Source organism: Excalfactoria chinensis, chromosome 2 (assembly GCF_039878825.1).
Source record: "Excalfactoria chinensis isolate bCotChi1 chromosome 2, bCotChi1.hap2, whole genome shotgun sequence".
NCBI lineage: Eukaryota > Metazoa > Chordata > Aves > Galliformes > Phasianidae > Excalfactoria > Excalfactoria chinensis.
The window spans coordinates 31,001,809-31,062,756 of NC_092826.1; the positions used below are offsets into that span (position 1 = coordinate 31,001,809).

Below are 60,948 nucleotides of genomic sequence, written 5' to 3' on the forward strand. Positions count from 1 at the left end.
GGCAGATAGAAAGCTCGACGAGAGTTTCCAAGGCCACACAACAAAGTGCTGACTTTTTCAACTTAACAAATATGGTTTTCCAAAATACTTCTCTTCCTTTATTCCTGTGGGACACTGCAACCTAAATAAGTAGAACTAGCAACTCTTGGGCTTAACCACTTCATTTCCCCTCCATGAGCTTTCATCTCTCTTTCTGCACAGCTCACTGCTCTTCCTGGCTGTTTTGAATATTGGTTCCTTGGCTAATAAAACTTTGCAAGTGATTTTGAAAACAAACAATACTATATTACCCCTTTTTTTAACTTGTGAAATAAATATTCCATCAAAGAGACTTTTATGTCTCACAGTGGCAGTTCTCAAATGACCAGCATGGTATCATGTTCAAAACAGGGCACGGTCCATTTTTACAGTAGATTTACTCAATCACAGTTACTAATCGGATTAGTACTGCTTTTATGTCTGACAAATTTTTAAAAGTTGGGACTCATTAAAGCACTTGCATATAGAGAGCTTACGGTGCAGCACTGTGTTTCTTCAGTAAAACATTTCTGCTTTGAAACAAATCAAACAGGCAATATTTTTTTCATGTATGTAGAAGGTAAACTCCTCTGCGAGGTTGCTGTGCCACCAAGTATAGAAGTTCATCTCAACTGAGCAAAAGTTGTGCTCATGCGTGCAGTAAGGAAAGAACATGCAATTAGAAGATAGGGTGGGTTGAGTGCTAGGAAGGAGCTCATGCATGCTACTGTATAATGCGTAGACATTTCCTTACACGTTGTTCTTCCTTCTTGACCAAAACATGCAAGACCAAAACTCCCACAAAGTCAAGGGGTTGTTCCGGATGTTGTTCAAGTGTAATACAGGCCTTGTTTCGTTGCTAGGTGTGTATCTCCTTTTACTTCAGCTGTTCTCATATACTGCACAAGAAAACAATTAGGAACATTTAACCCATTTGGCTATAGGAGGGTCCAATATTCTCTAGCTGAAAGTTGTTCGAATGTTCAAGCAAAATCGGGGCTCGCTGAGGGGGAACCCAGACAAACCAGACAAAAACAGTAGAAAATGAATTCTAACCCTTTATTTCTACTGAAAATTCCCTCCTGGAGCAAGGGAAGAAAGTGGAAAGCATGCATTTCACTAGCTATTGAAGCTGTAGGAGGGGTTCTGACTGGTTCTCTGATGAACAGGCAGAAATAGGGTGTAAAATTATAAAAGACTGTTAACAAAAGACTGTCTTGCTAAAATCTTCACAGATGCTCGTGTCTGCAAATGGTTCCACTGCTGCTATTCCACATGCATGCAAACAAGCAGACTTCATACCATCATTTATACTTTTATTTGCATGAGGTTAGACAGTTGGAAGGGTATGAGCAAAGATTAGATTTTCAATGGCAAAGGAAAACAATGTATTTATTTATTTATTTATTTTAACGTGAATCTGGAAGGATTTAAGTAGAAATGGATGTACTAGAATATGAAATATATTGCTATTTTTTATAATGAAACATAGTCTTGCGTTATACATCCTCTCTATAAACACTAACATTATGAGAAAGCGAATGGGTTACTATCAGCCAAGCACAAGTCAGGAAAAGATCAAATTAAATTTCCACACTGAAGTTTATCCTCTGTCCCCTGTGTACGTGCATTGCTGTGAGATCTTTGACATTAATATCATATGTCATTTTTCCAAGCAATAAAGTGCAGTAGCATATATCTTTTTAAAAAAAAATATTTAATTCACAGATATAGATAGATGTACAATGGAGTCTTGCTGTCTGCAAGTCAGCTTTCTTCTCTGGAAAGGAAAAATGAAATAAAGATAGAACCTAAAAGCTGTGGTCTCTTCCGCAAGATTGCAAAGCTGTGCTGATCTTCAGACTAACCGCAGTATAGGAATATAAATCTATCTTGCTATTCATTAACAGAGCTATTGACTAGTCTGAGGGGGACACTATAATACATTTCTCTCTCCTTCTTGTGGTCAGGGAGAAGTTTCAGTGAAAAGCAGGAGAGGAATCTGTTGGGTTTTTTTCACTCCACACCATAAACATCTCAAGAGTCTCAGAGATGAACACCCTGAGCTGAAGAGCATCCTAGGAAGCTCTAATGGTACGAAACAAACAACTAACACACATATTCATTCACTCCTAAATTTAAGTAGATACCTAAACCCCATATGCTTTGCCAGTTCCATAGTTCCTAGTCATGAGATGGATCACGTACATGAGGCAATGGGAGCAGAGCATACGACAGTGTTGGGAGTAGTTCCTTGATGAACACCATGTAATGAATATCAGAGAAAAAACACTGAAAGTGCTGACATGAGCATGAGGGGAGCCACTGGAGAGAATCATAGAATCATAGAATGGTCTGGGTTGAAAAGGACCACAATGATCTAGTTTCAATCCCCTGCTATCTTCAGGGTCACCAACAACCAGACCAGGCTGCCCAGAGCCACATCCAGCCTGGCCTTGAATGCCTCCAGAGATGGGGCATCCACAACCTCCTTGGGCAACCTGTTCCAGTGCGTCACCACCCTCTGTGTGGAAAACTTCCTCCTAATATCTAACCTAAACCTCCCCTGTCTCAGTTTAAAACCATTCTTCCTTGTCCTATCGCTATCCACCCTCATAAACAGTCATTTCCCCTCCTGTTTATATGCTCTCTTCAAACATTGGAAGACCATAATGAGGTGTCCCTGGAGCCTTCTCTTCTCTAAGATAAAAAAAAAAAAAAACAAACAATTCCCTCAACTTTTCCTCACAGGAGAGGTGCTCCAGCCCGCTGATCATTGAAAAAGGCACTACAGAGGGACCTAGATAGGCTGAATCAGTGGGCCAAGAGAAAATGTATGAGTATGCCAAGTGTTGGGTCCTGCATTTTGGTCACAACAAGCTCAGGCAACCCTACAGGCTTGTGGAAGAGCGGCTGGAAAGCTGCCTGTTGGAAAGGGACCTCGGTGTGCTGATGGACAGTCAGCTGAATATGAGCCGGCAGTGTGCCCAGGCTACCAAGAAGACCAATGGCATCCTGGCTTGTATCAGGGATGGTGTGGCGAGCAGGACTAGGGAAGTCATCCTGTCTCTGTACTCAGCATTGGTGAGACCTCACCTCGAGTACTGTGTTCAGTTTTGGGCACCTCAGTACAGAAAGGACATGGAGGTACTGGAGCAGGTCCAAAGAAGGGCAACGAGGCCTGTGAAGGACTTGAAGAATATGCCCTATGAGAAGAGGCTGAAGGCACTGGGGCTGTTTAGTCTGGGGAAAAGGAGTCTGAGGGGAGACCTTATTGCTCTCTTCCAATACCTGAAAGGTGCTTTCAGCAAGAGCAGGGTTGGTCTCTTCTCACTGGTGACAGGGGACAGGATGGGGGGGAAATGGCCTCAAGTTAATAAGGGGTAAATCTAGGAAAAATGTTTTACAGGAAGGGTGGTTAACCACTGGAATAAGTTGAGTTACCAACCCTGGATGTGTTTAAAAACTGTTTGGATGGGGTGCTCAGGGACGTGATTTCGAAGAGGGTTGTTAGAGTTAGGGTAGTATGGTTTGGTTGTGGTTGGACTTGGTGATCTTTAAATTCTTTTTCAACCTGTGCAATTCTATGCTTCTGTGACATACTGGTCATAAGATTTTGCATGTATAAACTCCTAGCATGTTACTGGTTCCAGTATCACAGCCTATTTACTTTAAAAAAGTATAAAAAACCAGATACCATTAAAAATAAATAAATAACAGATACAGGAAAAGCATTATTGATAAAAGTTTACAGTAAAGATAATTGATACTGGAATAAAGATTTACCATAGGAAGGCCCCAGACACCAGGTTCATGTTCTGGGATGCCTTCAGCTTGGACCAGCAAGCCCTATAGTAGAGCAACATTTCCCTCATCAGCAGGTCAGGAGAAAAGGCATATTTCATGCTCAGGTTGCTGACCCAGACCTCTGGCTGAAAGGGAATGATATTAATGTGCTCTGGAGTAGGTTTATCTGACTCTTAATCAGCAAGCCGTTAGCCTGACACAAGGGTCAAAGTAGGGAGTATAAAACACACTGGTATAAGAGTGATCCATGGGATTTCCAGAAAAGGCTTGGAAAAAGAGAGTCTGTGGCACTTCCTCTAATTATTTTTATTACCGTGATTGACTTCAAAACAGCAGCTCAGGAAAAGAAATAGGAAGGTAAAACCTTGACCTAGTTGAAATTGATGGGAATTTTATTACTGACCTCACTGAGATAAAACGTGACTTTTCACTAAGTTTAAGAGTACCTGCCTGTTTTGAGCACTTAAATACTGCATGATATTGTTCAGCCTGGAGAAGGCTCGGGAGAGACACGATGGCAGCCCTGCAATACTAAAGGGAGCATTTAAGCAGGAGGGAAATCAACTTTTTGCACATTCTGATAGCGACAGGACCAGGCTTTAAGCTAAAAGAGGGACATTTAGGTTAAATGTTACTGAGAGAGTGATGAGGCTAGCTGATATTTGAGGCCCTTTCCAACCCAAGCCATTTTATGATTCTATGAAGATAGCCAAGGATTTCAGTGAAATTGAGAAATCTCCCTCTGATTTCCTTTGCAAACTAGAATGCCAAATCAAAAAATGTGGTCTTTCTCTTTCCTGCTGGGTGTGATTCCCTAGCATCACTATAGTCCTAGCTTGAATTGCCCTGACCAGCCTTACCTGGAACCTCCACTACACCTTCTGCTGCTGGGCCTAGGATCTCCACTATAAGTTCAGCCCTGAGCTCTTCTTTGTTGTTTTCCTTGTTTGTTAGCAGTGTTTCCTTGGTGGAGCTGGCTTTTTTTCTAATCTAATTTCATCTTCTAGATACGTATCAGACCTGTGTAGGAGCCTTGCTGCTGATGCTGCTGATCCTTACCTTGCTGCTGATCCTTACCTTGCTGTTTCTGACCACTGTCCCAGCTGGACTTGGAATCACAGAATCACAGAATCACAGAATGACCCAGGTTGGAAGGGACCTCAAGGATCATGTAGTTCCAACCCCCCTGCCTAGCAGGGCCACCAAACATACACCTTTACTAGATCAGGTTGCCCAGGGCCCCATCCAACCTGGCCTTGAACACCTCCAAGGACGGGGCATCCACAACCTCCCTGGGCAGCCTGTTAAACCTAAAACAGCAGCCTGTTAGGAACCTAAAACCTTAGCTCGTTAGGTGACTGTCACTGGATAGTTTGTAATAATTGTGGCCATCATGATCCTGCCCAGTAACAGTGTGGTTGTACACTGAATGGAAGATCGCTGTGGGTGTCCTGTTCTCCTAGCTTGTCCCTGCTTGTGGTGCACCTCTGCTTCTGCTGCTATCTGTAGGGTTCCTCCCCAAAATGAAGCTCCCAGTTGAAGCTGATGCTACTGACAGTGGAATCTCTTTCTGGTGAGAAATTTATCATTCAGCAGGAATAATGCAATAGAGAAAAGCATTGTTCAGGTCTACTTATGATCTTTCTGCTTTGTTAAAGTTTTATAAATACTATGTTATCGATGGAGTCAGTGGTTTCTTCCATTATTTCAGAAAGAAAATAGAAGCTGCCGACTTCTAATACACTTTTGCTAGAGTAGTGTCAGTTAATTCCATATAAAGCAACTGTTATCTGGAAGACTTTGATAACAATAAATTCATGTTACATACTAAGTGACATTGTTGGCTGCTTTTCCAAGTAGAGCAATAGCATTTATGCTGCTTGGCTCATTTTAAACAAAGTTATTACCCCAAGGAAAGCATAGAGGTTTAGGTGAAATAAACTTTACAGAAAACAGTTGCAGTATGCAAACGAGTTTCTCATCAGAGCATTATGTTCCATCATTTAAAGAAGTCTGGAAACTAATGTGCATCGAGGGATGCGAGTGTATAGAAAAGACCTGGCAATTGGATGCAGAGTGCTTCATTATTCCTGCGGGCTAAGAACTACAATTCCAGGTCAGTAGACTCATGTTTATTTTCTGGTTTCATTGCCTTTCAAATTACTTGTCTCAGTGAGAGATGTTAGCCCCACTGCTCCGCGGGGTACACCTGAATTTAGGAGCTTCCACACTGTTCCTGTGTATGCAGTAGTCTATATCCGTCTCTCTCCTTCCTCCACACGCTGCAGTGCGCTGAACACACTCACATATTTAAGCCTTTTCTTCTAAGGGAGCTTTTTAGGTATTGTTCCACTGAAAGTGGACTAGTACTTCTTCATTGTCAGCCCACAGTTCCCAGGGCTTTCCTTGTTTTCTTAATGTACACCAGAGCAAATGACTGCAGTGGCCTGTTTTCTGGGCAGTGCTGGAGTAGCTATTGCCATTCCTCTGCTGAGCTGTTTATTTTCTATTTCCTTAGTGTAGCTGTGAGAAAGCTGGCTTCAGTAGTATCAGTTCAGTGACTGGAAGTGACATATTCAAACCACTGTGGGTTTTTTTAAGGAAAAAAAAAAAAAAAAAAAGTTGTTGTTTTTTCCTCTCCGTAAATGTGATTTTCTGCTTCATTGCAAAATTAATGGCATATAAAAGAGACTACAAATTCCAATAGTTGCCTTATATGAAAAATAACCAGTGACAGCGTTCAGTCTTCAGGTCCTGCATGTCTTACACTTGTACAGTTCTGAGGGGAAGGGTGTTTTATGCTGGTGGTGTGAAAATGGGACAAGTTCCTAACAAACTGCATCTGTATTCAATAGACACAAAACTGGAATGTATTCAGTAAGACCTCCAAGAATTTCTCTTCTTTAATTTTTCTCCAATAGCTGAGTAAACTCACCCAATGTCTTATCATCCAACACATCCTGTGGCAAGAGTTTCCATAGCATGTAAGTCTCTCTTTTTGTTCTGGAAATAGCACATTCCTTTTTTTTGATGTCTCTTTGTTCTCCTATCACAAGAGATGAGCAAACTGGGAGTGGTTATTTGCTTTTCCACATCAGTAGCAATTTTAGACACCTATTGTATGCTATCTTTCAGTTCACTCTAGCCTGAAGTTTTGATATCATCTGCTCTTTTGTGTGAAAGCTGTAATACCGCTTTGATTGTGCTTGTCTCCCTGTGAGCATCTTTTGTAATCATACTGTATTATTTGTAAGTAGGAATGTCAGGACCTGAGGTCAGCATGCTGCAGTTATAGAACTGTACATTATTCTTGCAATAAACAATCCACTCAGAAAAAGGCTGAGAAATAAGATCTTATATCAGTTTGAAGTTCAAGTGCACTCTGTCTTCTGGCTTAAAGAGAGGCCAAACCTACAGACCATATACCAAGTCAGGAGATATAATCGTTAACACAAGTAACTTTAAACAGCTTAAGCTGCCTTCATTTAAACTACTATTCAATCAACTAATTCTACACTTGATCTAACTGAAATTAAGTCTAGGGCAATAGAGGACTGAAATATTCTTCTATATCAATCCAGTGATTCATACATAATCTTAGAATAATTCCCTAATTCTTCAGGTAAATCCAAATCCCTTAACCTGTATTTATGTGCCAGGCCTTTACTGCTGAGCTATGGATGTACTCAAGCCCTTGAGTTGAGTACTTTGCCAGAGCTTTAGCTACTTGTTTGCACTATTGATGTTCTCATCTAGGGGTAACTGAGGCAATTTAATCACAGAATTAAAACAAAATAAATGAACAGTTTCTTTTTTCATGCTAACAGAAATGAGTAATACTGATGCCACTTGGCAGATGGTAACTTTTCTGCAAGCTTTTAACTTTCAGATTCCTGCTTTCTAGTGGTTGTTTTCTTTTTTGGGCTGACACTCAAATGATGAGTCTGACTGGCTGGGGCAGGATGGGTTGAAACTTCACCTTTACTTGTGTTGCATATTTTGGTGGATAAAAAGAGAAACTCTACCCCTGGCATTGTCAGCCTCCCATCTTTTATACCAGGTCAAAAGATTCCCTGATGTTGGGGGAGTAGGGAACAGGACTGTGATCCAAAACGTTGCTTAGGAATTATTTCCATCCCTTTATCACATTCCTTACTCTAATAATCACTTAGTCAGCTAAGTCTTCAAAATGGAGAATGTTTCTCACTGACTTAACTTCTGACATGATTACCATGCAAGGAAATGATCACACTGTGTCCTGATGCCTGTTTGAAAGAGTGTCTGTTTTCTTAGTAATTCTGCTAGGAATGTGTTCCAAAAGGAAACTGTTTTTCAAATGAAAATAGCATCTAGATAAAAACAATCAACTGCATAATGAGTGCTAGAACTGCTGATTATCAGGTTATGCATGAAGTGGATTAGTTGTTAGGCAACAGAGCAGAGATGAGGAAAAAAAGGATTAGGAAAGTGGGAAGCAGCCCCCACATTCATGGTTGCTTATATAGTAAGCAATTCTGCTCCTCTCAGTAGAGGAGCAGGCATCTGTTTTCATAAAATATATAAATATCTTGTGGTGCTTTCTACTGCTTTGGTTAGTATTGTTTGTTCTGTTTGTACACCAGAAGACTTGATTGGCAGAGATAATTTTTCTGCAGTTAGCTATATTGCCTGGAGTAATGGAGGGGGTAAAACGCTGAAGCCAAAACAGGCACAGATCGTAGCAGGTGTTTGTAAGCCAAGCTGCAGGAAAGAACAGTTAAGTTATAAAGAGGCTGATGATTCTGGAGTTGCTGACCCAAAACAGTCTGTCTGCATGCCTAAGTGAAGCACTCTGGGGATGGTTTAGCTGAATCCCAGTAGCCCTTACTTACTTTTACACAGTACCTAAGCTAACTCCCTCTCAAGAGCTCACTGTGCAGATCTCTGCAGTGCTCTTAATGCTTCAATTTGCATGAGATTTAGAGTTCATCCCCCTGCCTTTGCAGTGCCATCAATCTACTTGTGTGGACGTGTGTTCATTTGTGGAAACAATGAAGATGTGGACATTTATCCTTACTTCACAGTACGCAATGGGAATAGCAAACATCAGAAAGGTTCTGTGGTGTTAGAACAAGATCTAGACCATGATTTTTCACAGTCCATGTAAATGAGGAAGGCTACATCACACTTTTTACTAATATTTTGGTGTTGAAAACCTTTCAAAACCCATATCTCTTTCTGCTAGCTGGTTCCATGTTAGGTTTTCAAATTTCACTCTGAAATGCTGAGTAGTGTAGCCTGCTCTTGGATCAGTGATATTTCACAGGTAGGCATCCAGACCGGTCTTGAATATCTCTAGAGAAGGAGACTCCACAACCCCCCTGGGCAGCCTGTTCCAGTGCTCCATCACCCTCACTGTAAAGAAGTTCTTGCGCACATCCGTGCAGAACTTCCTATTCTCCAGTTTCCGGCCGTTTCCCCATGTCCTGTCTCCACACACTGCTGAAAAGAGTCTGGCCTCACCACTCTGCCCCCCACACCTCAGATATTTATAGACCTGGAGCAAGTCCCCTCTCAGTCTTCTTTTTTCAAGGCTAAACAGACCCAGTTCACTTAGCCTTTCTTCACAGGGGAGATGCTCCAGGCCCTTCACCATTTTTGTGGCCCTCTGCTGGACTCTTTCCAAGAGATCCCTGTCTTTTTTGTACTGGGGAGCCCAGAACTGGACACAGGACTCCAAATGAGGCCTGACCAGAGCAGAGCAGAGGGGGAGGATCACCTCCCTCTGGCCATGTTCCTTTTAATGCACACCAGAATGCCATTGGCCTTTTTGGTCACGAGGGCACACTGCTGGCTCATGGCCGACCTGTCGTCTACTTTCTTTTCATGTGTTAGCAGTATACTGACAAGATCATCACTGTCAAAATGAGATTTTTTTCCAGAAGTTTCTATTTTTACCTTGTTTGTTTGTTGACCTGCAGTTGACTTAAGGTTAATTCTGTCTGTCTAGATGTAGTGTATTAGTTTATGAAGGTCAAAAGGTTGACTTATCCCTGATATTCAGATGACAGAGGACAATCTCTCTTAGCTAGTGGAATGTTGGATGGATATAAACGAAGGTGGAAGGACAGATGAAGATCTTTAATTGCATTCAGATAGATAGACTAATCCAACTAATTTTGTAGTTTATCACGGATCTAAGAATGATAAGCAGGAATAACTAACATTTTCCAACTTAGTACATCTTACTTCATCTCACTTCTGCCCCGTATCAGCTGAGATGGGCCACAAATGAAGTTCAACAAGGAAGTTCAACAACTTTTTGTATGAAGTCCTGCACCTGGGGAGGAACAATTGCATGCACCAGAACTTGCTGGAGCCCCCCCATCTGGAAAGCAGCTGTCAGAAGGCCCTGGGGGTCATCATTTTTGTGAGGTTAGCTACAGTAAGCTGTATCAGTAATGACAGGTTCACTTCAATTGGCTGCTAGGAAAACCTTTTATTTAATAAATAAAAGCAGCTGGGAGTCTTTAAATTTAATCTTGAAGTTAAAATTTTGGCTCTGAATGTGGCTGTCTGACATATACGTGAGATACAATTGACATAATGTTATTGGTTTTGGGGTGTTTTTAGCAGCAAATAATTACTTTGACAGCCACTGGTTCTGCTCATCTTGTTGAAAGATTGGAGCTGGAAGTGAGAGGCTTAGTATATTTCATGGGGTCCTGTTAGTTTTCTATCAAGTATTTAAGCTGAAAACTTGCTCCATCCTTTCTCAAAATAGACAAGCATAAGAAGCCATGAAATAGCAAACAAGGGGCCATTCATCTTGCACGTAGAGCACTTTAACTCTTGAACCCAGCAGGCCCAGCCCTGATCGGGTGAGAAGCTACTGCATATGAAAAAGCTTGTGAGTTATTCCCTTCTCTTATCCCGTGCACAATCCCTCAATACCAAAATATGATTTGAGTCTCATTTTGTTCATCCAGATTGAGGAAGACCACACCCAGCTGCCTGAATTATAATGTTGGCTACATGCATAAAAACATTTATTTGCCTGAGAGAACATAAGATGGAGGGGGGTTTGGGGCTTTCATTTTTCAGAGGCATAAATTGGTGATCGCTACAATTATTGCTAAAGTCTTACTATACTTATAGACATTAAGCCACTAATTATAATTTGATAGCGCCTTTTTTTGCCACAGTTTGGAGCTGCCTTGTTTATTTCCTTTCATACAATTCACCAAGCTGTGAAAAGAGCAGTGGAAGTAGACAAAAGACTTGGGAAAAAAAAAAAAAAAAAACTTGGCTAATGTTGCTGTTTTTATTTAAAACAAAACGAAATAAAAAGCTGTTGATTAAAATAACTGGTTCCCAAAGTCCAGTCTCGTTAGCCTATGCAAATTTTTGTTGTGTCATTTAAGTCATTTTTAAAGAATTTTCTCCACGTTGTTGCCTATCCTACCTTCCCTCATGCTCATTACTTGCCTTTAGCTTTGCAAGCTGTAATGTCACACCCAGTTAAGACTGTGTAGTCACTACCATGGTGGAGAATGCAAAGAGAATTTGCTTTGGAATAAGTTCTTTCAGTTTTCTTCTCATCTGAGAAAGTATTTTAGGATAATATTGGCCATTTACACCTCAGCAGTATCTTGTACAAGCTGATATGTTTTTAACTCTAAAATAATTTATATGGTTGCTTACTAACCTGGAACATTAATTCTAAGTTTCAGAGGAAGGATAATTACTTTAAAACTGCCTTTAGAAATGGTCCAAAGGATTTAATAAGCAATCTGAGACTGCTAAAAACAATCTGTTAAGCAGAAGCAGCAAATGAGATTCAAGAGATCTCAGCACTTCAGGTAAGTCCATCTACATGAGAAAGATGTTCTCTCAGTTTTAAATTTTTCAGTGGTAGAAGCAGTCAACAAATATCCCTGTTCTCCTTGTATAGACAACCTGAAGAGAGACATGATTTGCTGAAGTTCTGTTGTATATAATAGAATTACTCTACAAACATTGATTTCTCACCTAACATTGCCTATCTGGAAAAGCTAGAAGGCAGCATTCCCTCTCTAGTTAATGGGAGAAGGCTCATCTAAAGAGAGATTGATCCTGTCCTAAATAGGTGGCAGGGTCGACAAAATGAAACATGTGGATGTGTTTTTTTCTCTCTGGCTGTTGAGGACCCAAAGCAACTTAATATCCTATTATATTTTCCTTTAAATCTAAGTTCAGGAATGATGTTATTACTGCAGAACAGCTTGGGAGGGGCCTGTAGCATGTAATCTTGCCTGTAGTCGCAGCTATTGTTTGACACCGTTGTCCAGATCCCAGACTACAGAAATATTTTTTCTTTTTACTATGCCTTTTCGTGATTTAATTCAAACAGTATAATGAAGCATAGAATCCTTAGAGTTGGAAGGGACATATGAGGGCCATGTAGTCCAACTCCCCTGCAGTGAACAAGGACACCACAGCTGGTGTAACATACCTTTCAAATTTGTAGAGAAGGATGTTGTAGGGTACCTTGTTGAAGGCCTTACTGAAGTCAAAATAGGTGACATCAATGGTTCTTCCCTTGTCCACTGATGCAGGGACACCCCCATAAAAGGTCAACAGGTTGGTCAAGCAGGATTTGCACTTGGTGAAGCCATGCTGGTTCTCCTGTATCTCCTCCCTGCCTTCCATTTGCTTAAGCATGGCTTCCAGGAAAATCTGTTCCATGATCATCCCTGGCACAGAGGTGAGACTAATGGGTCTGAAGACCTGATCATAAACAGAACTGTCAACAGAATGTGCCCTTGGCAGTGATATAACACAGTTGTAAACACCTGTATGGGAGTTGTTATATCATGGCCTCAGTCAGTGATTGAGCACCTGGTGAAGGGGTGTAGTGGACCTTGATAGCACAGGTGGAAGCAGTTCACCTGTGCAACCAGAAGGGGGTTCTTCCCTAATCTCTCTTGAGGGCTGACAGCCACAAGGGAAGGATCTGTATGCAGAGGACATATCCTCTGGAGTGTTTGGTGAGCCTTGATCCTTGGGGAGGGGTAAGGAATTCCTTCTTATTACTGGATTGTGACCTCTGCCTTTCTTGGGTGATCCAAAACTGGTTTAAAGCAGCTATATCTGCTATCCCCTATCCTTCCAACAGCATAACGTTAACCAGGCAGAATACATTTTCAGCTGAATACTGTTCAGTGAATGCAAATCTCCATGTTGGAAGTAACTTATGTAAAGGCCTGGATAGGGGAACAACCAAAATACAAAAAGATAAGTATTCTCCTCAGGCCTCTCAAAATCATAAGTGAAGGCCTGGCTGAATTTTGGGTTAACAGGATACACCAGTACTGAGTCACTGAGAATTACGTTGTGAGAGGGGGGAAATATAATTGTTATTTAAAGTAGAACACATGGGCATAAGTAATGCATCACAAACACTCAGCTAGTGTACTCCCAGTGCTGGGAGTACTGTGGAGTTGGTAATGCTGCCCTTGGAGAAGAGTAAGGATTAAATGTAAGAGAGAGCAGGAAGGACCAAGAGCCTTGAAGAAAGGACATACGTAATTTGTGTATGTGTATGGCTTTGTGTTTTTGGCACTCACAAGTCTGAGAATGTGATAATAATCTTTAAATATGTAAAATACTGCTTCTTAGAGGAAGAAAAATCGTCTGCTCTGGGAGACAGAAAGAACAACAAAAGGCAAAGACTAGAGTAAAGTGTCTGGATGTAGTAGGTTTCTGACCGAGATCTAGGAGAGATTACCTGGGATGCTACGTTTTTCCAAACAAGCCTTGGCTTCTGCCAAGAATGGCACAGTGGTGTTGCTCTGGGACAAGCAAACCATAAAATGATATATGAGGTTCCTTCCTACTCTGTAATACAACAGACATTAGGTTTGACCATATGTGTGAAGTGTGCTACGTGAAAAAATACTGAGAACTACTAGTTCAATTTGTCTGTTTGGTATGTCTTCCTATCCAGCTTCATACTTAGAAGTGACCCCCAAGCCTGTAGATTTGTAACTTATTTTTTATATCACAGCAGCCAATAATTGTCCAGGGATATTTAGACCTTGATTCTCAGTAGTTTATTTAATTCCCACAGATCCAAATGGGTAAATATCTCTTTTCCAATGTGTCTGTATGTCCACATTAAGAAAATACTTGTGTTTAATCAGAGGGGCTTAAGATCACTTATATGTGCTGAGCAGGTGGTTCACCAGCAGACATTACTACCAACTTTGTGTTGCATTCTCATTCCAATACACAGAAGTTCTTCCACATAATGTCTTCCTGGACTTCAAGACAAAGTGCCAGTAGCAGTGAAAATAATGATGAAGACTGTATATTAAGATTGGTGAAATTGGAAACTCTCATTTAACTAAGACATGAGTGTTCACCTGAAGCCCTTACTATGCTTCTTTAGTCTGCTCTACTATTAATGACTGTGTGTACCCTCAAAAATAAAAATGTTAGTGAACATAGAAATGCATGCATAACCTAACTCCAACACATAATATCAAACGGCTGGTGCAGTTTGTAGTTTCAACAGTTGTCAGGTTAAGGAAGGTCTAAAACACTAGTCCTTAACCTAACAAGGTATATTTTTTGCTAAGCTGACTAATGCTAGACCCTCACAGAAGGAACCTTCACTGACTCCTCTTTGTTATATGCTAGACATCTAGAGATTAAAAATTAAAATAAAATCTGAAGAAGATGGATCTTGAGGGGATATCTGTACTTCATTCAATTATCCGTTACCTGTGTGACGTGATGTAGGAAGCCTGCTTTGGCAGGGGGGTTGGACTCGATCTCTAGAGGTCCCTTCCAACCCCTACAATTCTGTGATTCTGTGAAACAGCCCTACTAGTTCGTTATCCCTCTACAAAAAATATCTATGAAATTAAGCTAAACTGATAGGAAGTATGGAAGAGTCCAGAGAGGCAGAATGTTATAGTTACTCAGCTGGAATGAAATACAATTGCATACATTGCTTCAGGTTCAGGCAAAAATGTTGGTAAGTCTAAAACTGACTACCTATGTGTTGCATATGTACTTTTACACCATATAATGAAAATGAAAGATCATCGGTTTGCGAGAGTCTTTGAGATGTAAGACTATGGTAGAAAAGAGGTCTAGTGTTTTGAATGTGTAAATATGCAAAGGTTAATCTCTCAGCTTGGGGTTCTTAGGAAGAAATATGTACAATCCAAATAATAAGGAAGAGGTAGAATGGAGCACCCTGAAGGGTTAAAGTGAACTTTAGTCTTTCACTGATCACCCTCTGGTACTGTGTCTTCATAAATTTCCTCTGTTTATGGAGTGTTTTTGATGGCTGGCAATTCTTTGTTGAAAGTTAAGTGCTCTTTTATATGAATAAATAAAGAAGACTTTGGTTTGAATGAATACATTATTTTGACAAATGTTTATTGGAACCCCAATTATGGCTTCATAAATCAGTGCTATCTGCGGTACATCAGGTGAGCTCACCGATGCCATCAAACGGCACATTGAGTATTAGTAGAATAATTAAAACAATTCTGTTGAATGTTGTCCCTCTAACTCAGACCTGACAGTAGTCAAAACAGGAAGAAACTGTTTATTATTTTTATTTAACTTATTAAAATACTTCTTGTAAGATGTAATGGACCTAAATATTTAAAAAAAAAAAAAAAAAAAGAAAGAAAGAAAAAACATTTGTTTTCAATTTGCAGTTAGATTAAAATGACAAGGTCAGGCATAATGCATAAACTGAGTGGCAGCTGAATTTTAAGAGTAGTCAGGGAACAGAAAGGACGTGTGTAATATCTATTGTTTGAACTTTACACCTTGGTGAAGTGGGGGTTTATTTGTTTTGACTGAAGTGGCCTCTGATGGTATGATATGTGTCTGTAACCAGTCCATGTGTTTTCTTGCCTTTCCCTCTCCCTGCTACAATGAATTAGGATGACCAAATGTATTCAAAGTCGCTGAATTCATTGATTAAGAGAAAATGTTGAATGCAAGGTCAAGAAGAAAGGGAGGGTATTCAAACTGTGGGAAAAAAGAAAGTCTACAAGGAACGTGCTGACAGGAATATGCTTTTCTTTAAGATCATCTGACTGATAGTGGTAAAATGGAGATTTTCCAGTATCTGTGGTAGGGTACCAAAGATTTGTTTAAGCTTTATGAAAAGAACTTGCATGGCTTCCCAAAGCATCTGTTCCAAAATTTAGACTAAGAATGAACTTAGATTCCCAAGAAAGCACAAGCGTAAAATGAGGAATGAAAGTTATGAAAGTTAAGCACAAGGTATGTGTACTGGTGTGATATAAATAATGACACAGATCCCTTTCTTGCCAAATTAACGTCCAAATAGCAGTCCTCTTCTGTAGCTCATGAGACATAAGGAGAGTGCGAGAGGGGAGCACTAGAAGCCAGCACACCATGCAGTTTTTCTTTCATGAAGAAAAAAAAAAAAAAAATGAGTGTTAAGAGTCAGACAGTGATATGACAATGAAATACTTTCAGTTGGAATTTGTCAGTTTGCTGAAAGGGAGGGAGAAAAAGTTGCCAGGACAAATTTGTTTTGTTTCAGCATAAACTAACCTTCCTGCAGCACAACTCAGTCTCCGCATTTCTAGCATCTGGCAGGCAGGCAGACAACCTGGAGGCCCCAGGGCTGAAAGTCTGACGCTCAGTTTCTCAGAAGCTCATGTTTCCCCAGAGATCTGCTTCCTAGATAATGTGCAAGATTTGAGGTCTTCTTCCAAGTAGTAGTTAGAAAAAATATGTTTTTGTTTTTTTGCAAGATGGTGTTCTCAGTTTCCTACCTTCCTGTAGTCCCTTCTCATGATTTCAGATGAGAAAACAATAAAAGTGTAGACAGAAATAAAGGAATTTTAGTCTTCATTATTTTTTGGTTGTTTTTTATTTTTTCCTTAAGAAAAAAATAGCATATTCATCCTAAAACCATGTGTTTTTGCTGCCAAAGCACCAGCACTTGTAATAAATGCACTATACAGAAAGGAGACAGAATGTGGGATCACAGAATCACAGAATTGTAGGGGTTGGAAGGGACCTCTAGAGATCATCGAGTCCAACCCCTCTGCCAAAGCAGGCTCCCTACACCACGTCACACAGGTAGGCGTCCAGGCGGGTCTTGAATATCTCCAGAGAAAGAGACTCCACCACCACCCTGGGCAGCCTGTTCCAGTGCTCCGTCACCCTCACCGTAAAGAAGTTTTTGCGCACATTCGTGAAGAACTTCCTATGCTGAAGTTTCAGCCCATTTCCCCTAGTCCTGTCCCCACGCACTACTGAAAAGAGACTGGATGAACATGGATGAACATGGTATACCAAGAAGGATGGAGTCTTATGCTCTTTCTCTTCCTTTTGCAGCATTTTCTTTCACTCTCCAGTGCATTTCACTCTCCAGAATGAAAAGAAGTGTTGGTTTATATATTTATTTAAGGAAAGTTATTGCCTGAGCCTCATGGATTCTGTTTTGTTAAGTTGGAGATGAAGGATTTTCAGAAGTAATTTCTTCTTACTACACTACTTTTTCAGGTGCATTCTTAGAAAGATGCAGTCCATGCTGAGCACTAAGAAATTAATTCCCTCAAACAGGATTACTGAGATGTAAGTGGTTGGTGTTGTGAGGACAACTCTGAAAGCAATTATTTGACAACACAACAGGAAGGGAACGTTTAGAAACTTCACTAAGCTCTGTTTAGGCTGGAAGAGTAATAGTCACAGGGCAGTCAGCAGTCTGGACAAAAGGCACAGAAAACAAATCTTCAACACCTTAAGTATCAACTGAAGCATCAGCCCTTCACCCAGAGTTTCAGAGATGTTTACTGTCAATCAATAATTCAAACAGATTTTGTTCCTGGCAAAGTTTATCAGCTATGCTTATCTCTAGTCTCTTTTCTCAAGCGCTGCTTCCTCCCCTTTGCCTGTGGCTATGCTAATTGCAAATGTGAATTATTGGATGAGAGAAGAAGACCATTTTTCATAACTCAGATGTAAAACTCAGCAGCTCTGAGAGACTTCACCTTAGGTTTTATTTCTGAAGAAGCTGCAGCTGGTGACAAAGACAAAAGAAGCTGTACCACTGCATACCTTGCATAGCTTCCTCCTTCTGTAGAAACCAGCTTTTGAGTATGGTATCCTAGAGCTCAGAGGATAGGAAAGCCTCGAGGAAGATAGTTCATTTCTGAGATGTGTTGCTGTCAATAAATCACTCAAGCTGCTATTATAGTCCAGAACAACAAACTGGCATCACTCCTAAATAAAGGGTGTGTGAAAGATTAGCAGAACAAAAGCAATAAAGGAGTCATTAAAACACTTAGAAGATAGAATGCTTTAAAATATCTCCTCATGTTTTCTTGTGGCATGACAGTGATTGGGTCATAAATCAAAGCTATACTTCATTAGATGTTTAAAGAGAAGGCAGTAAGGTTTGTATATATGCTCATCTATATCAAAACTGCAGCTCTTACAGTAACGGGAAGAAACAGCCAGCTCGCGAATCATCACCCCTCAGTATTTCAAATACACTTCTCTTTCCTTCCAGCAAGGAAAGTAAGCCTTGCTTTTAACAGAATTAACATAAATAAACAGAATACATCGGTAATGCTAACTTTCATTTGACTTGCTTTTAGCTTTGCCTGTGTTTTATTTGCACCGATAAAAACTAGAACAGTGAATTGGGTCGGTTGGATACATGGATTCCTTTTTAAAAGTAACACTGACTAGCACATAAAAATAATACATTATAAAGGTGCTTTATATTACATCACAGAAAAGTTATTCAGAGCCAATAACTTCAGTACATTATGTGCTACTTAGTAAAAATACATAAGAAACAAAGACGGAGAGGCACACTTTGCAGCAAGTGTTTGCATTGCAGTCTACACCAAAACCTACACTGCTCATTGCATTATGAAATTCTGAAATCTACCATCTTCCACATTGACTCCTCCCCTTCTATCAACTTCATCGAAAAATTCCTGTTGTTTGCAATAAATAGTGGGGTGAAAATACTTGTAATAAACAGCAAGAAAAATAATACCTAATGCCAGACTGAGAATAGATGAGATGCTCACAATTGTGAGATGTACTTCTTTGATAACAGGTTTCCAGAACAAGCATACAAGCAAAATACCTAAAGTTACAAGGGTGTGAGTAGCATAATAAATAGAAACCCAAACTTTTGTTTTTCTCCCCTTTATGTTAAAAAAGGTAAAAAGTAGAATGATTCCAACAACTGTTCTGTACAGATATTCCATCCGCTTGGATTTGCAAAATGCTGTGTGTTGTTTCAAAGTCCAGGCAAAGCTGCAGCTCCAAAGAAGTATCAGCAGAATTACAGAACTTCTAACACTTAGTAGAGTGATCAGTGAAATACTGAGTATCCAAGAAGTGATGGTAAGCAGTTTATAGAAGAGATACACAAACTTGGGGAGCACTTGCAATTCCTCTTTATCAGGCAGAGATTTTCGTAGTGATATTTGATAATCAACCATTGAAAAGGAAATACCAAAAAATGAAATAATAATGGCAGCATCTAAACAAAACACAAAAACAAATGTTAGACTTAAGATAAGGAATTTCTTTTACATTAGAACTTCTGAAGGTTTGGACAAGTTTGTGCTTTCTTTGCAATATCTTCATACCAACTTCTTATTTCCTCTGAGCTCCTGAACAAAACACATTCATTTTAAGGCTCAGTTTAGCTGCCTAAGTCTAGACATCTATTGTTATTTGGGATCTCTTGCTGTTGCTTATCTCATAAATGTTGTGCATTGTGATTGTCATTTGCACACACAGATGACTTAGAAGCTCTTATGGTGTTGCAAATAGCCCATAAATAGCTGAGTCTGGGCAAATGATATTGAGACAGGGATGCTTGTTATGTCAGCATCTATAATTGAGACGTTACCCTTCATGTTTAAGATGAGATTCATCTGACCATTTTGTCTCAGTACCTGTCAACTCATGGACTATCAGAGAACCCTACCTAACAGTGCAGATCTCTCCAGACAGAAGTTATAATGAAATGCAAAGCAGTTATACAGTGGAGTATACATTGACCAAGATATGTTTAAAATATGATCCAATAACATGAGTTATGCTTTTAGGTAAGATCCTCAACTTTCAAATCACAGTGCAAGAAATACTCACATTGATAGAAGTTACGGTTGTTGTGTTCCATGAGTACATAAATCTGAACAAAGAGCTGTGGTGTCGTCTCAAGAAAAGTCTTGAATACCCTGAGCATGTTAATATCAGTCAGTACATCAATAGCTTGTTTCTGAATGATGTTGGGAGGGTCTGTTTCTGATACATCTCCACTGCTGTCTTGTCTAAATGCAGCTTGGCTGCCATACTTCAAGGCAAACCAATATCTATTTTCAAATAAAATCAAAAGAAAAGAGAGCCTTGGTTAGACCATGTTTTTTAGAAGTATAGTTCTATAAATTTACATTGTCTAATAAAGTCTTTTTCCATCTCATTCTCCATTCACATCTTATCATTGAATGTACCTTCTGCTAAGATAAAATCTGGACCGGTATATGACTGGTGTCAGTGATATCAGATACTCGTTTATGCCCACTGATACTGATGCAACATAAAACCACTAGAAGAGAATGAGACTTGCTTGAATAAACATCACAAGTATTACTTTGTTGGGTTTTTATTTGTTGAAAGATACATGTCTGAAAAATTCCCTCAGCAGTTCTCACTCTCTCAAAGATACTCATTTACTTTCTTTGTATCCTTCTATGGGTATTAGTGAATACCCGGCTGTGAACATCCAGCACGTATAGGTCTATAAACCCCAAGGATATGATCTGATGAACTACAAACATACAACAGGATTTCAGCAAAAACAAAAAACAAACAAACAAAACCACTTGAGTGTTCTTTTCTAAACAGCCACAAAAACTTTAATTTCAGAAAATTACTTTCAAGACAGATGGATCTCCTGGGACTGCAGATTCTATTATCTGAGTAGTTTTACATAAACACGTAATTTGCTTCAGCAAAAGATTTCACCTGAATGAATTTTAGAACAGTTACAGTTTATTTTCAGTTAAGGCTAAGTGAAAATTTCTTCCAAAATAACTGAAAACTCAAGAATACATGGAATTAGTTAGCCAGTTGATTGGCTAAGTAAAGAACTTATTCTGTTCGGGATATCTCTAGTGCCATGCTTGGAGATAAAGAACACCTAGATTTTATTTCTGTTTCCAAGGTTTTTGCTTCAGGCCTGAATGGAGAGAGAGCATGTCAGAAGGAAGAGAACAATTAAGTTGTAATTATAAAAAATGTTTTGATAGTTAAGGAAGGAACCAGATCTTATACAGGGTAATCTTCACATCTGTGTTTAAGGAAACAGGATGGTGGCTACAACCTGATGTAGGACCAGAAATCCTGCTGCTACAAATTCTGGTATTTCTGCTGTACTTGATGGAGTCACTTGACCCTTGTGAATGATCTGGCTTAGAGTACTAGTGTTTTGCAAGCCAGGGGAGGCTAGGTAATGTTCTATCTGTGAGAGATGAAATGCGTCAGCTCCAGAGGAATGGGTTATCACTGCCAGTAACTTACTGCCAGGCAGCTCTTTTTTATCATAAAGCAAAGCAATGCTTGCTCTCTTCTGCCAGTCGCCTGATTTCAAGTGGTTGTGCAGACTGTAGGCTAGAGCTGAAGCACAGCAATAAGCACTGTCATTGCTAGCAGTAAGCTTAGCAGTAGGCCATAAGCTTTGTACTGGCTTTGCAAGGTCTTGAGAGTTCTGCTTGTCAGGCTTAGCCTTTGCAAAGTTTTCTTGACCTGCCTGCAACCTTGTTTTTCTTCATGTAGCCAAAATTGGTTTAGCTTGGATTTTCTGCAGAAATAAAAAGATATTTTTTTCTGACCTATCAGTTGGTGCTTTTGTTTGTTTTTGTGTGGCACAGTCACAGTTTTACATAGGTAACGCTAACATTCTGATATTCTAAACTGAATGAGATATATATGACTGACATCACAGCATAGTATAGAGAAACATAGTTTTGGTTTGATAGCAGAGATCCTGAGATGTGGAGACACAGGCGAAAAAGTAGTGTAAAGGATGATAAGAGATGCCTGGGCATAGGAGGCAACAAGACTATAAACTAATCACTAATGGTCAATTATTGAACTGTAGACCTAGAGCTAGATGAAAAGATTTAAAGGTTTAAAAATAAATAAATAAAACAAAAGGAAGGAAATAATACCATCTAACATAAGTAAAAGGCACCACAGATACTAAAATTGGATGCATATAAAGCTGCAGCTAAATGAAGAGAAAGTAAAGTGCCCATTGGCAAACACACACACACACGCAAAGACCCAAAGTGGATCCTAGAGAGAAAAAAAAAAGCAACTGTCAACATGAACACCATATCCCTCCCAGCAAGACTCCACAGAGTGGAAGGTCTCTAACCGGCACCCAAATCTTCATCAGCACAGTTTGATGAGATAGGATGTATACTGTAGTACTGGGATTGCAGTGGAAACAGGAAGAGGAGGCAGGTGACATGGAAGGCAACACAGCTTGTTTGTGATGTGTGAAGCCACAGAGTAACAAAAACAGTTTATGAGGATTGAAACATGGCGCTGCTATGGTAATGGGTGTATTAATGTAGGAATACAGCTTCCACATGTGGGAGCAGAGGGGCAGTGCTGAGCTCTGCTCTCTGCTGACAGTGACAGGACCTGAGGGATCAGAATGGAGCTGTGTCAGGAGAGGGTCAGGTGGGGGTTAGGAAAAGGTTATTCCCCGAGAGAGTAATCAGTCCCAGTACTACAACATATATCCTATCTCACTGAACTATGCCAACGAAGAACCAGCTACAACATATAGTTCCATGGAGGAAGGATGTGAGAAAGATCTGGTAGCAACAGTCATCCCTTCTAAATTCTGGTCTGGCAATCACAATTTGCAGCTTTTTAAATAAATCCTTAATCAAAGGAAATTTCTTCTTTGCTGCACATTAAACTTAATCTTCCAAGTATCAAAAGGCTTGGATTAAGTCCACGAATCTGAACTGACTGTGTCAGTACCTTGGGGCAGTACATTTGCGTTAAGAAAGCATGAGCAAGTACATGTTATCATGTGACTTCTAACTCACGGTAGCCTTACCAACTTCCCACTTTCAATTAACTATCTGTACCTCACTGACTTTGTACCTTAAATACCTTCCTAACAACTTCATTCTGCAGTTCTTCTGGTTGCACAGATAAATTTCTAGAAGCACGTTACGAGTTTCACTCCTCATTTTTGATCCACTTGTGGTCTGAGAATGTTTTACCAGGTGCCAAACTTGTACCAGTATCACTGCAGATCATCTATATTGATTCTGTTTGTTTGTTGTTTTTTCTCTGCACTTTTAAAAAGAATGTCATGAAATAATACCAGGTTTGAGAGATTGCTCTATTGTTTCATGTACTTAGAATTTGTATCTACAAATAAGCAAAAAATGCTTTTCATCTGTTTAAAGATGAAAGCACCAGGAAGTACAACAGCAGCTGCCAGTATCACAACAGCAGCTGCTGCTCTGGCCTGCTGTTCTGGAAGAAATGTTATTCCCTGCTGAAAGTTTGTCTTCCTCAAGTGTCCTTGACTGATGCTGAAAACTACTACAAGTCAGTGGATTCATATGCTGCTCCAGGGAAATGTTTCCTTATTCCAGATTCACTGATGGTGTTATCTTCCTAATGTCGGCTGTTTCACTGGAGTCTGTTCTCAACTCTATTAACGTCTGTGGGACCCATTTAAATAGGTCAGGCTGAAAACAATGTTAGTCAGTATGGCTAATATACACTTCATTTTGTTTTTTAAAACTCCATTCATTGAATAACATTTTGTATAAAAATTAGTTGTATGTCAGTTATCGTCCCATTAAAATAAACTAAAGCCTTATTAGATATTGAATAGTATTAATTTCTTTTCATATATATAATAATACATTCATATACATGTGAATTCCATAATTATTATTTAGCACTGACGATGTGATAACAAAACCTGATGAATTCCTGTTAGTCTCAGTATGGTACAAACATTAACAGTGAAATTCCTTGTTTCAAAGATAAAGCAAAAGGTATAAAAGACATGAGAGAAGAAACAAATGAAGAAAGAGATGGAGTTTAGTGAAGTGCATTAACATCTTCCAAATTCAGGCATCCTCAGTTCACTGGCTGAGTCATTATTTACTGGCTAGGCCCCATTTCCCTCTTTGATGGGTGTAGAAGATAGGTTCCTGCCCTCTGGGCAAGCTCACCTTAATAGTTAGGACCTGACTCTTAGCATTATCTATTTTGACTGTACTGACTATTGAAATAAACCTGGGAGACTCACTGTCTACATTTACTGGGTATATCAGATGACTGAGGAGGGAACAGGAGGGGAGTGTACATGTACACACTTAAGAAAACAAATGTAATAGGAAGTATGTAATAGCTGATGACAAGGTGCAAGCACAGGTGTCAGCTTGCAGTTACCATCTTACACAGTGCGCATGATCACACTATTGAATTTTGAGGAGAGGCTCAGTTATATGTATCAACCTGGAAACTTTCTCCAAGCAAAAGCAGCAGCATAAAAGAAAACACAATTTGTCCAATTGAGAACAAGGGGACCAGGATGGCCTCACTGCACTGACTACAAAAGACAAAATTACATTTACTGTATAACAAACTGCTAAGAGAAGATGTCACTAATTGTATGAAGGAAACAGTGAAAATTTGTGGTAAGATGTAACCAACTGAAGGAGTAGGAAATAAAGTAAATCCATTGAAAATGTGTCTGTAGCGGCAACATTTTGAATGGATGAACTGATGTAAGAGTTAAATCAAGATTACATCACCAGGAACTGTAGATGATCGGAACTTAAACCTGAATGCTGAAGAGGAGAGTTTATAAAGATAGGCATAAATCAGAGGGAGATTTTAGGGGCAACCTGGGTGTGTAAAACCAAGCCAAAGGTGAAACCAGAATCAAGTAGAGATTACAGAGGATGATGTCACTGTAGAGAAAGGGGAAGAAGGGAGGCCTACCATATGCCACTGCAGTTACTGGTTTAACACTTATCATCAGTTATAAGAAACTGAGGTCAAAGCTTTAATTCCATTTGGAAGAAACAAACTCAAATTAACTGAGAAAGGAAGATTAAAAGCCTTGGAAATGGGCAAAAAGGAGGTACTGCAGCAGGCCCTGAGACATCTCCCTAAAATGCAGAACATAGTAGAGTCCCTATGGCTGGAACTTTGTACGTCTCACATGAACCAAACTGTGCCCATGGATTTGAACATGAAGCCATTCAAAGAAATCGAAGAGGGATTTTTTGTCCGTCAAAATATAGTATTTTAAAGCTTTTCTAATGTCTGACACCAGAAAGATTAAACTTGGCAGTCCCTAAAGAAAGTATCCTCCTTTTGTATTCAACAATTCCTTTCTCTCCCAAATCTTGTGTTTTTTCAAGTATTGATGGACATCTGGATTTACAAATTACCACTGACTTCAGCTGTCTCACCTACTTAGTCTAACCAAATGAATTCTTTTCTTAGTGTCACTTTAAATACATTTCTTTATCAGTTAAAACAGCATTTCTCTGTAAAGCAAGAACTGTTTACAAATGCACCTCATCAAAAGGTTAATGAATCAAATGGATTATCACTGATAAGTAAAATTAAATAAAAATCTGCATTTGCTGCAAAACCTGACATAAGCATAAGCAGCAGCATCCATTTCCTTATGTGGACCAGTGACTGTTAACACCACAAGTGTCCCTCAAGCTATAATAACATGACAGCCTGGCACTGGAATTTCTTTTAAGAAAAGGCTAGCAGCAGTATGATTTCTCATTTTAAATTATAAAACAAAGCAAACCAACCAAACAAACAAACAAAAAAAGACAAGGCTTACCTTACGAAAATCCCACAGTGAAAGAAATGAACTAGAAAAATCCAATCCAGCTTCCCAGGATCAGTACCATTCCAGTCATTTTTAAACCAATTATAACTGAATATCTGAGTTATTAGTGATGAAAGGCCTCTAAAACAGAGTATCAGTATCGCCCAACAATATTGTCCCTGATAGAAATATTTACTAGCAACCCAGAAATCCACTCCAATATCAGCTATATAAACTATAATTCCACCAACTAAAAAAATAAAATTCCATTTGGTAAATTTCATCATGCATTAGATTGTCACTGCTGTCATTCTGCCCTCATTTTATGTGAAGGAAAGTCAGAATAAATAATACATTTTCCCATGTTCTCAATTGAAATATTAAGCTAACTTCACTGGTGCATGCCTACTCCATAAAACATGAATCTCGACTGTCTTTGCACTTGGTGCAGTCATTCTTCTTTACTGGTTCCTAAACAGAAGAAAAAGGAAGGTCATCAGCAACAATAATATATATATATATTTTTAATTGAATCACAGCAATTATTTTTATTATTTTTTTTTAATAATCAAACTTCACATACAAAACACAGAATTTACTGAGATATCTGTGGACAATTAGTGTAAAAGAAGCTGTACCTCTGAACACCCTGTGGTCACTCACCCTCCCAACCACTATGTTTCTTCATCTTATCAAGTTGTTGCTGAGACAACTTTCAATCGTAGCAAAATAGTAAGAAACAAGCTTACCTCTAATCACTTCAAAAACCAGTTTATGGAAAAAAAAGAGTGACTCCATCCCAGAACTTGAACTTGCAAGTGACTCACTGTGCACAAGGCTGAGAGAACTCCTGTCCTGAGTACACAGTGGTGTATCAGAGTACACGTCACTATGCCATTTCCATCTGAGTGGCTGACTTTGTGTGCACGCACCTCATGGTTTCACCTTTTGTGCTCATTTGCCCCAGTGCAGCAACAAAGTGACAAACAGGCCTGAGCTTCCCCTGTGAAGGAGACATGAAAGGCCTGCTCCTACACCTCACTGACAGACATCTCGCAGCCTGAATTAGTAGCAGCTATGTGCAGATGACTTAACCACACTATCTTCCACTAATGGAATTTGTTCACAGTCCAAACTCTGTAGATTGCCTAACATAGCAAGGATTCTTATGACCTCTTTGATTAGTCCTTCCCCAGATCAGTGATCAGAGACAGGTGAATCATAAAAGCTATAAGGAAGTACATACATCCTTTGTCTCATTCAGTTCCACCTCTGCTAAGCTGGAAACATTAGTTAACAGTTTTGTTTGAATTTATGAGGAAAAATAAAAGCTGCTGGCAGCAATCCCAAGGAAGGAGAAGCAGGAGGTGCCAGAGCAGCAGGTTCAGTCCTTCCTCTACCCAAGGGCAGCAGGCCGTGCCATGAGGGCAACTGCATCATGGCAGTCCATGCAGGGCCAACATCCAGCAGATTTTTGTGAGTTTAGGTACACCATTCCTGAGGTGACACAATCAGTTTACAGCACAGGAACCTGTAGAAAGATAATGACTGTTCCAAGCTGTGTTGACTGAGTTTGTCTACATCTTGACACAGGTACCAAACTAAAAAGAGAACCTAAGCTCCTAATTTCCTACAGAGGACAACGGTGACATAACAACCTAAATAGGTGCTGGGTCTGGGTCTCTAAGCGTTACTGTTATTGTTACTATTATTTAATCTAGGCCTTAGCTATTCCCAGCCTCTTGTCTGTCTCCTACTGAGGTTGCACATCCTGGCCCAGTAAAGGTCAATAAGGTGATACCATAGTTAGGACAGCTGGTATCCTTTCATTATCCTTTCCTATCCTCTCCAAAACATCACCAATCTCTTTCAAATCACTAGTGAAACTGCATCCAACTCACAGGCAGATTCAGGGAAGTGGACTTTAGTACAAACATAAACTGAGCTTTATGAATGTTTCATAAGCTGAAAACTTATGTATGAATCAACTTAATAGCTAATAAGCTGGGTTCATTCAGTAAAATTGAACACAAAAGCCCTGTATTTACTTTATAGAAGAACATCATGTCAGCCTGCAACTGGATGTACAGCCTTTTTTTATGACAAGAACATCGTGCATGATTTTTTGAACCAATTAAAAAAGAACAGGGTTCACTACTTGTGTAGAAGACACAACTGTAAAAGGTAAGTCAGTAATTGGCTGCAAACTGAAATTCCCTTGGGCAGGCAATTAATGGCCAAAGAAGGCAGTATAATAGGCTTTATATTTAATAAATAATACTGTGTTAGAAATTTGAGTGGTGAAGAGTAGCCTCTAATATTATACCCATAATGAATAACAAGGGTAACTGGACTTCTCCATCTTTACAACCTCCCCATACTTCTGTGAGTACTTCACAAGCAAGAGTTATCTTATTGTCTTATTAACCCTAATTAGAAAGGAAGTTTTACAGGCTATGTCCAGATGCAGAAAAAACATTATGAAGAGTAGCTGGAAGCCAGGTGATTTCTAACACTGAAATGTATCCTGCCCAAACAGCTGCCATGCTATCTGTCTGCAGTCCTGCCTAGTATGGAAAGCCATCAGGTAAGCTGAGACTTACAAAGACTTACAAATCCACATCCCTCATTGTCCTATGTCTTAATGTGAAGACCAGAGAGTGGTCAGGCACTGGAATAGCCTGCCCAGGGAGGTGGTGGAGTCTCCATCACTGGCAATGTTCAAGAAGCATCTGGATAGGGAGCTAGGAGATATGGTTTAGGGGTTTTTCTGTAGGTATGGTAAAGGGAGTATGGTTGGACTAGATGATCTTATAGGTCCTTTCCAACCTTGTGATTCTATGATTCTATGATTCCATGACCAGGCACGAACGTCTGCTCACAAGTGAAATCTCTGTTGAAGATCTCAGCTCTTAACATCCCCTATATTTTATCCACAAGAGCACTCCAAAGAGCAGAACAGTGTTGTGTACCAGCTGGGGAACAATTAAATACTACCAGAGAGAATGCCTTATATCATTCATAGTTATCTTGTCATCAACAAAGTTATCTTGTCTTCAGTACATAAGAGCTAGCATGACAAAAGCAAGCAGAGTATAGAGTGTGTCACACAACAGAAATCTAAGCCTGCCTTGAAAGCTAAAATAATTCAATAGAATTAGTTTATAATAAAGCAGAACCAACAAAACGTTATTAACTAGAGTTTCCATTTTCATTATTCTTTTTAAGTGCCATTACAAAATGCAGACTTACCATAACACTGGCTTCAATAAACATGCAACAGATTTTTCATGTAAAAAAACCTGCAGATTTGCATATTTGCAGGTTTCCCATCCAGACTTCCTGAAGACTCATAATACAAGAAAAGTTTCAGGGCTTACTGACATAACACAAACTGAAACTAAAACCATATGCAAAGCATGTGACAGAGTTAATGATTTTCAACCTGTCAAGAACTGTTATTCTTATGAATGCATAATAAAAATTCCACTCTAAAGGGCCTATTTATACATCCCTGTCTATGTTTAATATATTATAACCTTCTCTTCAATAAATGAATTTGACACTTTACTCCTTAAAAGTCAAAACAAAAACAATCAACAACAACAACAAAAAACCCAAACAATGTCCCACTTTTCCCCTGTGCATGTGCATGCATGTTCAAACTGAGTATATAGCTTGTCAGACCTGTTGAGCAATAGGGCATAGATATATATGGAAATATATGAATATACGTGTTTGTATAGATGTGTCTATACAGAAGTTTATAAATCTTTATTACCTTGTATGCACATTTCTGTAGCTCAAAGATTTATGAAAAAAAAGAAATCATTTTGGCTACAGTAGAAAGATATAATAAAATGCACTTTAAAGTATTTGTGAAAAGCTTTGCTTTGTAATAATATGTGAAGACACTGCATGTGTCCAGTGACGAGTGATTAAAACTGCCCTCTGGTAAAACTGCAGGTGTTTGCAAGAGTCTGCTCCAGCTGTATTATCAGCACTCAACACAGCCTTCATGCTGCTGAGAAAATCCAGAGCACATTTAAAAGAGCTGCAGGATACAATGAGCAGGTGTTGGTATTCAGCCTCTCTGTGCCGCACAGGGTGATACAAGCCCACAGCAAGAGCAGTTTATAGCTCTTCTAGATCTTAGGGCAGGAGACGCAACCAAATCAATATCTTCATAGGGAATATGACTGCTTTCCCTTTCTTGTGCTCCCTTCCATCTATAGATTAGAATACTAAGAAGTTCATGCAGTGCCTAGTAGTTATTATTTTCATGGCACCATTTAAATAAAGGCATCAATTTATCTGAGATTTTTTCATAGTTAAAGAACAGTGTCTGAATCCCAAGCAGTCCAGCAGAATTCCTGGTCCAATTGTACGTGGTTCATTCTACCTATGAGATAACACATTAGGAAAACGTCTTCGGACATTAGTGGGTCAATGCATTATCCATAACTGTCCTCTGGAAGATGAAACAGACGTCATTCTGCTTATATGAGATCTCAGTGATGGTTTAAAGATAATAGAGCTGCTGCATATGTGCCAAACAAGCTTTTCATTGTGGTTCTGAGCATCATTAACAAATTTATTTAAAATACAGTTTTATATAGCTCTGCAGTAAAATCCAGGTGACTTCAGGAAAGAAGCAGCTCAACAACTGTAATGATACCTACTCAGTCCTATAAATGATCAAATTAATACAAACACTTGGTTAAAATATAGTATTTGTGAACAATATTTCCAGAATCACAGAATTGTAGGGGTTAGAAGCGACCTTTGAAGTTCATCTAAATCAATCCCTCTGCTAAAGCAGGTTCTGTACAGCAGGTCACACAGGAAAATGTCCAGGCAGGCTTTGAATATCTCCTGTTCCTGTGCTCCATCAACCTCCCTGTAAAGTTCTTTCCCATGTTCAGATAGGATACCCCGTGTTCCAGTTTGTGCCTGTTGCCCCTCATTCTCTTACTGGGCACCACTGAGAAGAGCCTGGCCCATCCACTTGATTCCTGCCCTGCTTACATTTATAGACAGTGACAAGATCCCCTCTCAGTCTTCTCTTTTCCAGGCTGAACAGTCCCAGGTCTCAGCCTTTACATGTGACTAAGCTACCATGAGCTTTTGCAGCAAATTGAAGGTCTGATACCAGCTTAATCTCTGCCAAGAAAAAGGAGATGCATCACACCCACATTTTCTTATATCCCCTGGACTTGCATAAAGACCACTGGAATGCACTGGACTGCTGGTTCTTCATAACTTTCACTTCAACAGGATCAACTGCACAAGCAAGACAAGGCTGTGACAACCTGGCTGCGGACTAGACTACCTATAGTAGGACTTGTTTGTCCAAATGGTAACCAGCTCCTGTGGCTTTAAGGGAAGGCATCTTAAATTAGCCAAGGCACAGAGGCATTGCTGTGACCTTTGTTATTATTAAACAAATTACGCAAACTCTGCAGTACAGAGAAATAAAGACAGAGAGAGAGGTTTGTCTATCTGATCCTTAGACTTATTAGTCAAGTTACTCATGAACTTAAATTACTGGCTGCATGACTTCTTTGTTTTCTTGCTAGACTTGCCATTGAGGAAAGCACATTACGACCAAAATCCTATGGTATTCAGTACACATCTTGTTATTTGCTTCCAAATAAAGCAGGAAGGACATTTTCTCTCTGCTTTGATTAGTGTTAAGAAGACAATGGATATTTTACCTTTGGGATAGTCAACTTTTTTCAGACATCAGAAACTAAGGTCCTCATTAGGACTAGCATTTACTTTTCCCCTCAAAAATTTGTACGGGCCATGTAAAACAGCAACTTAGTGAACCAAAGAATTGAGGCTCTGCACCCACGTGTGATTGTACCAAATTAAAGAGTATAATAGCAAGACTTTCAGTGCGTGCCTATTATCCCCATTTTATAAGAGAAACATTAAACTTTAAGCTCATGGGCTTGCGCAGGAAATGAAGACCGCAATGAAAGAAAGAACCTGGAATTAATTCTCCAAAGGCACCCACTGCTGCCACCTACAGACCAAACAGAATCCGAGCTCCCACCTAATAATGGAACAAAAGATTTTACTATGCCATAGTAATAAATATCCCCTCAAACAATTCTTAATTTTTACAAAACCAAACCTGTGATGATAAAATTAACTTATTCCTTATTACTTAGTGCCTTATTACTCTGTTGTCAATGACATGTAAATCTTCATTTTAGAAATCTCCTCTACTTCAGAATAAGAAACCACTGAAATACTAGCATTTGATTAGATAGTACCTTTGCTTAATGGCAGAGCAACTGAACTTCACCTAGGGAATGGGTTGAATGTACAGGCAAATGAGTATATACATGAGTTACAAAGTCAACATAATTGAGTACCTCGTGAGTAAGTTCAGTTTTCGTCACACATCTTTATAAAACAAGACTGGGAAATCACATGGAAAGGCATTGAAATATTGTATATAGCGTGGTCTTCCTTATTCCAGAAGCACATGTGCACACACAAAAGCTTCTTTCCTCCCACATAAAACATCCTTGTACAGTGTCAGTGTGTTATGCTCTAAGGAGTTTGAAAACAAAAAGTAAACTTAATGTTTTGATAGGAATAATTCAGATGAATAATGGAGATTGGCTTAAAGGCCTAAACGTAGGGTTGTCCAGTATCTGCTCCATGGTCCAATTGCTGTCTGTGGCTTTTCTGATGCCTGGCAATTAACAACTGCAATTAAAGTCTATGCCCAGGAGTAGATGTTTTTAATTGCTGCACATATAGACCTGCACAACATGCTGCCAAAAAGCCTCTTGTGCATCACAAAACATTGTTTTGCTGAATGAGGGACTGAAAACAATTCATACTGTTTGAGTAGCTGAAGGGCTGATGAGCACTCTAAGGGTACTAACATGCAGCTAAATTAGCGATGACAAAGCAGCATAGAGGCAAGCATGCTGTTGGCACCTGAACAGTGAAGATACAGTGCTGCTGTCTGACCTGGCAGCTGAAAACACTATTTGTTCTCTAACCTTGGAGGCCAGCTGGAAAAGCTGAGTTGTGTACTGACACCAACAAGCAGAACAAGGTCAGGCAGGTAACCAGGTCTGCCTCGGAGCTGCCTCCCTGCCAGCTGTCATCCTCCGCCTGCCGCTGCCCAGGAAGCCAAACACATCATGTGGATCTGCAGCACAATCAGAGCCTGCTGAGTTCCGGATGGTTCCTATTGTGCCCACAAGGAGCACAAACCCGCCTCCAACAGCGCACACCTCCACGGATCCTGGCGGTGCCGCCCCGCAGCGCAGAAGGGCCCTCAGAAGGAGGAGCGCGGCCGGGGGGCGGTGCGAAACGGAGCGCAGCTTCCGCCTTCCCGAGGGCCGTCCCTCGGTGGCCCGGGGCGGCGGGAAGGCCGAGCGGCGGAGATGGCGTCGTTGCTGCCGCGAATCGAGCGGCTCTCGTCGCGTGTGGTGCGGGTGCTGGGCTGCAACCCTGGGCCTATGACTCTGCAGGGCACCAACACTTACCTGGTGGGCACCGGGCTCAGGTAGCGGCCCGGAGGCTGGGCTCGGAGCAGCGCGGGGCGGGCGGCCGCGGGGCTGGGCGGTGTGTGTGTGTAGGAGCCCGGGTCAGCCTGCCCGAGTGTTGGTGCAGCCAATGAGAAGGGTGCTGCAGCCAAGGCCGCGCTCTGTCGGTGGTGGAAATAAACTGTGATCGTCTGTAAGGACACAGTTTAAAGCTGCGTTGCTTCTAATGGCTAAAAAGCTGAAGCAGTAGTAGAGTTTAGCTGGGGATATCTACTGCTGCCACAGTAATGTGCGGTGGTGTGGTTGCTTTTTTTTCCCTTTATTTTTAAACATTATTTAACTCATGCAAGCACTCTAAACTCTGTGGTTATTTGGTTTTTTTTCTTTCCTTATTTATTTATTGGCCCATGTGTAGAAGAATCCTTATTGACACAGGTGAGCCAGCTATTCCTGAGTATATTGGCTGTTTGAAGCAGGCCCTGTCTGAGTTCAACATCTCAATTCAAGAGATCTTAGTGACACACTGGCATCGTGATCACACTGGTGGGATACCTGACATCTGCAAAAACATCCCTAATGGTATGTTACAGGTTTCGGATCTTGTTGCAAATATGTTAGATAGGTGGCAAGAAGCAACTTAAAGCCATTGATTCTTTGCACAGCAATTGGAATGATCTTTTGCAGTCTCCACATAATCCACGTGTGACTTCACTGTACCACTATACTGTGTAGAATGAGACAGTGAATAGTCTGAACATTGTAATTATAGTACCATATTTTTCTTCAATACCTGTGTGTAACTTCAAAGGGTGTTTTTCTTACAAGTGAATTACGAGCAGTTTGTATAATATTAAAAGGTATGAGAATAGCATAGCGCTTTTTCCTTTCTGTGTTGGCAGTAGTGACAAACTGACTATTATTTTCACTTGTGTAAAAAGCAGTAAATAACCTCTTTAAAAAAAACATGCATAACATTGAGACTTAACACAGTAGACCATTAGTAATTGCTGGCAAACTTTTAGGCCTCAGATCATGAGAAGAAGGTAGGGTTGTTATTTATGATAAGTTCTAATGTCAAGTGTGTATTCTGTAGTGATAGCTGAGAAGATATTAAGAGAACAGAGTAAGCAATGTAGATAATACAGCTCATCTTGACTTGCAAGAAGCATAAGTGCCTGATTCTGGGGTTGTGTGCTGTCTGTAGCCAAGGCAATCAAAGCATGTGCAATTTAGAATGGAAGATGCTGAGGGAGGTTTTGTGTCAAATCATTTGGTGTTAAATAAATGTTGAATAGTGCTTCTGTGAATCATAATGTTGGACATGAATTCTATTTGACGGACTTATCTTTTTTGCTCTTGATGAGTCAATAAGGAACAACGTTTTCAAATTGTAATTACCGAAATTCCACTGATACGTAGTTATGTATTAATTTCACCCATGCTTTTTACTCTTCATAATCGTTGCTAGTACAGAGTATGATGTATAAAACTCAGAGCTTTCACTAGTCGGCGTTTCTGGCTCTAGAAGAAAGTTATTTTATAAACATAAAATTTCTGGTTAGCATTGTTTACTTGAAGATTTGCTTTCATGCAGGGTAATAATTTATAGTATGTCTACAAAAAAATGAAAGTAATTCTGTGGTATTAGCTTCGTTAGTGACAAAATACGGATCATTATTTTCTTTACTTTCTTTAAGTAGACTCTGAGTATCGCATCTGTAAGCTTCCTCGTGTCCCTCACTGTGAAGAAATAATAGGAGATGGAGGACATAAATATTTATATCTTAAAGATGGAGACGTGATACAGACAGAGGGAGCCACACTCAGGTAAGCAGCAATTCAATTTCTGCAGCTTTCTTTTATAACCTGTTTCTTCAGAAATCTGGTGCGTTTATGTAATCCATACATCTGACCCTGCCAACATTTACCCATGTAGACTTCCTGCCATGACTCAGCAGGGTGTGCTTATGCATGTTCTTATGAGTATTATCAGGAATCTGCCTTTGGCCTCACCAGAGAAACACTTTCCTTGAGAAATATTTCCTTAGGGAAAAACCACACAGGATTTTATGTAACTTCTCTTTACTCTTAGATACATAGTTCTAATGTGATTGATACTTCAGCGGTAGAATTCCCGTTTGCAACACCAGGGGGCCCGGGTTCGAATCCCCCCTGTGGAGCAGGGGGTAGAAGTGCCGCTCTGCTACACAGAGGGCTCGAATCCTGGGAGTTGGACTCGATGATCTCTAAGGTCCCTTCCAACTCGCACAATACTATGATACTATGATATGATGATACTTCTGATGATCTCTGTAAGCGTCATAAAATGCTTCTCAAGGAACCATTACAACATTAAGTGTTTAGCATTAAAATGCTGCGTTCTAATCATTTTTCCTGCCAAGGTTCTTGTGGGGTGTACCAATTGAGAAGGAATTCTTCCCTAAGAGTGCATTGCCTTTCTTGTTTACCTGGATCAGTCTGAAATAAAATCCAAAAAAAACCCAGAAGAATTCTATCTTCAGAATTCTTTCATCAACAATGCATTGCGCACCTCAGGACAAACTTTGCTTGCTTTCTTTAATTTAGGTGTGATTTGTATCCCACTTGAAGAATGTGCTTGCTGGCTGACAGGTAGAAAAGCAATGAAGATAAAGAATATACTTGATGAAAAGTTTAAGTTTTAAAAAGATACATAGAGAGGGCATGGCTATATCGAAGGCATTTCACTGTCCTAAGTGGCCATGTCTAGTTAGCAACTTTCAGTTTCTCTAGGAGGATGCCAGGCTGTGTTAGTTTCATTCATGTTTGGTTTTTTGCATGTTAGTATTGAAGCTTCCTGGTGAAGTTACATTAGGAAAGCCATGCAGCTGATTTTCTGTTGCCTCTGCAGGACGATGACTCACCTGCTTTCCACAGCACTTGGTATTCCAGAAGTGAGAGCTGTTGCATCAGTGCTCTGCTTCTAGCCTCCCAGCTCTGTGCTGACGTGTCTGGGGCTGTTTAGCGTTAGGTTATACACCATGCTTGGCACCAGCTCTGTACGTCCCATTGACAAGTAAATTCTGCTGAATTAAAGCAGTGATGCTGGTCTGAGCTTGAGTCAGAGGATTTCTGCCTTTAAAAAATTGTAGTGTAGCTCCTTAGCAGCTCTGGTTACTGCATATGTGTCAACTGTCCTTTAACACAGTACTTCACCAAGCTGTGGTATCTTAAATCCATACCTTTCCGACATCTCATGACCTGCACGTAAAAGAGCTAAAAGACCACCAGTCTTTGTATTTTACAGTTCTGCTCCACTGTGTCATGAGGCCTTCATGGTAAAATAAATATGGGGCGACAGAACGTTATTTGTGTTATGTCTGTTAATATACAAGGAATTTCTCAGAGAGTCAGCAACATCACCCTTACCCTTTGTTGCCAAGTGCAATGTGTGTGTCAGGAACTTTTCCATCTGAAAACAAATTGTCATTCTTTTTAAACTATCAGAATAAAGCCTTCTTTAAGAGAAGTTTCACATGACTCGCCAGCTGCTCTAACATGCTGCCTCTGTGATGTGTTAAAGCACGTTATACGTGGTCATCTGTTCTCTATGCAGTATAAGTAGATGGACTGAGATTAAACAAAGTATCATTGTGTCTGTGCTGCCATTTCAGGACTTCTCAGGATGATACCTTTTGTCATTCTTCCTGTAGGCTCCTTTGTAAGGGTATGATTTTACCACTGTTGTTTTTAGCATCTGAAAATGAGGGTAGAAGTTCTGTATGACTGCTGAATGAAAATCTTAAACTTTTTTTTCTTGTTCTTCTTTAAACAGAGTTTTATATACGCCTGGGCACACTGATGATCATATGTCTTTACATCTAGAAGAAGAAAACGCTATATTTTCTGGTGACTGTATTTTAGGGGAAGGAACAACAGTAATTGAAGACCTGTATGATTACATGAGAAGTTTGAAAATGTTATTACAAATGAAACCAGATTTAATATATCCAGGTTAGTGGTTCTGTTTTGAACTGCTGTATCTTACTGTATCAACTCTTACAGTCAAACACCATTATTAATGTAACAATTCATGTCCAGTATCAAATGTGTGCCTGGTACTAAACTGAGTTAATGGCTCGGACATCCGTGACACCTGTCTATCTGTCAGAGGTTTTTTTCTTTCCTGTGATTTCTTCCTTTGAGGGTGATTCTTGGTCTTTCTGCATTAAAAGCATACAGAAGCCAGGATTTTTGACTGTTGGAATCATATAAGAAGTTGGCTTTTCTTTCATTAACTGATCTATGACCAGTGTTACTCTAGAAGAAAAGAATAGTTCTTCTTTTGGTCCTCTGCAGCCCATGTACTCAGCCACTATGCAGTGTTTTTTGAGAGAGAAGTTTGTCCTTTGCAACACATGAATCACAAATTCACCTTGGAAGGCTGCAGGACTGTCACATGGTCATGTTAGTTAATGACTTAGCTTAATTGGGCCAAGAGCCAACAAGTCAAACAACATGTTCTGAAAATAAATTGCTGATTCATTCAGTCTAAAACTCTGCTTTCCATTATTATTTTTTCCTCTTATTCCCCAAGTCTGGGGGAGGTGTGTTTAATTTCTGTATAAAACGTGAGTCTGTTTCTATTTGAGAAGAACGTATCTTTAAGGATGTGTGATGTAACGAAGGTTTAACTTCCTCACTTTCTTTCTCAGTTACATCTCAGGAATTTCTCTGACCTTCTCTGATTTGGCTTTTTCAGCTAGTCAGAGTGACTTTCTACGTTCCCATTTCTGTCTATGCCCATTAGCTATCCTTAGCCTACGTAACCAAATCTCTTTTGTTTTCTTTTTTAATACAGGCACAGTAGCTATTTAAGATCTAAGATCATAAAAATGCTTACATCTATTTTTGAAAAATGCAATTTAGGAGAAATATCATTCTGTGTATTCCATGGAGGTGGAAGCTGACACAAACATAAATAGTACTTAAAGTAATTGATGAAACTAGCAGGAAAACTAAGAGTATTTGAGCTTCCTGAATCTCAATCTATTGGTCAATCAAAGGTTCTGCTTTTTTTTCTTAAAACCTGCAAAACACGATCTATTCCTTTAATTGAATTTCTGTCTTCCAAAAACCCCATATATGCAAAATTGCGTTTGGTTTATCACTTCTATCTGCTGTGTCTCACTCTCTTTCCTCATTATTTGTCTAGATTACACATTCACCAAGGTTGAATGTTTGTCCCATTTATGTGTAACCATTTTCAATACCGCTGTAAATATGTTCATGCTCTGCTTGCAATTAGGAAGAGAGTAGGATATTACTCATTTTCACTGATGTAATTTATAACTAACTTCGTTTCCTTATCCACACATAAATGCAGGTGCAACTGTGCAAGAGATTGTTATTGCCAGGTCAAAACAATTGTTTGTGTTACTGGTGTGCACTACAGTAAAAAGATAATCATAGCAGAAGATACTTTGTTTTACTGACACATTCTGTGTAGCCTCAATAGATTGAGATAGCCTCAGTACATCACAGTTTTACATCATAATTCCTGCATAGTTTGTCTTTTCTCTGTGCATGGCATTCACATTACAGCCTCAGAAGTAGATACAGGTGAGCGTGAATTTTTATAACAAGGTGACTACTGGCTGGTTTTTAGAAGCAGAATTTTGCCAAACCTTCCCTTTTCATGTTGGATGCGTTTGTTTGTTTGATTTAAATTGAATCTGGAAATGACTTTGAGCACAGCGCTCCTTACAGTATTTTACAGCTCTTGGTTGGCGAGAATCCTTGGGAGCAGAAAAGGACCCTAGGGCCAGCAGAGGGCGCCCTATCCTGTAATAATAAACACTGCTACTTGATGGCATAGGAGAAATGGTACAGTAGTTAGAAACCTGTGCAAGAATTCAGGAGCCAGTTCTTCAGTTTTATCCTTCGTGCTTCCATTTATCATGGGTGAATCAAGAGAAGCTGTATTACTTTACAGAATGCTATAAGAATAAATGTGTGATCACCTGGGATATACAGAGGCCTCAAATATGAAGCTGTCTGACATAATGTCTAAGTTAATTTTTGAAAGATATATTTTAAGATATCTTCTTCAATTACTGAGAAGTACTTTATATATATAATATTATATGTAATATAATATTATAATTTTATATATATAATTATAATAAGTATATATATTATATATATTTTTTTTGTGAAGTTAATTATGTTGCTATCACTGAAAAATTGCAGGTGTGAAAGATCCACACCTGAATTCAATTCCAAGCTTTATGACATTAAGTGCTCAAGTACTTAAAGTGCTTAAGTACCTTATTTTGTCTTCTGTCTTTAGAAAATGTAAGAGAATGGACAATCAGCATTATAGTCCTTGCTCTGTATATTTTAATGGTTTTCTACACTGAAACTTTTTTTATGAACAACAATGTATTTACAAAAGCCACTGTTTATAGCTTTTTTAATAAGGAAAAATAAGTTCCAATTAAATATAATCAACATAATGAAAAATAAGTGCATGTGGCAGTATGGTTCTAAATTGGCCTTAGCATATCTTTTGTTGATATTTTTGTACTTGAAGTCTGTTGAAGTGAGCGTGCAAGTTAAGAAACTTTGGGCTCACACTAAAGCATAGATTGAGATTATGAACACTACTTGCTCCTTTTCTATAAGGTGCCTGCCTTCAAGTGAAATAAGCCATGATTTAAACTAGCTGAAGGCTAAAAACCTATTTGGTCAGCCAACCCAAAACTATGAGTAGAGAATATGATGATTTTTCAGAAACAGTCCAAGAGCATCAAAGGAAACTGTTTGGGATGGTAACCAGTAACTTCTAAAGGAAAGTTAATTTTACTTTTCTTTAAAAGTTATATTTTATTTTAAAAAATGACTTGGAGTTTACACAGGCAGAACCAGAAGCTGTTGCTGCTACTTTTAAGTGATGTATGCAAATAAAGAGGTAAGAAACCTTGCTATAAAAAGTATGTTACAAATATTCACGCAGCACTGTGTATGAGTGAGTTCTGAAGGTACCTCATAGAAAATGTATCTCTTGCAGCGTTACTTCCTTCACATCTGTGTTTGCTGGCGTTTGTTACCACCCGTAACAGAAATGGTAGTAGAGTGCATGAGTCTCTGCCTCAGTCATTACTTTATAGACCAGTTTCAATTTAAATCAATACCAGTATCCTTTGTGGAGGGTGAGACAAGCAGGTGCAATATAATAATCTCTCATCTTTCAAATCTATTCAGTAGTAAACTCTTTTTTTTCTATATTTGTATTAAGCAGTATAAAGTAGGGTTTTTTTTCTTATCTTAGCAAAAGCATTCCCTTTGCACATTCAGACTTTTGAGACCTCCTAATTCTCCCTTTCCATCTAAATCCTATTGAAGTGCAGACTGTGATGAAGAAACTTAATTTCAGTCTTTTTATATGAAAAAACTATGCAAAGTGCAAAGAGTATCTTGTAGTTTTGCAGCAGGGGTACTTGGGGTGATACATACAGATGCTGTTCCTCTCATACAGTTCTTAAAGCCTACCGAAGTTTATATAAAATGAGTCAGTTATTCTATAGCATCCTTAAATCCAAATGGAAATAACAGCACTCTGGTGCGTGTGTTTCAATTTAGGTCATGGCCCAGTCGTCCGTGATGCAAATGCTAGAATTCAAGGATACATTTCTCACCGAAATGCACGTGAAGAACAAATTCTGAGTGTTTTCCAGAAGAATGCTGGAAAATCATATACATCTTCAGAGCTTGTAAAGATGGTGTACAAGGTAATTATTGATTGAAGTCTATTACTTACGAAGCACTGTATAATTTTAAGATATGTTTTGTCCTCCTGAAGCTGTATTTTTCAATTGCTTACACATTTATGGGTGCTAGTTGATAAAGAATATTAAAATCCATGCAAATATTGTCATGAAATGGAAGTAATCAGTATCTGTGGAGAAATGCATCTTTGACTTTGTCATTGGAACCTGTGGAAAAATGTTCAGCTATACTAACAACCTAGCGTAGATCAAACTGAGAAGAACACGGTCCTAGAGTTGGCCAAAGCTTCTATAATGAAAGTGTATGATGCAAAAAATGGGCACAGTAAACAGAGATGTGTTATCAGTCTACAGTTTAAATGGTTTGAAATCGATTTAGTCATTTCAGGTTTTAGTCACTGCATAGCTAACTGAATGTGCAACACAGTTATTAGAAGAGGAAAAACTATGTTAATAAACAATGATATCAATGTATTAAATATATATATATGGGAGATGCTTAACAAATACAAAACATACATTTATGTTCCCGTTAGGACATTCCTGAAAATTTACTTCTAGCAGCAGAAAACAACCTCATAGTCCACTTGAAGAAGTTGGAAAAAGAAGGAAAAGTGTGTAAGTTGGGGATGGTGGGATGTAAAAATAGTTAATTTTTTCACTTTGTGATTAACGCGGTACTTAAGCAGAGCAACTGTATTTCATTTATTGTTTTTCCATTGTTGCCTTTAGTGAGCAAAAGGAAGTAGTTTATTTCTGTAATGGCAGGAGCAATTGGAAATGCTTTCATCTACGAGCTGAGGAAAATATTTATTTCTTTACATTAAATAAGTACATTTTTATCTGTTCAAAATTGTCATCATTTGCCAATGTAAGCAATGTGAAATTGGTGCCTTTTTTCCATTGCAGACATCCTGTTTATTTTAATAATTAATCGTCTGGTGGGCTCAGTTCTGATTGAAAAATGGAGAATGAATTTTTGTTGTTATTATAACATGATGCTCATTCCAAGAAAATGGACTAGAATCATGTAAACACCATTGTTTTTATTAAAGTTCAAATGCAGTGTGTACGCATGCGTCATTCAGTATGCCATGACAGTGCACCAACTTTTAAATCTGATTTCAGTTCTTGGTTGTTGACACACCTTATTGAGCACAAACCTACACGTTTCTCCAACCTGGCTACACAGAGTAGTATGGCATCCTGGTATGGTATCCTGGGTATCAGATGCTGTCGACTAAACTTTTCCCTTTCACTGCTGGAGTAGCTCAGGCAACAGCATCTTAGGTTTAAATGAAATGGTGGATAAAAAACTGTCTCTTCAGCGGTAGAAGTGCAGCCTTTCATACCGTAGGCTGTGTGTGTGTGTATCTTAAATGTCCAGGAATTAATTTCTCAGAGTAAGTTATTTACTTTCATCTTTTAAGCCAGTTCTGTTTGGAACAACATTCCGTGTTCAGTGGATGCCATTTTCCTCAGAAAGGTGCTTACCTCTGAATGTTGAAGAAATAGCAGATAAGGAGCTCCAGCCAGTTCACAAAGTAGCATCTGCTTGATGCCATTAGGGAGTCGTAGTAGCCAGAAGATAATTGATCAGAGTAATTTTCATGGTTCTTTTACACAATTTTGCTGCCTTCTCTTGCTTTCTGATGAGCACAAAAAGTGCCTTATAAAGGTTTTAGATTTGGTTTGGTTTTTGATCTTCGTTTCATGATGCTCACAGACAAGGAGGAAAGCCATCTCATCAGAAAACTTGACACATCCGTGTGCTGACCTCTAGAGCCTAGAAAATAGTTGCTGGCTTTTTTAATATGAGCTTAGACCTGGACTGTGATACACACTTAACATCATGTAACCATTATTGGTTTTTCAGTTCAAATTAGGCACATCTGTTAAGGAAAATTGATTCTGTTGGTCCTCAACACATAGCGTACAAATGCTTGCGTAGCCACTTTCCATGTTTGTTTGCTGTGATGTCCTTACCATGTGGTCTGATTTACAGCATTTCAGGTTTTGTTGTCATGATGGAAGCCAGGAGTTGTAGCTGTAGTGCTGTTTGCTTAATTTTCACAAAGTATTATCTCAAAGAAACGTGTTGTCAGTGTTGGTAATGAATGTGACAGGCATATTCCACTGTTACTGGAGAGCTACTCCGTGCATATTATGACCATATGCTGCCTGCTGCAGTCGTTAATTTACCACTTCATTCTAGGGATTGCAGTTTACATGGGTACATAATTTTTATAGCTTCAATTAGGAGTGATAATGGCTTTAACTCATTTGTTTTTCCCACTTTAGGCAGAAAAATAATGCCTTGCATACAGGAGCATGGCACAATACATACGTGTAAACTCCCTTGTATTTGGAATGTTGTCATTGTTTTAAATTCTTAAAATGCAGATGAGGGGATTAAAAAAACAACTGCTATAAATTTAGCAGCACCTTTCTTAAGTTCATAAATGCCACAAAATGCAACGAGTGTTCCTCTGTCTGAAATTTATGACTATCTAGCAATTGTAATACATAAACATTAACTGCAAGATTATTAAACCCATTGTTTTAATTGATATCGCTAGAACTTACATTGTGATACAGTCACTGGTTATCAGTTTCCACTAAAATTCAGCACTGGCCTGCAGATTATATTATATATATATAATATATAATTATATAATTATAATTTATTAATTATTTATTATATTATCATAATATATATATTAATATATAATAACAATATAATATATATAATAATATAATATAATTATTTATAAATTTATATAAAATTATATATATAATTATATAATTTATATATATATATAAAGATTTTTATAGCCAACCTGTTTGATCTTCCATCGAAAATGACGTATAGTGACACGCACGTATCTGCAGATTTAAATAGTCCATTGTTTATACGTAGCATCGAGTGTTAGCTTGTGATTAATTTGGTCTCTTTGTCTTAACAGTACGTGATGCTTCTGCCAGCTTCAGGTGGAGAAACAATCTGTAACTTACACAAGATTGCTTGGGAGCATTTTCATTCTGCACGGTTGCTGCATGGAAGAAGAGATCGATGAGCTCAGACGATACATGAAGTAAAAGCCTTTCATTTGTTTTTTAGGTTCTAACAATTTAAAAGTGATGTTTATTAAACTTCATAAATTGGAGATAGTAAAAAGAAGATCTGATACTTAAGCTGCTTTCGTTGTGCTATTCAAGAAGCGGCTTTCTGATAACCACTCTGTAAATTCTAAAAGCAACCAATTTTTGCTAACAAGTGGAAATGCTGTTTTTCATGTTCTTTTCCATAATGTAACTGCATGTTTTTGCTGGCAGCTCACTGCAATTTGTTTGGACAAATGCTGAGAGTACTTCCAGATATATCTGTTTTCTCATGGAAACACCATTGCTGTGAAATTTCAAGGATCGTTAATTTCACCTAATTAACATCAAAACATGCACAGCCTGTTTTGGGGCACGGTTAAGGCAGACTTTAATTCTATCTCTTCTAAGTTTCTTCAAGAATGTGGTTTAAAAGCTACTTAAATTGAGCTATATATTGTAAACCATACAAGGTTATGTTTTCCTATCACTTTATAACAAGCTTAGAATTGTATTACTAACACCACTGAAAGAAGAAATATTTTAACTAAAGGTTGTATTTGATTGTAAGATACTGTATAGTGTACTAAAATACGTTTGAAAATGAATTCAAACTTCAGTTTTCTGTGTAGCTTCCAGAGTAATATATAAATATTTGTATTATATTGTGCATTTAACATATGTTTTTTGATTGATTCACTTTTTTTAATGCTGGTCCAACCTTAAAGAAGTTGCACCTGAGATGTTCTAAAGCACTGAAGACAAACATATGCTCTTAAAAATCCTTGAGAACCTTTCAAGTTCAGTCCTGTATCTTCATTTGTGGAACATGTGGTTGGGTGTTTTGAGTAGGCATAGCTTAATAGCTATCAGTATCTGATGAAGTTGATAACATTTGTTCATAATGATGGCATTTTGCTTCAGGAGAAGAGAAATTGAAGTGAAATGGTATGGTTTTGTCATGGTGATATGGCTGAGAACCTAAAACAGCAATAGGGTTTGCTATGAAGCGTTGATGTCTCATTACCTCCCCAAGCTAAAGAAGTCTACTGGCATCCCAGATGTCACTGAACCATTTTCTTCTGTTTGATTGTGTTTATGGGAATGACTTCAGAACTGAGTTAAATTGCAGACAGAGAAGAAAGAGATGTGATGTCAAGAACTACATATTCCATGCTGTGATGCAGCCGACACCCAGAATTCATGAAAGATGAGGGAAACAGCAATTTGACCAGACTTCTTGTCTTTCGTGGTATATATGGTGTCTCTGAATTGTTTAAAATTGAACTTGCACTATTACTAAGACGTACACTTGCATCTGTGACATTGCTCAGGTCTTAAGACTCCTTGCTGACTGTGAGATTTTAGGTTTGTTTATAAATGGGACATTATACACATGTCGTTTATAGCTTAAAAATGAGGATGAGCCTGTTTCCAACCCCTGCCTTGAAACTGTTAGTCTGGGCAGAATGTATTTAGGATCAAGAATAAAAAGAGGAGAAGGGGTAATTTCTGTCTCATCAAGGTGGAAGGGAAAATGTCATTCAGTGCAATAACTTCATAAACAGCTGGGGAACAGAACCTTGAAGGAGCACTAAATTGGGTAGTTTTAATATGCTGTCCTGAGATGCACACAGAAATGTAGGTTCTCAGGTTTAAGAACTAGGGAATAATTTTAACAGTAGGTATAACGTTTTCAAGTTCCACATTCTGCTTCTTGCTATGTTAATATTTCTTTTACAATATCTTTCTTGAGTATGTTTTTAAGCATAATTGATGATGGAAAGGTTCTCAAATAGGAAGGGCATTGTTCTATCTGTATCTGTTACATCAGCTGCAGTAATATGGTTACTACTAAATCCCCCACAGTCTTCCAACCTGAAATAGATTTCAGACTTCCTTCCTAAGGTCAGATTGAAGCGTAGCCTTCCAATATCTGGAAAGCTGAAACAAAATCGAGCAAACGTAGCCCAACAGCCCATTGGCAAGTAGTAGACTGAGGACTGACAGATATTTCAGATCATAATACTTTGCCTAAAGCACCGTAAGAAACATCACATGGCAGAAGAGAGAACTCCAATGAAAGGAATGTGTGGAAAACACACAGATGAGGCAATGGGTTGCTTTTTAGTGTAGCAGTTTGTATCACGAAGATAAATGCAAAAAGCCAGTTGAAACCAAGAAGATCTCTGTGCCTGTAGAGGAAGGCAGTAGCCATTTGCATGACCAAGAGATGGAGGGAGCTAATAAATTTTAACAGAGCTTCTGAGCATCTTCACTGATTCCATTAGTTGTAGCCTACCTTTGGTTCTGGAAAGACTTGATTTAATGCTTGAGCCTGAGCATCAATCTAGTTTTTATTGACAGGTGTCATTCAGACTCCTGAGCAATATTCCTGCATGCCAAGTTCAGAACCTTATTTCTTGCTGCTGTATGCTTTTTGAATGGTTTTCACTTTCCTTTTTCCTAATTAAGTACAGTTCAGCTACACTGTCAATCTAAACAGCTCCCAGAAAATAGATGGGCGAATGTTACAGATTCCAGCGTGAGTTTCAGCAAGTGATCAACCTAAGATAAGTTGTCTTGTCTTGCTTTTGTTTTCAGGGAACTCCTTTAACCTGGAGAATCCTCAGTCCTCCTCCTGCCCGTCTCACGATTGCTTTATTCCCTCATCCCTCTTTATTATTTTGTTCAGTTCTTGCCAGTTGGAGTGTTGTCTTTCTAACGCAAATAGATGTTAAGTGGCAGGATGCATTTTTAATTCCTTGTCACCTATTGTTATCTTATCAGCACTGATAGAGATCGAGAAGTTCTTCCTAATGTCTGATGATTTCCTGTAATACTAAAATGCACCATTGAGGGTGTTCTCTGCTTTGTACTGTCAGCTTTTATACATGAATTCATTTAGGGCTGTTAAAAATGCTCGATCCCTTCCGTATTTCTGATGTAGGGTTATTTTGCCCCTCTAATGGGGTAACTTTTCTCGTCCTGGGATTCCAGGTTGTTTGGATGTGTGTTGTTTCAGGCTATGAGCTGGCAGGAACCTGCTGTTAGTTCATCCCCCGAGGCCGTGCCCTAGCCGTAACCATAACAAACCCAGCGAGCGCCGTTTCCTAACGGCATCCTTCGTTCACCCGACGTCCAGCTAGTGACGGCCTAATGGAAACTAAACTTCTCCAGAGAGACGGAGGAGAAAACCGAAGGCGGCTTTGGGCAACGCCGGCCGGCAGGCAGCCGCAGCCACGTAACGCCGTCGGAGGAGCCCCGGCCGCCCCTCACGTAGCCGTCGGGGGCCGCGAGGCGGCGAGCCACCGCCTCCCCGCGGGCAGGCGAGCGGGCCGAAGACCCCTCCGGCCGGCAGGGGCGCTGGCGGGCAGCGACGGGGGCTGCTCCCAGCGGCCGGGCAGCGGAGGAAGGGCCGCTCGGGGCCGCGGCGGGCGGGGCGGGGTGAAGCGGCGGCTGCTGCCATTCCTCTGCTGCGCGGCCGCCTCCTCCCCCCCGCCTCTTCCTGGCCGCGGCGAGAGCTGTGCTGGCAGCGGGGAGGCGGCGGCGCCCAGCTCCCGGCCCGCCATGGCGATCCGCAAGAAGAGCAACAAGAACCCGCCGGTGCTGAGCCACGAGTTCATCGTGCAGAACCACGCCGACATCGTCTCCTGCATGGCCATGATCTTCCTGCTGGGGCTCATGTTCGAGGTGAGGCTCCCGCTCCTTCCTCCCCTTCGCCGGGAGCCCCGGGCGGCCCGGGGGCGGGCGGCAGCGCGGTGCCGCGATCGCGGCCGTACGGGGGAGCCCGGGCGGGCTCCGCGTCCCCGCTCCCCGGGGCCCGGCCCCTCCGGGAACGCCCTCTTCACCGCCTCGGCGCGGAGACGCGCTGCCCGCCGCAGCCTCCTCTCGAGCGGGACCGTGCGCCGCCACCGCGAGGGGCCGAGGCGCTCTTCCCTCCGCCGCGGCGGGGTTACGTGGCACTCGGCCGGGGGAGGGGTGCGCGGCGTGTGGCCGCGCTCGGACCGGGGGTGGCGGAGGGGGGCGGCGGGGAGGCGCGGCCCGGCCCTGCCCTGTCTTACCGCGCTCTTTGTGTGCGCTGCACGGACGGCCCCGCCGGCACTACCACTCCCGTGAGGCCGCGCGGCGCCGCGCAGCCCGCAGGGGGAAGGGCGGCCAGCGGTGACGTGTACCTACGGCCGCCGCGCGGGCCGAGGGGCGAGCATCCCCCGGCCGCCAAGAGCTGACTGGGGCCGGCCCTGCCCACGCGGCCTGCGGAGCTCCGAGTTGCACAGAAACCCTCCCCAGGCTGGGTGCTGAGTGTGCCGTGCTGGGTTCCCTTATGAGAGCCGTCATAGCGAGGGATTTCCGAGGCGTTCCCGGCGTGCCCTATCGCAGCAGGACACGTCCGCTTGGCACGGTTCTGGCTTTTCAGAGCCCCAGCCGGTGGGTGTTTAAGCCATGCGGATGGCTTTCGGCGGGGTTTTACCCAGCCTTTGTACTGCTCAGGTGTAGGGGCACGTTGGGGTTTGAAAACCTCCCAACATCCCAAAAGCAAAGATGGGACACACCGAGAACGTTGCTCTGTGTGGTTTTACTATCAGAAGCCACTCAGAAATCACTCCAGACCTTACAGTGTGGTTTTGTGGGGACTGAGGTTAAAGATACGGACCTAAGCCCGTCCCGTGTGGATATGCTTATATTGCTTATTTACCACATCGCTGATAGTGTTGGATGTGCCAGTCTTTGTCTCCAGATCTTCACTTCAGGACATTTACTTTCTGTCTTGGCATAGAGGGACCGTGTGCCTCTGTTGTTATACATATGGTGAGGCTTAGCAGATTGCCAGGGTCTCAGAAATGCTTTTGTACAGGCCTTGGATTTCACCTGCTGCAGTCAGTGCTGGTACTGATGCTGCCTTGACTTTGCTCAGCTGAGCAGTGTTAGCTGGGTGAGCCTTGGCATGGCACATCAGAACTGGCTGGTGTTGTGAGTCCTCTGGAGGCTCCTTCCACGGATAGCAAGCCCTGGGTATTTGAACCCATTCTGGCAGTCTAGTGGGGTTCTCAGAAGTTACACAGAGAGGGTTCCAAGAAAACCTGGTGCTTGTTTACAGAGTGCTGTTTCAGTGGGAAAAAAAGTAAAGATTTAAAAAGAAGTCCAATTTCCTTTGAACCATTATAATAATCTGGTGGGTATCTTCAGGTAGCGAAATGTCTGACACTTGGAAATCGTTGTTGACGAACAAGAATTGCTGCTTTTGTTTTGTTTTTTGCTTGTTTTCTTGGAAGGAGCAGACCTGCTTGGGGAAGAGTGCTAAAACTGGGGGTAAACGTTTCCAGTTTAAGATAGTTTATGTTGGTGAGATTCTACAGCACTTGTGCATTTTTCTTTTTCAGATTACAGCCAAAGCAGCTGTCATTTTTGTCACTCTTCAGTATAACGTTACCATTCCTGCCACAGGTATGTATGTGCCTTGCAGGTGGTTGGTTAGTCATGAGGTTGTATCCTCAGACACTGCTAACATGTTGTATGCCCTAAACTGAGGATAAGGTACTGAGTTTGAATAGACAGGAAAGAGTTTTAAGAGTTTTAATTGCATTGGGGAAAATGTTTCTGCTCTGCTGGGTTCAATCCTGAAACTCAGTCTCACTGGTTAATAAGTTCATATTCTTACTCTGGTTATACAAGTGATGATCTGTTCTACTTAGCTGGGGGGAGGGTTGATAGTTGAACGTAATTTTATAGTTCCCTTTCAGTGCATTTGGCTAAGCTTCCTAAGCGCACTTGAGTTTCCATTTTTATATTACATCCTTCCAAAATCAAATTGAGTTTCTGATGCGATGGAGAAGATTACTGTAAATGGAGTCTAGTGGAGACCTAGCTCAGGGTGGTGGTTTAATTTGGCTTAGATTTGTTCAGCTGACAACAAATGACTTTTGTCTGAAAGGTTTCACGTTAAGAAACAAACTTGTTGGCCATAAAACCGTATCAGTGCCTAACAGTTAATTCTGTTTCTGTCTTCTAGAAGAACAATCTGCAGAAACAATCTCTCTCTATCACTATGGCATCAAAGACTTGGCTACGATTTTCTTTTACATGCTCGTAGCAATAATCATACACGCTATTATTCAGGAGTATGTATTGGATGTAAGTACAAAAGACTTAATTTCTTTCATCACGATAATAGTCAGACTTTGACTTTAACTTAAAAACTTTAATGGTAAAGTTTACCTTTAAAATGCTAAGGCGTTTGTTGGAGCTTTCAGATGTTCTAATGCGGGTAACAGGTGATATTAAGTACAAGAACATATAAATAACAGTGGACTTTTGTTTCAGAAAATTAACAGGAAAATGCACTTTTCCAAAACGAAGCATAGCAAGTTCAATGAGTCTGGACAGCTTAGTGCGTTCTACCTTTTCTCTTGTGTTTGGGGCACAAGTATTCTCGTCTCTGTAAGTACGCTTCCTCTTGTGTTTCTTATGAAGACTACAATTTAGCAGGATCAATAAGTTCCCAGTTTATTCTGGCTTTAGCTGATTTTAATATTAAAGCAGGGGCAGGTTTCAGAACTCTGTGTGAGTTGTATCAAAACTAAGTGTGAAGTTCAGTGGTGTTACTGCTGCTCCGTCTGAGTGAATTGAATTTGCTGTTATAAGCAGTGACTTTTAAACACTATTAGGGCACTTCATCCTCTGTAGTTTTTGTGTGATTGTTCACTACTATGAAATAAATGTTTAACATATTAGTTATACCACACATTTCGTCAGCCTGGGGAATGGGCAGCAGACAAGTTGCTGTAAGCTTAGGTGAGTGTGTCCTGTCAGATGCCATGCCCTGTGCTAGCACTGGGCTGTGTTTGTGCTCACCCCAGTTTCTGCTTTCAGAAGAAAGTCATAAGCCAGCTCTTGTTCCCATTTACACAGGTGCTTACAGAGAAGTATCTAGTTCATTGTAAGCTCCTAAATTATTCTTCCCTTACGGGAGTAACCTGTTGTTTAAGTTGAAAGCTAAAAAAACTTCCCTTGTCTTAGTTAAGCTCAAAGCTTGTCAGAAGTTTACAAGGGAAGATTTCTGTCTGTGGTGATGTTGAAGTGACCTCCATCTCAGAAGGAATCTTTTCTTCTATGAGCACATGAATTGTTTTTGTCCCTTTTTTTTTCTTCCTTTTAGGCTAATACAGTTGTGTTCAGTTGTTCCAATTTTGTGAATGGAAATGTATCGATCTGCAGCTTTTAGTTGTGTGTGGTTGTGTCGGTATTTATATGTATGCATGGGATGTATAAAAATACATGTGTGTGTGTCCATTCATCATTTCTAACTAGGAAACAGCAACGCTGTGTGACTTCAGAAGCTGTGCTTTTGTTTTCTAGGAGAACTACATATCAGATCCAACCTCTCTGTGGAGGGACTACCCACACACTCTGATTCCGTAAGGCCTCTTCCTTAAAGGACGGTTCTAGGGGAGGAGAGGGGTGTTGGCATTTTGAAGTCATATACAAATTGCATAGAATAACAAGGCTGACATGAAATTTGTCACTGATGTCTTTTTTTGTTTGTATTGACAGAGGAGCTTTATTCTCTGTCAGCCGGCAGTACGCAGTAATCTTTCTGTAGGATGTTTATTTATAGAATGAAGCTGCGGTGAATTTTATTATTTGATCTTTCTGAGAACAAAGCTGACTGGCAACAAGGATCTGTTTTTTGTTTAGAGAGAGTGATTAAATAGATTCACTAGAAAGTTTCTGGAACGTTTGAAGTTTATTAAGAGAAAGTAATATTCTTCAATTCTTGCTGTATTGTACAGGTTTCAAATGAAGTTTTTCTACATCTTACAGTTGGCATACTGGTTTCATGCTTTCCCAGAATTGTACTTCCAGAAAACTAAAAAAGTAAGTTCACAACGTAAACGGAAAGAACACCAAACAAAGCAGCCTGAATAGCAGAGAGATTCATCTCTTTGGGAAAGAGATTCTGACTATTTCCATTTCCAACCCCTTTCTTATCTGTGTGTTTAAGCTTTCCCTTATTGGAATTTTGAGTGCTCGGATGTACATGTGAGAAGGCAAAGGTTTTGTTTTCATTTAAACCCTGTATTTCTGAAGTAAAATCACTGTATATCTGTTGTGTAAATACAAGTCACTGGCATACCCCCATCTGCTAAAAGAACTTGAATTTTCCTTTGAACAAATGAATGGGAGATTTTTTTGTTTCAGAATCTTTTCTTGTTTCCTGTAATTTCTTGTCTGAATAATCTCATTGAAATACGGAACTGCTTCAGGAATCGCAATACAGGTATTGAATGGAAGCAGTGAATAATGCGCTAAATCCAAGCAATATTAACTACTGGGGTTTGTTGTAAATAGCACTGTCCTCAGCAGGATTTCTAGTTAGTGTTGTAGTGTGTGTTTGAACGGCATCTTTGCCTCATGAGAGTTTTGTCCATTGTGTTTCTCAGAATTTAACTGTTAACATTGAGTTCACTGTAGATTTTTGTAGTGTAGTTTTTGCCTTTCTTGACCAACTTAAATAGTCTCTTTACATGTTCTTCGCTCAGGTTGATTTTGCATGCACAGCTTCCTTTTAAAAACTCTTCTCTTGTTGCTCTTTGACTAGACTGAGTCTCTGCTGCCAGGGCTTTGCTTTATTCGAGGAAATGAAGTGTATGTTAGGTAACTGCAGGTCTTTACTCCAGGGCCTAGAGCAGGCTTGGGAAAGTAGTAATGAGAAGCTTTGTTTTCATGCTGAGCGCAGTATCAGCAGTGATGTTTTGCAGATACTTCAGCTGATGCTCCGGTATTGCCATGCTGGGGCAGTGATATCTCCAGAATTTAAATTAATATCTAAGTATTGGTTGGTTCTGCTTTCTGTTTGTTTTAATGTGACTCTAAGAAAGCTGCCGTAAGTGGCAGAAATGCTGTATACTTAATGGTAGTGTTTTGTTTGGTCATTTGGGCCTTTAGCTTTTAGGCTGCGTTTTAGGGATGTTTGTTTTATTTTATCAAATTTCTAGTTGACGCCCCCTTTTATCATGGTTTCACCTCTCTGGTCTTGATTTGCTGCCCTACTTCTCACGCAGGAATTGGCTTCTTTTGCTCAGGTCCAGTTGTTTCTACATCTGACATTTAAATAAGGAAAATGTGGGGGTTCTCAACTCAGCTTTTCGTATAGTGGTGTATAGCTCCGCCTGAGTCATTCCTATAGGCCCTAAGTCTGACAGTTTATGTAAGCAGGCAGCACAGGCTATTTAAATGTTACCTTTGTTCTGAAGATAAAGTACAAAAGACTTGCTCTGATAGTACTTGTAGAACTGGAGTTTCATAGTGAGTACACTCGTATTCTCTCTGACATAACCTGTTTTTGTTTTCTTTAGGATCACTCAGAGTAGGTTGTTAGCTGTATTCCCTCTCTCTATGTAATTAGGTGTTGTAACACGTTTCATTTTGTGCTTCAGTAAGCTTTGAGGTAAAGTATTGGAGATGTGGTGTAGATCTTAAAAGATAAATTTTTAGGAGGTTTTCTTGTGTTTCTTTGGTTGGTTGAATTTACATACATGTATAATAAAACTGAAACCCTCTTACCTGAAGCATAGGGAATCTTTAAAAAAAAAAGTAAGAGTTCTTGAGCACAAAGGAATATGTTCTACATACCATTTCAGAATGAGTACTCGTACTGTGATACCATATACTTCACTTGAGTTTTCTTCCCTGAGTCTCCCAGTGCTCAGGGATATGATTTAGCAGAGGGTTGTTAGAGTTAGGGTACTATGGTTAGGCTGTGGTTGGACTTGATGATCTTCAAGGTCTTTTCCAGCCTGGGTAATTCTATGATTCTATGATTCTTTTCATGGGTGGTGTTTATATATTCTCTTTCACATTTCTTTCTCTACTTAGTTTTTGTGAAGCGTTTGTTTGAATGGATGTGACTCAAACCAAACTTGAAGTGTGACCAAGTAACCCGATATCACTGCTTAGTAATGTTATTCTATTTACTGCCAGCGGTGTACAAAATCATGAACGATCTTGAATTTTTTAAGATGCATGACAACAGTTGTGACCTTTTTTCTTTCTGGTTCATAGACTTTTACTTTATTCCTGTAACAATCTGATAGAATCAGAATGGCAGCAAACGTGTCAAACTACAGAAGGGACACAATAGTTCATACCAATTATGTATTGTAATAACTGCTACAAGTTCAGTAAGTCTTAACAAAGAGATAAATTACCTCTTGAAAAGTGTTTTCAAATGCATTTTCTGACAAAAGTGTACATCGAAAATACTGGATGCTATTGGTAAGTAAGCAGTAAGTGGTGTGGAATTAGAAGATATAGGTTGAATAACTCAGTGCCAAAACAGGCCACATGGGGTAGCTGAGAGGACAACTGTTTCTAGGACTAGAAAGCAGTCTGTATTGTAACATCGTATAGCACTGTGTGTAATGTATAATTATTTGTTTCTTGTTAATAGGAGGATATCTTTCGCCAAATTGTCTACATTGGACTTTATCTCTTTCATATTGCTGGAGCCTATCTTTTGAAGTAAGTAATTTCTGAAGTTTTACTGTCTTCATCCACTGTCCTAAACACGTAACAAAAAGTTTCAATGCGTGTTCTGTTTGTTTTAATAGCCTGACCCATCTCGGACTTGTCCTCCTGGTATTGCATTACTTCGTTGAATTTCTTTTCCACATATCTCGTCTTTTCTACTTCAGCGATGAAAGATACCAGAAAGGGTAAGTAGTCAGCATCTTTCAAATTCACATAACCTCTGTCTTGCAAGCCTCCTGCATTTTAACTAAGCAGAAGCCAGAATTACAAGGAAGGTTGTCTTGTTTTTCCTTAGAGGCCGTTGTCCTCCAGACTAAAAAAACCTGTTAAATTTTTGTTTATTATTATTATTTTCACCCATACAAGTAGATGTTAGTAGCTACATAGAAGAAAGTTAAATCTCATACTACTGCTATTAAAAATAAAACGTTTTCCAGGTGCGTGTCTTGTACAGAAGGCACAAGCCTGGGCTGCTAATGCAGGCAGCTCTAAATAAACTAATAGCACGCTCGTGTTCTGATAGCCGTGGCAGGTACTTTCTGTTGAGTTGAAAATAATTTCCAGAACAAAGTCCTGGTTTGTAGGAAAAGAAATCCTCGGTGAGGCTTTTCTTAATTTCTGTCTCCTGTAATAACTGAGAATACAAGATTAGGACAAGTGAAAAATGATCAAGTCGAGTTCTTAATTCTCAGATGAGTTCTTAGAGTTCAGAGTAAATATTTGCCTTGTTAGTACTTGTGCTGTGTGCAGAGAATTCATATCGTGTTTGCGGTCTTTCTCTTTGCAGATTTTCACTGTGGGCAGTCCTTTTTGTTTTGGGAAGGCTTCTTACCTTGATTCTTTCAGTCCTCACTTTTGGCTTTGGTCTGGCAAGAGCAGAAAATCAGCAGCTGAATTTCAGCACTGGAAACTTCAATATCCTGGCTGTTAGGTACAGTAAACTTGGAATGTTTCCTAAGCGTGATCTGTAAGCCTGTGTTAAACCTGCGTAGTGTTAATGTTGGTAGTACTGAATGGCAAAGTGTTTTCATGCACCTGATGGGATCAATGGGCATGGCTTTGGTTTAAAAAAAGAAGAAAAAAATACCACTTGTGAGGCACATTGAAATGAATGGAAGAATTATAGTCTGCCACAGAGGAATCTATAACTGATTTTAAGTTAGGGAAATAAAACAAGATTAAAAGGAATATTCAACTGTAGTGATGCCTTTCACGTCTTAGAGTTATTAAATGGAGCTATAAATAATTGCAGTGACAGGACATCGTATCCAGAGCATCTTTGAATCTCATTGAAGATTCTCACCTCTTTCTCTGCCTTTGTTATGACTTTTATTGCCGCTGTCTGATGCAGAATATTCAGCCAGCCACTCAGCCTTTTTATGAATTAAATGCAGAGAAGGAATTTATTAAAACATAGCCAGTATCCACAGTACCTTACAGTCCAAATATTCAGACCTGGAAGACCCATGTTCAGATGATGGGTACCTCAAGTGTAAGAGATGTGTCATCCAGAAAGAACAGCTCCATTACACTGGAAGAGCCAAAGTAAAAAGGTCATTTCTGATATACAAACAAACTGTATGATGTGCTGTTTTGCTTTCCTTTTGCCTTTGAACAACAAGATGAACTTACTGCTAAACCCGCACTTATTTCTTCCTCAGAATCAGCGTGCTGGCCTCCATCTGCTTGGCTCAGGCATTTATGATGTGGAAATTCATTAATTTCCAACTTCGGAGATGGAGAGAGCATTCTTCTTCTCAGCCTCAATCGGTGAAAAAGAAGTTTGTCACAGCTAAAGGAAAGACCTCCAGAAAAGAAAGAGGTTTGTATTTTCAAGTTTCTTGTTTCTTTGGTGTTTCAAAAGCACCTTCGGATAGTAGAGAACCTTTTAGGATAAAATTGCTCAAGAAAATTCTGTGTTTGGCGCTCAGATGGGATGGTTCAATTACAAAAGTAGTATTGGTTAATTTATTTTATTGATTAAAAAAACTACCTCCAATTGATCTATAAATGGTGGGCTTGGCTTTCTCTTGTAATTGATGGAATGAAGGAGTCCACTGTTACAGTTAATGCAGCATTGCATTTTATTGTGTCTAATTTTATTACTTGCACAAAATCTGTCCTGCTTATATTGTGTTCAGATATAAAAAGGGAGCAGACATTTTTAGATGTTCTCAAGATCACTTTTAGTTTTTTTTTTTCCTTGCAGTGAATTTCAGGCATATTTTTCAGTGCCACCGAATGAAGATCCACTTAATAAGCTCGTGTCGAGCTGTCTTTACTAAAAATAGCATTTTGATGCTTCTTTAAAGGCATAGGTAACAACTGCTTACTACTTGAGCCTTCTGTAAAAGTTTTTGGAAATGAATGGATGACTCCCGGTTTGTGTCAGACTCTTATAGGAAATGAGAAGTGAACAGTCTGCCTTCTCCTTCAGTGAAATTACTCAGTTTATGTAAATAAATCTCTCATACAGTTGAGCTTCTGTGTAGTTAAGTGTTAGCTTGAATAATTCCCATACTTCTTTGAAACTCAGTCACTTCAAAAGCTTATTTCCACGTGATCCTTTACTGCCAACTGCTTGTTGCTGACCTCTTCTGCTTTTGATTCTGATTTTTATTTTATTGTTTTTGAGGTCGATTTGGGTTTTTGGGGGCAGGGTGTATGTTTTTAAAATATACATGAGGTGGTGTATATGAGATGATGATCTCCCTCTCTACTCCGCCCTCATGACGCCCCATCTGGAGTACTGCGTCCAGGTCTAGGGCTTCCAATAAGAAAGACAGGGAGCTGTTGGAGAGGGTCCAGAGGAGGGACACAAAGATGACTGGGGGGCTGGAGCACCTCCCCTACAAAGAGAGGCTGAGGGAGCTGGGCTTGTTCAGCCTGGAGAAGAGACGGCTGCGGGGTGACCTAATTGCTGCCTTTCTGTACCTAAAGGGAGCCTACAAGAGGCTGGTGGCCCTGCCTGTAGCAGGGGTTGGAACTTGATGACCCTTAGGGTCCCTTCCAACCCAGGGCATTCTGTGATACTAGAAGAAAAATGGAGTGGTGTTTTTATCGGTAGAACCTGTAGGTGTCCTGCTGAATCAGAGCTTCGTGTTTATTATACATTACTTTGTTTTGTTTGTGGAATTCATTTTTATATACTATTTAATCAGTGAGTTAAAATGCAGCAGCTTTTAAAACTTTTCTTAAATTTCATTCATTTACTTTCTTTGGTAAACTTGTAGTTAACTTGAATCGTGATTGACTTCACATAGTAATTGAGCTGTGACTGCCTTAAAGACCAGGGGATTTTGCAGCTGTTTTTAAATAGAAATTTTAAAAGAAAAGGTCGATCCCAAAGACTGATGTTGGTTGGGACTTTTCTGTTTGGAAGGTTCCTGTATCATTGTTTGTTCAGAACACTTGCACAAGGCATGGCATTTTTTTTCTGAGAGCTACTACATGCAATTAAGTTGTATTTCAAACAGGTTATTTTGATGTTTATTTTCTGGGGCAGCTGTATGTGAGTGTAGCAGGCTGCATCTGGGGAGCCAGGGCACAAAATGCCTTTCTTTTAGGCTGTGCCGGAAGCAAGCAATAATAGTGGAAGAATTTTGGTGATGTATGTGAGATGCCCAAGCACTTGTTGATTTCTCATTGACTTGTTGATTTGTTCATTCCTTTTACTTGTTTTGACTTAACTATTGAGAGAATGCGATCTCAGCTGGTTCAGATCTAGCTTGATTCTTGTAAGCTTTATAAATCCAGAATAACCTCATGTTTTTTGATAGGAACCCGAAGATACCTCACACAAGCCTGAGATGGTGGTTTCATTTACAGCCAAATAAAGAGACTTTGACTATTCCTGTATGACTGTTCAAGCCTGTGACCAGTTTCTTTCTCACGCATGTTGCTGTTTGGTTGATTGGTTTGGTTTTTTGTTCTTGTTTTTTACCTCAGTTGCTTATTAGCATGCATGGGAGCTTCGGGTGTAGGAAAGGAGGGGAGATGGAATATCTGCAGTTATTCCTGTGGGTTGGCCACTCCCTCTGGTGATCTGCAACGCTTCTGGAGATGGAAAACATGAACTTGACCTGTTATTTGTGCAGGAATAGCAGTCACTTGAAGTCAGAGTGGTGGTGCAAGTTAGTTGAGCAGTGATGCAAGCAGTACAGCTGACTACACACTTCTGCTCTTTTGATCTGTTCTATAAATTCGGTTACTGTCAGGCAGCAGCTGTGCTTCTATGGGTTGTGGTGTCATTAAATAGAGGGGATACTTTGATTCATAGTGGTATCACATTGCTCTTTTTGACTCTCATGAAGGCACGATAGACCCATAGACTTTGAGTCATTGTCCAGAGCAAATGTTTGCTATTCATTGATACCACTTGTTGACTATTTCATATTAAAACTCCTGAGCTGACCCAGAAGTGGGATAGATGTAGAGAGCTGCTGATGGTATCAGCTTCTTGTCTTGTGTTCATAGATGTCTGTCTTAGGCTTGAGCTCCTTCTATACTTTTCTTATAACTAATGTTTTACTTCTGTCCATCTTAGCCATTTAAATATTTTCTTCAGAAAATAAATGACCGCTGTGTATTTTTTTTTAAATGTATGCTTAATTAACCTTAATTTTTTTTCTACATGTATAAAAAGCTTGTAAAGGTGAGTCAAGAAGTGTGAGTTTCTTAGGCATTAAAAAAGGAAATAGGAAAAAGAATGAAAATCAATACAGGGGTTGTACCAGCTGACTCCAGAATTTCACAGGAATGTCTTACCTACAAGTTGAATATTTCTCTTTATCAGAGAATATCTAGCTAATCTTGATTTTCAGTTTATCATGTATATATGACACAAACATTTCAGTATTTGGCCATGTCAGGAAACTGAGCTTCAGTTGTCTTAGTGAACTTTACATTTTGCAGTTGGTAAAAGCTTCATTGTAGTGCTGTGTTATGGAATTGCATGGGTTGAAAAGGACCGCAATGATCACTCAGTTTCAACCCCACTCTGCTACATGCAGGGTCGCCAGCCACCAGGCCAGGTTGCCCAGAGCCACATCCAGCCTGGCCTTGAATGCCTCCAGGGATGGGGCATCCACAACCTCCTTAGGCAACCTGTTCCAGTGAATAGATGGTAATGAATGCTGTGGTTCCTGTTATAAATGGTAATGATGAGATTTAACAAAACAAGATGCATCAGAGATATTAATGACAGTTTAGGACCTACTAAAATATAGTAAAATAATAAGTGTCTCATTCTACTTGATTTTTTTTTATTTCTTTTTTGTAGAAAATGGAATAAATGGGACAGTGACCTCAAATGGAGCAGACTCGCCTCGTAGCAGGAAGGATAAATCCTCGTAAAACTGGGTTTTATTAAGTTAATTGACAAGTGTCCCCAAAGAATCTGCTTTTTACATGGATGGCCCTTCAGCACTAGCGATGTAACGGATTAAAGGAAATACAAATCATGGTTTTTGATTATTGCTATTGTTTTGTGAAACTTTTTTTAAAAGCCATTTTGACTAAGAGAAAAAAGGTTTATCTGTCTTCAAACAAGCGCTTGGGGGGTGGGGGGGACAAAACACTTTTTAAATAACATTGACACTTTTTTAAACACTTACTGTGATGAAATCACGTAATGAGGATCACTGATGCAATGTATTCTTTCTTTCCAGTTTTTTGTAATCTTGGTGATATATACTGTTTTCCAACTTTTTCCTAGTTCTTCAAAACTTCGAATATATTACGAAATGGAAGTAAAAATGTAGTGTGCATTTTCAGATACTCTGACTTTTAAGTTAATTACCTTGATTCAAATTCACAGATCAAATTGGAGTTCTAAGACCGCACCAGTAAACTTCTTCTATTTTGTAGTTGTTAGAGACACGGTGTCTGCTCTAAGAATTGCCCCCTGTCATTAAAACAAAACTGAACTCATTGGAAATGTTGCGGAGTCTTTTTGCTTGTTGGTTAGAAGTGTCTTAGAAGTAACAGAGAAACCTTTCTGAGATAAAGCTTTAGCACTTGAAAATTAGAAGGGAAAGGCGTATGTCATAGAGTTGATTTGAGTAGCACTGTTAACTCCAGTCTGGGCTTTTGAAGTGTGCGTATCTTGGGCAGTTACTGTGCGTTGAACCTTCTTTCAAAGCCTGTCTTTCTGATTCTAGAAGGTGGAGATTCTTACGGTATGTTGTTTGCTTTAGGTGGGGATGCATCTAATGCTCCATAAAGAGGGAATTTGTTAGATCAGTGGATCAAGTTTATACAAACATTCCTTTATTCTAAACGCTTTGCC

The 60,948-nt window shown here is 39.8% G+C and overlaps 3 protein-coding genes across 5 annotated transcripts; 2 read left to right on the forward strand and 1 right to left on the reverse strand.

Annotated features, from left to right (window-relative positions):
• Positions 1-17,832: 17,832 nt before the first annotated feature.
• XKR9 (XK related 9) lies at positions 17,833-26,025 on the reverse strand. The gene is made up of 3 exons (XM_072330116.1): positions 25,751-26,025; positions 19,978-20,201; positions 17,833-19,360 (listed from the first exon to the last, which is right to left on the reverse strand). The coding sequence occupies exons 1-3, from the start codon at positions 26,023-26,025 to the stop codon at positions 18,726-18,728; spliced, it is 1,134 nt and encodes a 377-aa protein (XP_072186217.1). The 3' UTR covers positions 17,833-18,725.
• A 6,958-nt stretch (positions 26,026-32,983) lies between these two features.
• On the forward strand, positions 32,984-46,996 carry LACTB2 (lactamase beta 2). Of its 2 annotated transcripts, none has more exons than XM_072330117.1 (7): positions 32,984-33,278; positions 33,674-33,837; positions 34,959-35,085; positions 37,073-37,251; positions 40,882-41,030; positions 41,564-41,645; positions 43,994-46,996. In XM_072330117.1, the coding sequence occupies exons 1-7, from the start codon at positions 33,157-33,159 to the stop codon at positions 44,035-44,037; spliced, it is 867 nt and encodes a 288-aa protein (XP_072186218.1). In that variant the 5' UTR covers positions 32,984-33,156; the 3' UTR covers positions 44,038-46,996. The 2 variants fall into 2 exon arrangements, with proteins under 2 accessions (XP_072186218.1, XP_072186219.1); XM_072330118.1 differs by having other exon boundaries at positions 33,038-33,278; positions 41,564-41,641; positions 43,994-44,798.
• A 509-nt stretch (positions 46,997-47,505) lies between these two features.
• On the forward strand, positions 47,506-60,590 carry TRAM1 (translocation associated membrane protein 1). Of its 2 annotated transcripts, none has more exons than XM_072328639.1 (11): positions 47,506-47,822; positions 49,511-49,574; positions 50,140-50,261; positions 50,451-50,567; positions 51,486-51,544; positions 51,920-52,004; positions 54,580-54,650; positions 54,740-54,844; positions 55,447-55,590; positions 56,321-56,481; positions 59,941-60,590. In XM_072328639.1, exons 1-11 carry the CDS (start codon positions 47,700-47,702, stop codon positions 60,012-60,014), a joined length of 1,125 nt encoding a protein of 374 aa, XP_072184740.1. In that variant the 5' UTR covers positions 47,506-47,699; the 3' UTR covers positions 60,015-60,590. The 2 variants fall into 2 exon arrangements, with proteins under 2 accessions (XP_072184740.1, XP_072184739.1); XM_072328638.1 differs by lacking the exon at positions 47,506-47,822 and adding an exon at positions 48,307-48,557.
• Positions 60,591-60,948: the final 358 nt, after the last annotated feature.

Excerpts from the sequence above, each read along its gene's own strand:
- XKR9 (XM_072330116.1), bottom strand. The coding sequence starts at position 26,025 with ATGATGAAATTTACCAAATGGAATTTTATTTTTTTAGTTGGTGGAATT. Across the intron at positions 20,202-25,750 it reads CACTGTGGGATTTTCGTAAG|ATATTGGTTTGCCTTGAAGT; the intron begins GTAAGCCTTGTC and ends ATTTGAAAATAG. Across the intron at positions 19,361-19,977 it reads CAACCGTAACTTCTATCAAT|ATGCTGCCATTATTATTTCA; the intron begins GTGAGTATTTCT and ends TGTTTTGTTTAG.
- LACTB2 (XM_072330118.1), top strand. The coding sequence starts at position 33,157 with ATGGCGTCGTTGCTGCCGCGAATCGAGCGGCTCTCGTCGCGTGTGGTG. Across the intron at positions 33,279-33,673 it reads CTGGTGGGCACCGGGCTCAG|AAGAATCCTTATTGACACAG; the intron begins GTAGCGGCCCGG and ends GCCCATGTGTAG. Across the intron at positions 37,252-40,881 it reads ACCAGATTTAATATATCCAG|GTCATGGCCCAGTCGTCCGT; the intron begins GTTAGTGGTTCT and ends GTTTCAATTTAG.
- TRAM1 (XM_072328639.1), top strand. The coding sequence starts at position 47,700 with ATGGCGATCCGCAAGAAGAGCAACAAGAACCCGCCGGTGCTGAGCCAC. Across the intron at positions 51,545-51,919 it reads TACCCACACACTCTGATTCC|GTTTCAAATGAAGTTTTTCT; the intron begins GTAAGGCCTCTT and ends TGTATTGTACAG. Across the intron at positions 54,651-54,739 it reads GCTGGAGCCTATCTTTTGAA|CCTGACCCATCTCGGACTTG; the intron begins GTAAGTAATTTC and ends TTGTTTTAATAG.